This window comes from Echeneis naucrates, chromosome 14, assembly GCF_900963305.1.
Source record: "Echeneis naucrates chromosome 14, fEcheNa1.1, whole genome shotgun sequence".
Classification (NCBI taxonomy): Eukaryota; Metazoa; Chordata; class Actinopteri; order Carangiformes; family Echeneidae; genus Echeneis; species Echeneis naucrates.
In genome coordinates, this window is record NC_042524.1 from 15,298,876 (window position 1) to 15,359,823 (window position 60,948).

At 40.6% G+C, this 60,948-nt stretch overlaps 1 protein-coding gene across 1 annotated transcript; it reads left to right on the forward strand.

The window, feature by feature from the left end:
• Positions 1-30,848: 30,848 nt before the first annotated feature.
• nlgn2b (neuroligin 2b) lies at positions 30,849-60,039 on the forward strand. The gene is made up of 8 exons (XM_029518881.1): positions 30,849-31,365; positions 37,694-37,747; positions 42,222-42,371; positions 53,826-54,011; positions 56,826-57,091; positions 57,274-57,427; positions 58,300-58,666; positions 59,106-60,039. The coding sequence occupies exons 1-8, from the start codon at positions 30,849-30,851 to the stop codon at positions 60,037-60,039; spliced, it is 2,628 nt and encodes an 875-aa protein (XP_029374741.1).
• The last annotated feature ends 909 nt before the right edge of the window (positions 60,040-60,948 follow it).

Sequence of the window (60,948 nt, forward strand, 5' to 3'; positions counted from 1 at the left end):
ACTAAAGCACCATTTGCCTTGCCGTTCTGTGTGTATCCTCCCATCTCCCTTTTCGATCCTGGTTTCCCTCTCCTCCTTGATAGTCTTACTCACAGACCGTGACTATCTCCCACTGACAGAGCCGCTACAGGATTAGAGGACGATGTAGAAAGTCGAGTGCAGTCAGCCAGCACCTCCTGCTGTACACAGAACGCAACTGAACCCACTGGATCTGCTGCATCCTTGAAAAACACAGCAAGGGCATTTCTTCACACACATGCTGGGTCTTTCCTTCATTTGGAACATAGAAGAAGAAATTCTTTTCAGGAATGAATTGGAAAACGGTTAGTAAAGAAGGAAATTATGTTATGTTAAATTATTTGCACATCCGGAGAAAAACTGTTTTCGTCTACATGAAACTCAACCTCAAAAAAATTAATCTGCAGTATGAGATCACCTGGTGGTTTCAGTTGTTAACTACTCATATCATATAATTTATTGCAAGAAGGCTGATATGAATTTTCAACAGATTCATCAATTAATTTAGAGGAAACAAACAAGTATTCTAAATGCTAAACATTTACTGACACTGACTTCTTTAATTCGATGATTTGGTTCTTTTCTTAATTCCATATTAGCGTAAGTTATTTTAACATGTCGCTGTGTTTCATTATCGACTAAATGATTAATCAGTGATGAAAGTAATCATTACATGTGAGGATTATCTAAGAGTAGGGGACAAATGGTGATCATGACATGCTGCCACTTAATCCCTGCAGTGTGGAAACAGAATTAACTGAGTAAAGCAAAATATTTTAATCAAATCTACTTAGACAGGCGACTCACATGGCCTGTCTCCCATCTGTATTATATTAAAACAAATGTTAAATATAACACATTGCTCTTCCCAGAGCATCATACTTTAACATCATTTCTGTGTCCGTATTTAATCCAGTCAAAATGGATTTCAACTGGTTTAAAAGGTCTTTGGCAAATTGGGATACAATGAAGAAACTAGGACACAGCAGCACATGCAGTACCCTCTCTGTATCACATTTTGCATTCCAACAGCAGCCTCAAGTCGTGCTCTTCGAAACTAGACAGTTAGACAGTGTTTTTTCATCCAGAGATTGAGACAGCAGAGGCTTCGCTCCAATATTTATTGCTTTCAGAGATTGTGCAAATGATGTTCCCACCACAGAGGCAGCATTGGTCGATTGAACTTTTCATGTGGCATTTACTGTACACCAGGAGTGAAGACATATAGACACAAATATGTTCTACGACTCCCCTTTTATTTCTTTGATTGCTTTGTCCTTGTTAGACCTCTGTTATTAGTTAGGAATCTGTGGGAGTGAACAGTGTGAGTCAGTAATTCAGAGAGAGGAGAGTGTTTGGGGAGAGACGCAGAATAAGAAGCTGAACGACAGGCAAAGACAGACTTGGCAAAGCTACAGCGCTTCATTGCAGAGGTCTTAAATCCTTTAACATGATTTCCCTCATCCTATTAAAGACATAGCTATGGATAGGGAGACTGTAAAGTGTTACGTACAGGAGGGAGGGGGACTGAGTGAGAACGAGAGAAAGGGAAAGCAAGAGGGAGAGAGATTAAATGGTTGTTAAATATAGGGAGCAAATCATTCCAGTCCCATTTCTATCTCCAATCAGGCTTGTAAACGTTCTCTATATCATCTCCTGTATTGAGCTGGATGACCTTTTATTAGGCTGCTCTTCCCAAATAGATTTTTTTCAAGCTTCACATGGACATCAAAACAGCCTTTCTCCCTTGTGTTAGTCTTTAGAAATGTTAGATTTGTCATTAAGATTACTTGATCAGCATCTGTGGGTTTTTTTTTTTTTGGGGGGGGGTGGGGGGGGTTGCTTTGGGGTGTTTTCTGCACTGCAAACCATGAGGAAGAAAACAGTACTAGTCTGGCAACGTCAACCGATACGCATGGAGAGATACGTCTGTGGATAAACAAGCTTTGGGCACGGAGGATATAATGGCACAAAATACCTTCAAGTAGTGTTATCATGAGAAGATAGTCAAATATATTTCATGTTTTTAGTTCACGACCACCTTGATGTGTTTAAAATTCTTGGTCTCCACAACTATCATAAGTAGGGAAAGAGAAATTTGCAATACATCGTAACATCGTAGAACAAAGTACAGAAATATAATGTACTGCCCTGCTTTAGTCACGATTGGTAAAAAAAAGCATGTTCTCACACAGCATGGTTATCAAGGAAAACTGGATCGATCTGAAAATCTGAAATTTGAAGTCACCAATGAACCCAAACCTGCAGGTCTTTGGACTGTGGGAGGATGCCAACCTCACACAGAAAGGTTCCAACGCCCTGAGAATTAACCCCAGTTTTTACTTTATTCTTTTTTAAACCTTGATTTGGACCGCCACTGTGCAGTTAGCACAATATCGTAATGTTATCGGCTCTACCAGGTGAATTTCTCCGTGATTGCTCAAATAATGGCTCCTTGAGTTCACACAATAACAGACAAATTATTCTGCTCTTCTCAAGCTCATGCAATTGACAGTTGCCAGGTGAAATGACTACTCCTCACTTGATAACTTAAGCCTAATTAGCTGAATTAATCAAGCAAAGGTTCGCTCGATGAGCTGGCTGAACACATACGCACACAGCTAATTACCTGATTACTATGGCTAGAGGCTGATTGCCAATAAATAATTCTGAAAACTGCAATTTGAAAGTACTCAAATAATTCTAGAAATCTAAACAGACTTCATGTGAGCAAAGCATGACGCCTTGCCCTGGCCTAACCCAGCACTGATGCACATTCATTCACCTGAAAATCAGGTCAGAGCAAATGGATCCGTCAGTCATTAGCTACTGGTTATAGAAAATCAAAAATGTGGGAAAGAGGACAGCTAATGAGAGAGCGGTGTCAGACTGAATGATGGACTGGCAACAAAAAAGACATTCAAGCTTGACATCAGATACTTTCCATGGTCTAATGCCATAATCTCAGAACGAGACACACAAATTGTAGTAAATAAAGCAGAATAAACACTTTACCCTCCACCTTCCCTTTGTCACTGTTTCTCCAACCATGTACAACATTTAAGCTCTGAAATTGTTCACTGACCTCTCTGACTCAGGAAATTCATATTTCTCTCTCTCCGTCCTTGTAAATCCTATAAGAATGAAGACCTTGATGATATCTTTTCAGAGGGAAAGCAGCTGCTTAGTTAATGAGAGCAGACACAAAAGTCTTTTGTATTTTAACCATGGACCTTCGGAACCGATGCAATCTTGTTGATTTGTGGCGAGTTTTACCATGTACAGTGCTTCAGCCCCCATAGCAGCCTCTCTCATTCCTTCCAACACCCCTCTCTGGTCTGCCCTTGGAAATTAAACCTTGGGCAACATTACAGTGACATCACGTATTCAGTTCTTACTGATGACCTTTAAAGGTTAAGTACTTAAAAAAAAAAAAAAAAAAAGCAGGTGAACCCTGACTTCAATGGTATCATCTTTTAATACTATAGGTTAGTGTAGAGACTCTGCTTAGACAACTGAAATACTGGTAACTTCACACAAATACAGAGCACATTCAAAAGATTCATCTGAACAGCTGTGGGCCTTGGAGTGTCCACGGATGCAATATGACCCTGCATCCAGCAGAGCGAGCTGTTCCCCAACAACTGGACAGTTTAAAAACGCCTCATCTCTTCATGAATTCGTCTGTGGAATGGATCCGATGACTTAGCTCGGTCTCTGCTGTGCTGCCCTGACACACGCAGTTGTTTCTTTCAGTTACAGATAAATATCTGGGATTTTTGTTGTTGTTGTTTTTTATTTTTTTTCTTTTGGGCTGATTCAAAGTATACAGTGCATGTGTTTTGTCAGCACTAATTCCATTACATGTCCATGTCAGTAGTCGGATCGTATGATCATGATGTTATACTCGCCGAGGTTGGTTAAATTTAAGGTCATGCTATACAATACATTTGCTGGCATGTTAATGTGAAACCCAACATGTCAGCGCTGTTACTAATGAGGAATCGACTGTGGTGCCTCGCTCCCCTTGGAGTGTCTTGCAGGTCACTGACATGTCATTGGAAAGATTTCAATTACTAGCCATGGGCATCGTGCCTTTTTTTTAAAGTACCTTTTCAGAACCACATGGAGATGTTCACAATTGATTGAATATACATGGAAGACATCCATCCCTATCCATCAGTCTCATCCATTCTTGCCATCGTGTACCACCTCCCAACTGCGTATCAACTCCTATGACCCAAGGACACAGGCGCAGCATCCACCGTCTTGATTCAGCAAACAATGAGCTGATATCTCCAAAATCAGCCTACAGTTACATGTCATGGTGGAAACTTTCACCACTCTTCCAGATGATACTCTGGCAGCTGTTGGCTCTTTAATCTCCTCTCTGACCTATGAGAAGTGGTCAGAGCCCCAGGGACCGCAGCACCGACAGTATCTCCTCTCTCATTTTAACAGGACACCTGAGATTTGCCCTCTGCTCAAGGACTATTGAGGAATGGATTCCCTCCATATTGACCCACAATATAGATTCAGGTTAATAACCTTCGTCTTCGGATTGAAATTATCTTCTTTCTCTGTACAACAAGTCCTTTCTGTCCTTTAAAAGTTTTATTATTTTTTATTTTTTATCAGAATCTAATAATTAAATAGAGCTGTTTGACCAGTTCAATAATTTATATTACTGATATTAAACAAAATTCTTATACAAAATATCCAATCTCAAACCTTCTTTAAGGTTTGTTTCTAAAGTAATGTTTTGAAAATAGTCTATCAGGTATCAGGATCCTATCAGGATTCTATCAGGTAATCTCTAAAGCTGAATATGACAATAGATTAATATATCAATATCTATATCTATATAGATACACACACACGCACACACAAATATGAAAACACATTGACCGTCTTGCATACGCTGCAGGGACAGGGAAAAGTTGTCATAAATAATAAGTCTACCTGAAGATGAAAACAACAATGAAATGAAAATAAAATAAAAATGTATCATTCAGTCTATCAGGAGGGAGCGATGTAATTTTCTACTATAAACAATTATACTTATGATGGTATCCCAGGAGTGAGAGGCAGTGCAAATGGATACTCAGATGCATAATTTAATGTGTCTGCAAGCTCAATCAAGTGAGAATATTGCTTGTTTTGTTTTACAGAAAATGTTTGTTTTCACAATTAGATTTAGTTTTGTTGTTTTATCATCACTGTGCATAGAAAAGGAATAAAATCAATAAATCCAGATTATATTACAGATTACTTATTTAATTTAAAACATTGCAATATGAGTTTTTATGAAACTAAACATATTTAAAATCTCTATTTTGAAGTTTGACTGTGGACACACACAGCAAGTGCAAGATCAGGATGCCTTTTAGATCAACAAAATCTATCCACCCATCCGGTTCCTGCTGCACATTGTGGGTTTGGATTGTGTGGGCAGCAGACTAAGTAGCTCAGACTTCCACTTCCTTGGGCATCCTATAGAGTATGCAGGCCAAATGGGATTTTTAATCCCTCTAGTGTCTAGTTTCTGATCTTTTTTTGTCATCAATTTCATTCTAACAGTCACTACATAGAGCTCATAACCATGGGTGAAAGCAGCAATTCTGCGACATAGATGAATGAGCGTGCATTCATCAGTCGCTACATCCTCGTCACCACCAGTCTACAAAATCCTGCATTATGTGGTTGTTCCCACTTTTTTAACGGATGTCAGGTGATGTAGCATAAAGAGCAGAAAAGCCATGATAGGTGGAGGTATGGTGGGTTAACAAAGCACATCAGCAACTACTCTTTGATTTTTAAGTATGAAGCCAGTCAACAGTCATTGTTACATTTTTTGTGATGCAAGAAAGTTCTCCTTCCTTTAGGGGTTACTTGTTTTAACCCAGACCATTATTTTATTGATAATGGAGGATTTTACTAAACCAAACCCACTAGGTTTTGTCCTTAAAGCTGACTAAACAGGATCTGTTCCACAAACTAAACCACCTGTGTATTATATTCACTGCCCATCTTTACTACCCATTAGATGGCTTAGTTCAAAAGTTGTAACCAAACTTGACTTTCTTGAGGAATTAAACATGATAACAAGGTTTCCATGGGTGAGCCTGCACCTGAACCTGGTGAACAGTCGTTGCCATTTGATGAGATGAAGGTTTGATGTACCTGCTGCTGGTTAAACCCAGGATGAAGCTCCCGTATGGTAATGTTCCAATGAGTTGTATCTTGGGGATGGAACAAACAACACACTGGTCATTCAAGTTCTACTTCCCGTTCTAGTAGATCAATACTGATCTTAGTGGCCATATTTCAACAAAATCATATGACTTCTCACGATTTACCAAGTGCATGTACAATGTCATGCCCTCTCAGGAGATTGAAGAGTCGGACCATGGCTCAACAATGAGACTTGACTATCACCACAGAGGCGGAGATAGTGAGGAGAACGAACTCTCCAATACCTGATATAATTCACATTTTCTCATCCATGTTGTTCCACAAGCTGGGAGTTGTAATTTGTTCAAGCTGTTTTAATCTCTATTAATATTAGCAACGGATCAAAGGACTTTATGTAAAGTGTTTATTTTTTTATTTTTTATTTTATAGCCCACAACATGTGGCTTCTTATGACTCATCGAGCAGTTTAAGAGCCATATATTTCCTTCATGAGTTGTTGGGGAAGAAACCAGAACCAGAAAGGAGAGTTATTATTGGAGGGTTAGGGTTAATAAGGGTTTAACACGGACTGGTAATGCTGCTCTGTGTTGGAATGTATGAACAGGTAACTGTTGGGCAACATGTGCGCCATATAGGCTTATTTTGGTGAGCGGTTTCCGGTTGCAGCCCCCAAGTGGCCAAATCAACCAATGCAGCTTTAAGTGAAAACTCAACACTGTCTAAATCTCAATATTTCCCAAAATTGTGAGCAAAATTGCAAACTGCTTTCCAGGAACCTCCTGTAAATAAGCACATATCCAATGGAAATCTGTAAAATAACATGGCCATAGCTTATTATTATTATTTTGCACATTTTTTATTATTAGCAATATTTACTTGCTCTTTATTGGCGGTAGCTTTATCTTTTCACATTATAGTCTTATTATATTCCAGCTCTTTTAAGTACACTGGTGGGGGGGAAAAAAGTCTGACGTCAGCCTTGTGCAGGTCCTCATCTAAAAGCAATCAAAGCAAAACAAAAAGCCCGCGTTTCAAATGCGGAGTTCTTTTTTTTTTTTCTGTTCACGCAGATGCATCTTCTCTGAATCACGCGTCGCTCCAACTCGTCATGACAAGTGCAGGATAGAAACATTACAAGCGGTGCCCTGAAAGAGAGAGAGACTCTGAGCCCGCACTGGGAGAGAGAGAGAGAGAGAGCGAGAGGGGGAGAGGGGCTGTTGAAGCACGGGCAGAGAGGTCTTCATCAGCTTCACCATAATAAAACCGCATCCAAATATCTCAAGCAGTCGTGGCACAAGTGTGAATCCACGCAGCTCAGAGAGAGCCCGTGTTTTGTGATCAGAGCGTCAAACCCCAAAAGTGAAAGAGCAGCAAGCAAGCGCGCCAGCGGAGAGATCGGACACCTGATTTTGTGGGGAAGGGGTGTCTTTAGGGTGATATTTCACGGTTTTGTTTTTTTTTTTTTTTTGTAAGTCCGACAGTCCGCTGCGTTTTGAAGCCCCCCCCCCCCCCTCCTCTCTCTCTCCGGCGCAGCGGGGCCGATGCCGTGGATTATTCTCAGCATGGACAGACGGGGAAAAGAGGACAGATCGCTGCGTTGACTTGTGAAGCAACGCGCAGAGTCTTGACGCTATAGCGTTACGCATTTATTTTACTGAGTGTTTTTTTTTTTTCTTCCCCTTCTCTCTTCTCCCCCCCCCCCCCACAACCGCTTCCCTCCCTCCCTCCCCTCTCCACAGTTTGAATTGTACTCGCTGCTGCATCTCAACATTATAAAAGTCAAATATCTGAGGATAAGGAAAAAGAGCAGGGTGTTGTCAGAGAGGCATGAGAGGAGGAGGAGGGGGGCACTATGAGGTGTGCTTTTTTTGGAAAAGCCGGAGAAAGACGGACACCGAGAAGGTGTGCTGATATGCGAAACCCTGCGACGCTTTGCCCTCCTGAGAAATAATTGCGATCAGGGGAAGAAATGGCCTAGTTAAAGCCCCCATCGACAACACCGACACAGGATAGACGAGCAGAAATCGCGTTTAGATGGACGGGACACCATCATCGTCATCACCATCATCATAATTCCGGTGCTGGCATCGAAGTCTTTTAGGTAAGCCATATGTTCACCACCACCTACCAAACGTGACTGGAGATTTTCTGCCCATTGTGTTTTCTTTTTCTATCCCCTCTTTCATGTGTGCGCAATTCGTACGCTTTGGTGACTTCGCACATTGCGCACGTTATCCATCTTGACGCACTGTCAGAATTGGGGAATGAGATTTCCGTGTGAATTCTCAGACCACTTTGTTGCCATAGCATGTATTTTCTTCCTTTCAGCGGGAGCCCTCCATTGGCCTTGCCTGTTGATAAGCTGTCATATCCAAATGCGATCGGTCCACTTCGTGCATCCTAGCATCAGTATTCTGTCATTTCAACCATGCTGCTGACAAGATGTTATTCGTCTGATTTAATTGGGATCAGTCAGACCGACTGCTCTTCTCCGTGGGGCTCTGGTTGTGTTCTGTTTCTGTGGGATAGAATATTTTGACATGACGCGTTTATTACAGCTATTAACGGCTGCTTAATTAGACACACATGCTGCTATGCTGCATTATAGCCCAACTAATCTCAACCAGAGTGTGTGACAGGGCTCAAACTCAGATGATGTCCTCTGTCTCATGAACAAACTCACAACATCTCTGAGACACACACACACACACCACAGCATGCACAAACGCACACAGACACACTAAGCCTGAGCCCTAGAAGATGCAGATAGGATTGTGAATTAAATGCACACAGTGATGATCCAGGGAAGGCTCCATTAATATTCAGTGGTGGTTGGGCAGTGCTCAGTTAATGGCAGACAACAGGACCTCTGTTCTGACAGGTCATGGATGAGAAATGGTATATTTTAATTTTTAGAGAAGGGATATGGGCTTTTTTTCCCCCACAGATATGGTGCCTGTAGCTACAGAGGAGTGACATTTAAAATCCATCTGAAAACCAATAATGTGGCTTTGTAGACTTTTGCAGAATTTAGTATCGCTCTTGTTCATGTACTGTTGAAATAGCTTAGATTGCTTTCTTAGGCCGGCATCACGTCAACCTGGCTACTGGCATTTGGGCACTTACTGAAATAGAGCAGAACATGGCTGAAGAGAAAATGGGCTTGCACTGGCTTCATATGTGCTATGCATTTGTTTTAAACCAAATTTAGTCATTATATGAAAGACAAGCTATTTGGAGCAAAAATAAAGACTATAAACCAGAATTTATTGGATTTACCCAGGACACCGAAATTAAACGTTTCTTTGGAGAATTTAATACTTTCATCCCTTCTATGCTCCGATAATAATTGAAATTATTCACTTTTGAAATTTGTCAGTCTGTACTTTGTTTTTGTCACTATTGCAGTTTTCTCTCTGTTGCATTTCTTTTATTAGCAACTGGGCCCAGAGGATTTGGTTGCAAATTTAATTTAAAAACAATTCTGCCTAACAGGAACATGAAACTTAAAAGCTAATATGATCAACCAAACACCGGTTAACACATGAATTCGAACTGTTCAACCTGGCATCCAAAGAAACCACAGTAGAGGGCTGGTGAAGCTACTATTTTGGCACCCACAGTCTAAATTGGTCCTGAGAGAAAATAGAAAAGATATATGGAATAAAAAAAAAAGAGAAGATGACTGCTTAGTGGATTGAATGGCAACCTCAAAGTGTGGATTTAAAATCCAGAACAAAAGGTGTTAAGTCTCAATGTTTAATGAAGTATGTTTGGGATGAAGGAGAAGTGTCCAGAAGTGTTCAGTGTGATATTCTCTCACACATACAGTAAACAGGGTCCACACCACAGCTTTCTGAAGCGAGGACTGGGTCACCGTCCAGCTGCTGGATTGTTGTTTTTGAGGAGGAAAAAAACTCCTCACACATTAATGCTTGTTTACATTCCAGCCCAGTATGTGAAGAGGGCAGTCAAATTGATATTGTACTTCTGGAGGTTTTATTAACTGTGGTTTTTCCTTGGTCACATTTTTAAATCTAATTTTGGCTTGATTATTTCATTGGGAGCAATTGAAGCAAATGAAACACTTTAAATCCCCATTAAGACTTTGATATGTGACATGTTAATTAAATCTTCCATCTGCATCATCAATTTCTGCTGCTAACAGATTTCACAGAGCATGTGATGCTCGGGGTATTTTAAATCGACAGTTACAGTAACATGTAGCATGTGAATCTGGCTGTTTGAGTAGCTCCTTTAGTCGGCCCTCTGGTGCTGCACTAGTGGTGTAAATGAATTCAATCTGTCCCTTTTTAAAAACAAAATTTGCTGTTGCACAACGCCAAGCTTTGACATCAAGCAGAGTGAGCTAATGATTGAAAAGACTGTGTATGCTGCATGTTCATAGGCAGCTAAACTGTGCTTCATTTAACTATAGACAGAGCAGTAATAGAAACAAAGAGTTGTTCTTCTCTTGTTTGGATTATAATAGGATTAATGTGTCTCTGCTGGGTTTAAGTAATATAATTAGCACAGAGAGATGCATTTAAAACAGTAAATATGCAGTGATCCATCCAAGATTTCATTTTCCCCCTCTTGTGCCTGTATGTTTTACTTCAGCGTATTTACCTTCATTTTAACCATTTTCACCATCAACATCACACGCTGTGGTTTGTTTAGCGTGTCTTTTTGTCACTTTCAATTTAAAAAGCAGGAATGCTATCGTCTAAAAATGTACTTGTTACCAAATAATTTGGAATCGTGGCGTACACACACTGTCCAAGTATCTTTTAAAACCTTCTCATACCAACAGCTGAACTGTACCATTATGCTGCCATCATGTCAGGAGGCAGCATTTAAAAAAGTCTTAGTAAACAAGTGGGATTCCTGAATCAGCACTTTCTCATTTTGGAGTGTGTCACCATATATAGCCTTTGTATAGTCTATTTATTCTCAGAAAACGCCTTTGGGCTCATTATACCTTTGTGGAAGTTAAACTAACAGCAGATCCAGACGCTGCTTCACAGTGGAGGTTGGAGATATGTTTTGTTCTGCTCTGCCAAACATCATTTTGGCAATTATCATTTGGCAAAATTGTTGTTGTGGTTTATAGGATATTGATTTTTTTTACAGTGGAACTTTTTAGTCCGTCCATATTATAATCCTGGCCCAATCTCTTTGTCCACTCTTTGGCTGAAGCCGTGAAATACACTGAGTTTAACTGTTAGCATATGAATAAATGTGGCGTGTTCAAAAGCTTCAAATAGAATTATGATATGACTTCGAGCAGAGGTTAAAGATCTTTTTTTTTTTTTTTTTTTTTTTCCTGGCGTTTTTCTGGATGCGTTGGGGTTTCCCTGTTGTTCCTGTTTTTCTTTTTATGACACATTGCTATAAATTGTGGTTTAGTCCTTTAAGGAAAGTCTACAGGATTGTGCACTTACAGAAAGTGTGTATGAAGGACTCAGAAAGCCTACTAAAGAGCCCTCATGCTTACCAATTTTATAGCTTGAGACTCCCCTGAGCCCTCAAATGTGTATCAAGAACCTTCAAAATCCGATTCTATTGAGAGATTGGACATTAGGACTGGGTGTAACCTGTAGTGTGAGTTCTGCGTGACACCTGTTCCTTCTGTCTGGGAAGCAGAACAAAAACAGACACGAAAACATGGGACATCACTTGTGACTTCAAAGATTTGAACAGCGTCATGTTGTGTTATTAGCAGGATTGATAACCCATCTGGTAATGCCTTTCATTTCACTAAGTTAGAGGCTTGGTAGCGCTACATACATACATCCTCTCACCATCATCTGGTTTCTCACCAAGCTCATGCATCTTTATATAAAACATTCACCATGTGCTGAGTCAATGGTATAGCTGGTGTAATGGATGCTTAATGATTTTAATTTCTGTGTGAAGATGTCAAGTCAGAGAAAATGGAGGTTAAAATGGCCCGGCTCTTGGTCACGCACAACCTAGGAGGAAAGAAGCAGGAGAATAGCCTGACCTGACCCATTATCTGTGAGCAAAGTTAAAGCTGGGGAGCCGCCCGGGCAAATGCCATGGTAACCATCTTGTGTAACCTCCTTCGAACAAAATCACATAACAGTCATCCATGAAATAAGCCAAAATAGGTGCCGCTCTCTCTTGTACAGTCTGGGAAGAATATAACACCGAACCCCATTAAAATATCTGCTAATTTAATGTGTCTTTTACTAGCAACAGAGGCGCAAGCCCATTAAAACGGGACATGTGACCTTTCCTGAATTGCAAAGTTCCACCCTTCAGTTCATCAGACATGATCCATTAAGCAGCCTTAACATTTCATTCTGTGATATTTTTGGGCAGTCATGCAGAAGCAGGAGCTGGCATTCAAACATGGCATGTGTTGCGTAAAAAAAAAAGAAGGAGGAGAAGAATTGTTTCTTTCAGGCAGTGCCAGTGTATCATAGACCATGCTGACGATTATTCACCTTGCTCCTAACACACCACAAGCATTAGGCAGCTGGTGCTCTCTGGAAAGGTGTGGGCAGCGTTGACATGAGTTAGACACTTGGGCAGTCGTAGCTGACATGATCTACTGTACTAGCGTGGCCCCCCATTTGCTATGAATTAAATGTCATAGTTTTTGCAGTTTCAGAAGGCAATATGATCGCCTCGTAATGTTGCAGTATGAAGGTGGCTAATGCTACTTTCATTGCCTTGGGGTACAGTGAGGAACTTTAATGCCTGAGCAAATTTAAGATATGGTGCTCAACGAAATGTTATTAACCATGCCCCCCCACTTGCGCTGTCCCTGTTGGACAGTATATATTACTTAATGGAATGAACATTGGAACATTGGAGAGAATCAAAAGAGAAGCCCCTGAGGAATATATATGTAGTCGATATGTAACGACAGATAACACACTGTTAGAAGTGGAGATGTCCAACTCAAGAGCACAACCAGCTTCTGGATGGACAGCACTAAGTGAAAACAACACTGAGCACTGACACATCACTGCGTACAGCAAAGCCATGAGCCTGAAATCCAAAATCTGTTACAATATGGAAAAAATAATGTTTTGGTTTAATTAACCGAATCAAACTGTGTACTGTGCACGACATTTCACTAACTAAAGCGAATTTTGTTGATCTTAGCGTAGTCATTGACACTATGCACATTTTAAGCTGCTGATCAGATGCTTGTGTGCTGATGGATTCATTTTTGTCATATTTGTCTCTGGTTAGTTCAAGTAAGTGCATCACTGGTTCATTCACTCATTCATTCATCACGTATCTGTTTCTGGGTTGTGGGGGTTGCTGGAGCCAATCCCAGCTCACACTGGGTCTGGACAGGTCACCAGTCCATCACAGGGCCAACACACAGAGACAGACAGAGACCAACAACCACTCACACTCACACAATTTAAAGTTACCAGTTAACCCAAACATGATGTCTTTGGATGGTGGGAGGAAGTCAGAATACCTGGAGGAAACCCACGCAGGCATTGGGAGAACATGCAGACTCCACACAGAAAGGCCCCAGGTCCTTCTTATTGTGGGGCAACAGCGCTAACCACTATGCCGCCGTGCTGCCCTCACTGGTTCATATGAGCTCTGAATTGTAGTATGTCTTTGATATTAAAAGTTTTTGTAATTCAGGCTCCAGGATGAGTCGTTTAAGTGGATTTGTTTGTTCAAACAAACTGAGTTCATGTCAGTGATGTACAAAGGTCGCTGTGTTCTCAAAAATGTCAAGAAACTACAATGTGAGGGCCTTAAAATAAATAAAGTAAAAATTTAATTAAATACCAGTTGCATGAATAGAAATTCAGAAATAGAAAAAGAAAAATCATCATTGTACAATTTGGACAATATGTCACATGACACATTTAATGAAATCCCATTCCTTTTGAATAATAAATAATGATTAAACATGTAATATATCACAGATCGCTATATTAAGGAGACACCATGAGATATCTTACTGTAGAATAGTGGAACTGCACTAAAGCAATGATTTCAGGTCACTATAATTGGATTTTTTGAAGTGAAACATAATTGCACAATTCCTCTTAGTGAATATCCCCAATTGTAGTAAAAATTATAATAATTAAAATTTAATTATCTTAAAGCAAATAGTTCCTGCAGTTCAAAAATGTGGAATTCTACATTTTTTACATCACAGTCTTTCTTTTAAAATTGTACAATATTACTGTCAAAGTGCTGCCATCTTGGTTGGGAAAGCTGTTCAAACTATCAGGCTTGCTAAATGCGACTTCCTGTCAGTCAGAAATATTGGCAGCTCAGTCACTAATGGAATGAATGTTTTCTTAGCATCAGCTTGTGTCTTGTAACGGTCCGAGCATAATTTATGATAAAAAAAAAAGAAAAAGAAAAGAAAAGCAAATAATGATCCACCGCTAATTCATCATGGCACTCTCCATTTTGGGCTCTCTGGCTCTCACGTCCTGCACCAGGCCTCAGCTCATGTTGCTACAATACAGTCTCATCTGCTCATGGTTGACAAATTGCTGCAGCTCACGTTTAACACTTCCAGTTGTAAAGTATCAACACATGACTAGGCCATGTTTGCTTGTAAACAGTTTGTTGATGTGAGTTGTGATTTTTTAATGAGCATATAAAATCAACAATGCCTGGAAAATGGTAAAGGAGAATTGGAAATTTCATTTGGCCAACGGTTGAATGACTCAGTGAAATCTGACAGTTGTTGGGCTTGGAAAACCACTGTGTTACTTTTTTCCCCAGATTTTTTTGGCTCATATAAATCACATGGCGTGTATAAAAATATTATTAAAATAGAAGAAAACAAGAATTGTTATTAATTATGACGATTCCAACTTGGAGCACGCCACACAAAGGAGCTTTGCTTTCACTGATATAGTAGGGGGCTTTAGAGTAAAATTAGAAAGAGACATTATTTTAATTCTGTTTTTGATAAAATAATACGGCGTGCAGCAGCTGGAAGCATCTGTGGCTGCCAGACTCAGCAGCTGCAAGGAGTGCGCAGGAGCTGTCAGCAATCACACAGCATTTTCTTCAGGACATTCACAATACACTTGATTTTTTTTGTTATGCCAGCAGTAAGAGAATGTGTAGAGCAGGATTTTAATACCCAGTGTAAAACCACTACACTGTGCAGGGTTCTTGCAAAATACCTGGTTGTTCCGACAGACGCTTACATCAGAGGATTCAGGACAATTTGGTGGGAAATGCCCAGCTTTTGAAGGAGCTTGAGAGATGAATCTGAGCAGCTTGGCAGATTGTGTGGGGTGTAAGGGCTGTAATAGAAGCAGTGACATGAATAATCACAGGGAGCCGGAGTGTGAGTTTGCCAGATTATCAAGACTACCTAATTTGCCTTGTTTCATTCTGATAGGTGATTGTAAGAGTCATCTGATACTGATCAGAGGGTGGCATTTGGGAACTCATGTCCCTACCTGAGCCAAGTGCTCAGTTTTTCCCAATAACACCAGGAGAAAATATTAAAAAAAAAAAGAAAAACTAAGCATAGAAATATAACAGTCAACATTCTGGCGAGCGGTTAGCAATCATTCCTTTATTATTATTTTTTTGGGTACAGTCTATATTGCATTATCAGGTGAATGAGGCTGCATTATGTCCAATATACTTACTTACATGTATATGTGTGTGGAAATATTAAAACAACTCTCAAGGACGAACTGAACAAAGAATAAAATTATCAAGAAACAATGTCCTTTGTATGTACCTACCTGTATTTTGAATGATTTGTTCATTTCAAAAGTTAGACCTTGCACTGAAACCCAAATTACACCTTCCATCTTTTATTCAGCTGACCTCAGAGCAGCACCTTTGAAGTACAGGGAACCTCTTAACACTTTTGGGCATACAAATCATTTCAGCAGAATACATCACATGCAGCAAGTCTCAGTGCTCTACTTAAGCTAACTTACACATCATCAGTGCAGCCAGCCCATCTGTCATGGTAAACTTTCCACCGAGCACGACAGTCCTCTTAAAGCAATATTTAAGTTTCAGCAGCTGCTTTGCATGGTGACAGCTTGAAAAGCATGGCAAAGTCACTTGTATGTATTTGCTCAAATGAGTGGTGATTTTGAGTCAAAACTTCCCCCAGTGTGAGACAATAAAGCAGGCTTATGTTTCAGGATGAGCGGCTGAACACTCAGGCTGTCCTCCCCACTCTGAGCACGAGAGGAGAGCATCATGTATCTATAGGACCAGCTGCATGACATTACTGTATTACTCACTATTGTGACTGTCTGTGGTCAAACATTGAGCAGCTGCTGTCAGCATACAGCAAATGAATTTTCTTAGGTTTCTATTTGTCGTCTGTATTGACTGCTCCTTTTTTTTTTCTACCACCAGCTATATTAAGTTTATTATGACTGTAGAAAAAAACGATTATAATATTGATATGACCCATATATCCATCGATATATTAATATGCATATCCATAAATTCTGAAAGTAATCACATAAAATCTACTGTATGAAAACGTTTACTTTTAGCAAAATGTGTTTGGTCAGAAATTGCAAATAGGGGATTCATCAATCAGTTTAGTTTTTTGATTTTCTGATGATTTCACAAAGCAGAAGCAGAGCCTTACATTTCCAGGCCCATCTGTCTGGTGCCTCTGAGTTGGAAGGTGAACTGATTTGGTTGTGTTGGACAAAGGTCACCGACATGTTTGTGGCAATAAGTAAGGAATTGACTTATTGTTGGCAGAGGCACACATACGTGACTTTTTTCTGCAAATGCTCTTTTTTTTTTTTTTTCAATAATGTGTTTCTGGCAAATGAAGTTGGGTTCATTGACAATTAGGATCAAACACTGAAAACACAATGTGCCCTTTATTCCAAATCTTTTAAATAAACAAAGTTGCTCATCAATCTGAAAACCTGCACAGACTTTCATGTTTTCTGTCATGAAACAGAAAATGTATTGTTCTTATGAATTTCACATAATGAAGAATTTTTTGTCATCTCAGTTATAAATATGTTCTGTTTTTATATCTATGTTCTTTTTATGTTTTGTTTTGTTTTTTGTTTTTTTTTTTCATATGAAATGCTTTGTTGTGTATTTTTCAGTGTGTGTGTCTACAGACTCTGGCTGATTTTTTTGGGGTGATGTTAGGTTTCGCTTTGTGTTTTATCTTCCATTAGCTGCCCAGGGATTGCAAATGGAAATTAGCTAGTAGCTAAATCTGGTACAAAGCAGTTTCTCTCTCTCTCTTTTGAGGTGAGTGTTTTATACTTACATTGTAAAGACTCTTCTTCAGAGGCATAAAAAAAGAGAAACTTTCTGATCAGTTGGGAAACATTGAATTGTGGTGATTCAGTTTCGATGGCTGACTACAGTTAGTACTGTCCTTGGTGAAAAATGCTTTGTTTTTCTGGTGTTCTTGTTTTGTTTTTCTACCACAACCATACTGTGTTGTATCAATGCTTTTTAATTGGCAGCAGAAATAATAAGATGTTTTGTTTTCTTCAGAATTAAGCTCTAATTTAATACAGTAAACAGTGAGGTTGGACAATTGCTCTGATTATATCCTTTACTGTTTCTCGTAAAACAAGTAGTATATATTGAAGTAATTATTACTTGTTAATACCATGAATGGCTAATACTGAAAAATCCTGACAGTTAAACTGTGTACAAAAAAATCTGTGTAATATCAATAACATCTTGATTGTAATTCTCTGTTATTAGTTGGCTTTTTATTAACATGGGGAAGGACTCTCAATTTATAAAAAAAAAAAAAAAAAAAGAGGCAAATATTGTTCAAGTAATCAGATTCGATCCAGAACAAATGTACAAATCCCACTCTTATTAACAATAGTTTCTGGAGAATGTTTGTTTCTGTAGATTTTTCAGCAGCGCATCAAAATACCATGGTTAGTATTCGTCCGAGCCGATCCTCGTGGTATTGACACTATGCAGCAAGGCCACTTTTGTCTTTTTTTAACTAAATATGAGAACAAATGAACTCATCTGTTATTCTTCAAGATCCCCCGTCAATACTGCAGAAGTAACTGCATTTACGCATAAAAACTCACAGGTTCATTTTCAGAGTTAAAAAAAGAGTGATGTGCTGCAAAAGAGGAACAAACACTGTGCATGTAATCCCGGCCTTTCTGAAAACATTTCAATTATTAAAGTGTGTGGATACTCAGCACACAGCTGGACTACAGTGCATTACACCAGCAGCCAGGGAGTTGGATTTCAGCAGCTATAAAGGTCACAAACTCAACAAACAAAAGCATGCTCAACAAATAAATATGTAAAGAATGACAACAATGAAGTGAGAAAATAGAAGATTAGAAAATTTTGGCGTACGATGATTTCAACAAAATAAAATAACTTAAAGCGTTGATAGACCAAAGGCTAAACTTTATCTATTCAACTTTCCACTTCCCCTCACAACCTTTTCAACCTGTTGGAGCTCATGTCATTGTACCTCTTAATGAGCTCATGCATGCCATCTTTTATTTCAGACAATTAAACATTATATTTAATGAAGTAATCATAATAATAATAATAATAATTATTATTATTATTATTATTATTATAACTCTTGACTCTAAAATAACTCAAACCTTCAGATTACAATGAACAATATTTTGTATTTTATTAGACTTTTAAGTAAGAATAGCTTGAATTAAATTCCCTATACGTCTATGGAATCAGTTAAAAACATCCTGATTTCATTAAGTGGACCATTGCTGTTCTATTTATCATTTCACCAAATAGTCCTTTGTATGCAATATCACCTTAAATTTTGACTTAGGTTTATATAAATCGAATGGTACATGCAATATCATGTCAAACATGCATTGTCCTTAGGCTGTTAATGGGACTTCTGATTAGCACACTATTACCAGGGTCATATCTGATATGAAGTACTTATTATTCAGCACAGACTAAAGAGGCTCTATTGATAATTCTGGGGTTTGAAAAAGGCAATCATTATAGCGACCAATGTGATGGTTGCTGTAGTCACAACAGTAGTCAAGGCAACGTTTCTCAGCTGGGAGGAACATCAGCAAGGGTTTAATCACTCCAACTCACTGCTTTTGATCCGTTTTAGTGAAATACTATTGATCCTATGATGAGATGAGAAGGTGTTGACATAAAGTGACACTGTAGTCAGAGCTTCTTTCTGTTTATTTTTTTTTTTTTCTTTTCCTCATCATTCATTCAATAAAGAAGTAAACTGTAAGGGAAAAGGGCTCTTTGCTTTGTCAGTAGCTCGACCACAAATTCACATGAACTTATTTGTGCTCACAGCTGTCAGTCATTTATGCCTCTGCTGTACAGAGGCATAGTATCTAACACAGGGAGTTAAGCAAAACATGAAAAATGTGACACAGCTAACAGGCTATGATAGCTTCCTCCATTTTGGACTCTTCGGTTCAGTGCTCCGTCAAAGGTCAGCTCTGTCAGGATGGCTTGCTGTTGCTGGATGTGCAAGTGAGCGTGTCAAGTTCACCAAATTTGAACTTGACATGAAAAAAAAACAAAAAAACAAAACAATTCTGAGCAGGTGCGCCTTACAGCAGCAAGTGAATTAGCTGATTGTATCAATTCCGTAATGACATGACATTGATTTCTTGGTGAAATGTTACCATTGTAAACTCTGCACTGACCAGGCCTTCACCTTCTTCCGCCGCTTCTGTTATTTCACCTTAACAGATACTTTCCTAAGTGCACTGCAGTCGTGTTGTCTCATTTCAGCGACACATCACTGCGTAATTAATATAACTCTGTGTTCCCAACTTTCTCTTTCATTTCACGTCACTTCATCTAAAATCTCACAGTCCTTCCTGAGCGCAGGCCTGGCCTGCCCACACTGGTGCAGTATCCAGAGTGCAGCTGCTCTTCCCTGTCCCCCCAACTGACTGCCCACTTGTGTAACAGCGAGTGTTACTGTGTCAATGTGCTGTACAAAGTCGACCATGGGCGCCTTTTCTTCCGGCCGAGTATTTCTTTGTGCTCATATGTTCTTATGTAAGAATGGAGCAGGTGTGGCTGGCATGTGTCTCTCTCAGGGTGCTTCTTAAACCATATTGCACCTTTCAGTGGGGAGGGAGGGAGGGTCTACCAGTTAGCAAGACGCCTTGTTGCAAAATATTTTGAAAACAGCCAAATGTTAGTGGATGCTAATAATTTATTCAAGCAAAGGAAGAAAAAGAAATCCCCCAAACAGTCACTTTTAAGGAGTCAACACAGAACAAAATCAGCTGTTTTTTTTTTTTTTTTTTTTTTTTCCATTTTACTTTTGATTAGATGTCACAAACGATGCAGAATCATGCCTGTTACTGTGACAACAGAGACTGCATTAATGGTTAATGATTAAGCAGATGCAGAGCTCAAATTGCTTGATTAAAGGGTATGTTTGATTCAACTGGAGGCACTTTGCATAGAGAGGGTTTTGGCATCAGATGTCACTGAAAAAATTCACTTTTAGGGTTTGAGTTTATCGCCTCATCGACAATGTTGAATTAATGCCTCGTTATTCACTATTTGAGCTAAAAGCCTTTGCTTGAAAATGTGAGCTTTTGTTTCTGACACATAGCGGGTTCTTTTTTTTTTCTTTTTTTTTTCATCCTTGTAAACACTCAAACCAATGCCCTCCGTCCCTTTTGGCACACAACACAAAATGTAGGTCTGTGGTTGTAACCAGGTGATTCTCACATTACTTCCATCAACACAGACACACCAGGAGTTCAATGAATAAACACAAAAACTACATTAATGTCTCAATCAGTATACCCGATTGTCAATGCTGACATGAATGTCCCCGCTGTTGTGTAGGGCTGTCAATTGCTCCTAAAAATTAATGTTGATGATTAATGGACTGAGAATCACTTCATTAACTAACGCACCCTTGGCAGAAGATGAGCATGATATTTCCTTTTACACGCTGAACCCAAGATGCGTATGTTTACTGTACACAGCTAGATGTTAGTTCTATTACCTTTTTCTCTTCTGCAAAACTTATAAAACAATTTTACCTGACAAAAAGCAGATTTCCTGCTAAATTTAATAAATCCCTGCAGTAAATAAGGAATTATCAAATAATATAAAAAAGCACATCCTGTGCTTGTTCAAATAAATCAAGATTATTGCCTCCCAGAAACCGATCGAAAATATATCACAGTGAACAAGGAGTGCTGCTTCTACTTTGACAACACTGTAATTGAGTTGGTTTGAAATTAGTTGCGAGGGAAACTTAAAGGCAGCAGCTTTGTTGTTCGGAAAGATGTACAACGCAGTCGGGGAATAAAGGGACAGTGACATGTTTATTCTACTCCAGCACATTTGATAGGAAATGAAGCAATGGCTGTGATGTTTAAGTGCTGTCTCTCAGCTTCAGGCAAAGGATGGCGCGGATCTCATTCCAATAGACAACAGGCGATCTGTAACACATCGCAGCAGAACATCGATGCTGAACATAAAGAAAGGGGGTTTTTCTTGGGCTGAACATCAGTCAGACTTCAGTGCACTTATTGAAACCTTGAAACAAGCATGATGTGGAAATGTGGAGGTGACTATGAAAGAATATAGAATATCAGTAGCATTAATGTTAGCTACATTCCATGCAGATCAACATGTTATTGTCTAATCATGCATACATTTCATTAGATTTTCATCAGGTTTCATCTTTAGCTGCTAGGCTATCTCAACAAACTGCCAGTATGGGGCAGCTTTGAGATGAGAGGATGAGCTGCAACTTGACATTCAGCAGACCACTTAACACACATGCCACCCCATGTTGCCTTCACCTGCCTCTATTTAAGCATGACAGTTTTTTGTCTCTGATTCCGACTACTCCTCCTCTGCTCTTACATGCCTTTTTACGTCACCGTCTTCCTCCTTACTTGTGTCGACCTCACACCTAGCTTGTTTCTTCAGCTGCTGCAATCACACACTTTTCCCCCCTTCCTGTGATCTGAACTATTTTCAGTTTGGTGCAAATCGTGTGAACATGAAATCACCAGAAAGATACTTTGTTGAAATGAAAATAGAAACAGAGCTGCGCAGTTAATTCCAGCTGATATAATAACTCATAAAGGAATTGCAATATCTGCCAAAATAATCAAATCATTCCTCTTGGTTTTTCAACAAACTTGTGGTAGTAGCTTGAAATTGTTGGATAAAATTTAAATATATAACATGATTAAAACAAATGTATGAAAGTCAACTGCTCTTTATTCATATTGTTGATGATCCTCGGAAAATATTTGATATTATCAGTGCCAAGCAAAATGATTTTGAGGATGAATTCAAAGATTAAAATAAGTAGTGAAGTACTGTGAGTAAAAACAGAAAACACTTAAATGTCAAATATAATTTGATGAAAAACGTTATTTTCAATTATAATATCACTTTAACAGTCTGAGGTTATCTAGACTTTAAACATGTGTTTTGTGCAACCTTATTATGTTTGCATTGTGTTTTACACCCTGTCCTGTTTCTTCTCTTGCACTTTATTCCACCTAATTCACTACACGTGCTGTCCAGATGTTCTCCAAATAAAGGAAGAGGGATTTGTTTCTAATATGGATGTGGCGCTCATAGCCAGTAATGCATAAGTCAGACTCTCAACGTTGCCTGCAGAATGTTCAACGCTCCCACATGAAGAGCACAGGGCACACATGGGCAGTATATTGCTTGAGTGTCCTCAGACAAACAGGGTGCTTGGGAAATCACCATGGTGGGCAGCTGTCGACCAGTGCACCCACAAATCTCTCTGAGAGCAGAAGAAACTGAAGCATGATGTAAGCTTATGTGATACTGTGGGGCCCCGGCTCGGTGTCATTACTTTTAAATGATCACATTTAAAGTAGGCTAAAGCAACGACTGGCCGGTGGCTACATTCAGACTTTTGAGTTTCATGTCAGTCGGAGCTCCTCGGGCTCCTTTGACTCTCCTTCAGTCTGGAGCCAAGAATAAAGCTGATTGCAGTTTTGCTAGGGGGGCTTAGCGTTGTACGTGCCCGCCTGAGGAACATAAGCTAGTTAATTCAATGTTATCCTGTAAATCTCCTTTTAAATTGCACCCCTGCAGACATACTTTTATGTATTGTCTTCATCTTTGCGACCACCTTTTCTGTTTTGCCTGTTTCTCCAGGCTTGAGAAAGATTATCACCAGCATCATTATTGTTATTATTCAGATTTTTACATTCAACAGAATATCAGAATGAATGGGCAGCCATGTTAATATGGCTATGCTGCCATCTCTATTTTACTTAGTGGGTCACTCTATTCTTAAATTAGCTTTAAGCTTGAGGCAAAGCAGCTGTCAGACCGCTCCCTCAAACTGTGTGTTTCGCCTACAGACACCTATACGTACGCTAGCACAGCTAGCTTTTCACCTAGATCATCGCTAATTAGTGTGTCACCAGATTGTGCACCCTGCTTTGCTCCATTAGGACACATTTCTTAGTTTACAGTTACTGAGCACAGTAAGAAAACACATAAATAAAAAGTAACAGCCCCTCGGAGGCGGCGATCTTCATCTGTAGCACATTCGTAGTGTGTCTGGTCAGTAGCTGTGCACATATCTTATCCTCTTTGAGTGCCAGTGTGGGGATTTGTACGATAAAGGGTTTGCCATGTGATCTACAGGTGTTGAGCAGAAAGCACAGTAGTGACCAACAGCAACATATTGATTTCCCGGGTCAGCAGTGACAGAGGGCCTTTTGTCTAACATCTCCTACCTGCTTCTACCGCCTGCTTTATGATCCTTGCTGTTGCCTCAGTAACAGGCATTGATGCTTCATTAAAGCCCCTTTAACTGACTTTTACTTACGTTTGTGAACCTTTTTTTTATCTTACATATTTATTTATTTATTTATTTATTGATTGATTATTAGGTTGAATTCATAGATCAGCTTAGACAAAAAACATTCGGTGCTCCACCAGGATCAGACCAGCACAGACGAGGTGTCATTTCTTGCATTTTTTACAATTATAATAAGTATAAAGTAGCATGTCCTTGTGGATATTCCTGTGTTTTTCTGGCTGCGGTGCGATGAGGCTGGGGAAAACAGTGGCAGATGGCGCTGCTGGTCCCTGATTGAGCTGCTCTTGGAATCTGTTGAGCTTATGGTAAATAGAATAAATTGTGGGATGAAGCCTTCCTCGGCACTCACAACACAGAGGTTTTTACACAATTATGGGTCGCCTTGGAATTAAAGCTGGGACAAGAACTTCCAATGTATGATGTTTATTTTCCCCATGTAGATAAACCTTTATTTGGATATCGCTGTCTAGAGATTTAAGAAGAAATCAGGACAGACTGTCTGGGAATCGGATAGAGGAGACCCAAATGTATATAAAAGCCTAAGGAAAGGAATTCCCATGAAGTATATTCACTGTGTGTGTCTGTGTGACAGACCTAGTGTCGCTGTACTTTGCAAGGATTGTGAATCTAAGATACTGAAAGTCTGTCACTTTAAAAATTTTGCGTGGAACAACAATGGTACAAAAAGTGTCAGTTCACAATTAGCAAAGAATGAAATATTTGTGTTGAGGGTGGTGCAAAGGGAAAGCCATGAGATCGTTAAAATAAAATGGTCTATCCTCTTGGCGACATGACAACATGCAACAGCTCAACAATAGCATGGTTGTAAAGTTGTCAGTTGGCCTGAAGGCGCAGCCAAAGTTAACTGCATATTGTGTACACAATGGAAAGAGTTACTCCTCTGGTTGGAATGTCAATGTCAAATTAGTTTGTGTAAAACATCCACGTTGTAAAAACTGAGCTTTTCCAACATGCACAAAAGGTTAATTGTTAGTGAAGAAGTAAGATAGATGATGACTGGCTACAGTCCATCAGCTGCTTTGGGTAGCACCAGAATCATCGCACTTCATTGTGACTTTCTGAGGATGTTCACTTGAAATATCAACCTGCCTGCTTAATGTTACTGACATCCTATCATCCTATCAGTTACATGAAGATACGGCAATAATGACACTGTTGAGGTCAGCTGTGATTTCTCCTCTGCGCAGCTTGAAATAATATATTACAAAATAAATATGTATCTTCTCGGAAGGTTCATCAGTAATCCTATTACAAATATCCTAATGTGGTTTAAAGCTCGATTGACACAAAGTCTGCTGGATCTCTGCCTCTTATCATCTGAGGCCCTTCCCTTGTCTTCAGAAGCTTCAGTCTTCATTATGTTACATGTCACATAGTTTAAGGAAAAAAAATGTTTTGGGGGCTTGACTGTTGTTTTGTTTTTTTTAATTAAAAGACATTTTCTTAAGTCAGTTGGGCAGTTAGTGAAATTATTTTTGCAGAGGTCGTGATCTAAAATGAAATGATGAGTTTCGTTTGAGTCTCAAAACAAATTCACATGTCATCCAAATGAACACACATGGACTGAACCCGCCCAATGTGCCTGTTTTTAAAAAGTTCGAGGCTCATTTGGCCGTTAGTCCAGGACGCCTACGTTCTGTTGTCTCAGTGCCCTGGGTGCACGCTGTAGTCCTTACAGATTACAAAGGAGACTTTTCCAGCAATGGCTTTTTGAGCAGATGAATTTTGATTTAATGCTGCACTTTGCACGAGTGGCAGCCATTTCTCCCCTTATCTGTTATTCCTGCATCACCCAGTGCACCCTGGCAGACTGCACAGGGAGGCATTGGGCGGATTCTGGGAAGCTTCACTGTCTGCTGTGAAAAGTGGATGAGGCCCTTTGGCTGAGTCGACATACGCAGCCTGACAAGTCTAATCTTAGACAATTTATTCATCTCGCCCAGAATATTAAGGTCTCCAAACATCTGTTTTAATCAGAGCAGCACTTCTTCTTGTACCTGCTAAAGGAACCATTCCCTGATCCATCCAAAATGGAGCAACAGGGAAGGGGTCCACGATTCACATGGGCAGTCTTAAAACATTACTAAGCTGAGGAGCCTGGGCCATTTCATTTGAACATGGCAATTTACCTTACATCCACCCCCATAATTATATGTAGCTGTTTGTCCATACTTCCAATTTTTGTTTTATCTTCTCATCTAAACCTCAGTTGTGTTTCCAAAAACAATGGGATAAAGAGACCAAATCAGTACCTTCTATTACCAACCTAAGAAACCTGACCTGAGAAAGTAGCTTTGGGTAGCAGTAACAAAATAAATTCGCTTAGTATGATTAGTGTATTGATGTGAGACTTTTTAGGGCCTGACTAGCTCTGGAGACAAGGCTCTTTTCCATGTACTTTAATAAAATTATTACTGTGGAAGCACTCAGCGCCTCAAAACTTTCAGATGCTTGATTGCTTCACCACTGGTAACAATAAAGTAGGCCATTTTATCAAGTTGCCCTCCAAACTCTGGATGTCAATGAATGGCTTTAGTCCAGTGAAGGTGTAACAGGCAGTATTGCCGCATCATTTCCTCAAAATCTTTGAGCAAAGGGAAGACACCTGTGGTGGGTCAGTCCAAAGACTGACCTGCAGCCGTGCCTAAAATTCAGTCAAGATACAGATCTAGGTACAAGGTGGATCTAGTTTCAAAATCATGGCATACAAATTCTAAATATCATTATTGATATCTCTTGCAGAAAGGCATTCTATTTCTTCTTGGAAATCAATGCACACAGACAGTAGATCACTGTATCTAGACACTGGTGGTTGCAAAAGAATACAACATTGAGGCAACAGAGCTGAGTGTTATAGTAGAATTGAAAGGTCCCTTTTTCTCAGCATGGTGACAGTAGATAGCAGACAAGCAAGTTTCGACCAAAAAAAAAAAAAAAAAAAAAAAACCCTCAGCACTCTGTTTTTCTGGCTTGCTAAGCTGCTTGTCATCCACAGATGTTGACTAGCAGAGGAGAGCAGCTTGACAGCTGAAGAAGTGAATGTAGTTTTAACACTCAAAGTGGAAACAGAGCAATATAAGACAAGCATTTTCTTCAAACCACTCTGACCATTTAAACATAAAAATGTCCCACTGGCAGAGAGACATTACCTTCTCAAGGAGCTCCAACTGACAGGGCTACCTATTACATAAAACAGAACAGAAAACAGCCCACATTAGCCTGGTGATTTGTGTGTCGACTCGTGGCTTTATATGTGTAGATGCACGCTCAGTGCTGTTTCAGCTCACGGATGGTTGGCATGAGCAGATGTTAGGGATGTTAGGGCACGACTATTTGCCAGTCAGATGTGAGAGGTCGAGAACAGACCACTTTGTGCTCACCGTAGAGTTTCTATGGACATGCCTCATTGGATTATCCACACATGCTCATGTGTCTGAACACTGCTCATACATTCAGGGAGGTGAGTGATGTACTTCACCCGCACCGATGCTCTCCCACTCTATATGGCTTTACTACTGCATGCGTCCCCATGCATTTTGAATGCTCTGAGACCTTGGGCTGGTGCTCTTTGTTGAGTCATAATTACCAACAAAATACAGTACACGCATAGACATCTGCTTGTAAATCTAAACATGTATATAAATATATAAACTGTAAGTAATGAGCAGTGACAGCAGCTGCTGTGTAATCAAATGCTATTTGAAATTACCGGCTTCATGCAGTATTCTGTGTGGTGCATAACATTGTGGGGTTATTGATGGCTGTGTGGGGTCGCACTTCTGCATCATTCCAGTTTCCCTCATGATCTCGCCAACTTCCATTGCCCCAAGCGTGAAGTTTGTGTGGACGCTGTCAGATTTGAGATGACACTATTCGCTGTGATTTCCAAAGTGCATTTTTCCTTCCTTATTCTGCTTTAAGATGCATTTTGTGTATTTATAAAGTACATTCGTATTTGCTTTCTTGTCGAGAGTTAGATGAGTGGCTCAACACAATACCAGTCTCATATCCGACTTCAATCTCAGGCTGCAGCCAGCACTTTAGCTTCACATAAAAAAATGGGATTAGTTAGCCCATCTCTGTCTGAAAACTTAAAGCTCATAAATAAGAAGCATTTTTTCTCTGCACAGTACCAATTCACCTCACTTCCTCACAGGTACTTTATCCCCTGCAGTTAGTAGTCCTTCAATGCAACTTCAATACTCTAGCAATGGCACACAAGGCAAAATCAACATGCATGGAATTTGGTGATCAAAAGAGGTGAGTTTATTTGAGAGGTGGCAACACACAGTTAAAAAGGGTTGCACATTTCTTTGGTATTCTTGATGACTACGTATGTAACAAAATGTTAAAGAAATCTACATATCTATCAAGACTGTGAGTAATGTTGGCAGCAGGGTCTGAAAGTGAAGCTGGAATAGAAAAAGGCTGCGCCTGGTTCTACTGCGTCAATTTTGGCAGTGACATAGAGTCCAGTGCTAAATCAGTGTGGTAACTAGTGCAACCAAACAGAGTCATGGAGGTTTTTCTTCTGCTATTTCCTGGTCTGTTTCTTGAGCATTAGAGTTTCTGGACAGAGATGTGCAACTGTTTCCCCCTTATTGTCCCCCTAAAACCAACCATCTTGCAAATGTTGCTCAAGAGACAAGAGTGAAAGGGAGTGAAAATGATCCTCACTGTCCAACTTTGGAACTGATGGCGAATTTCCCAAAAAGGAACACCTCTTTCTTTAGATGTACTTGACTGGGTAAGTAATGGTAATGCAAAAAGGAGTTGAACAATTTGTCTCCCTCATTTATTTGCCTCTCATCCCAGATAAGTCAAGTGTCTTCTTTAAATCATGTAATCTTAGCCCCTCACACTTAGTCTTTTACAACACAACGCAGGGAATCATGTACTGTGTATAATTCACATTAATCTTTCTCTCTAAGTTGGATTTTCAGCTTGACTCGAACCTTTTTTGATGAGGATTCACTTTGCTTTGTCACATCTCACCTCCTCCTTGCAATGTGTGGAGTCGCCGTATGACACAGCCACTAAGGGGGCTTTAATGAGCTAAATATTTTGACAGTCAGCTTGTTTTTGTTTTGTCCAATAATAAAGCGGTACCCCTCATATGAGTAACTTTGAACACCCTTTAATATTGCACACCGTCTTCCTGCTCTATTTTACTGCCCTCCCTTGTGTCTGCTGGCTGCCAGTGGAGTGTAGATATTTTGGGGTTGAGGGTGGAGGAATGAGGTGGCATTCAACCAACCGTTAGCACCACATAAAGCCTTTATCACACCTAAACGGCTCTGTCTCCCAAAGCCAGAGTGCGATAAGCACTGCCCATTCATCTGTAATGATGTGGAAGCAAGAACCAAGTGAACTGAGTTGAGAAGGAAAGGCTAACTCCGACACAGGGTAGATGGCTGAAAAGGGTGACGGGCCAGTGGGGTTTTGCCTGTTCACTCCTCAGAATGATGTGTGAACATGCTTTTATTTATTTTGTGTTCTCTGTGGGTTGAAGGTAATTACACGACAAGTGTTGTTTTACACTTCAAAGTACTGTAATTATCCGGAAGATGAAAATACGAAGCAGGGGCCACATTACAGCGTGGTAATTGAAAAAGTTTCCCTTTGGACTGCAAATTAAGTTTTTGTAACCAGACTGAATATTCTCAGACACTTAACCCTCTATTCAGATGCTCATTGTGAACTTCTCATCTCATGCAATGATCCCCCAATTGGAGGTTCACGAATTTTCAAGGTAAAACTAAAAATTTTGAACCAGTGTGTCTAATTTTTCTGATAGGAGGCTAAATAAAATAAAGAAAGTATTCTTCATGGTAATGGATCACATCTTGTTAAATTTACCAAAGTTATGCTTATGGTTACTTATGGTTGGCCCTCTCCACAGTTGGTTAGGGTTAGTAAACTAAATGAAGCCTTCTATTTGTAAATGCATTTGGGAAACATCACACAATCTGCTTTTGCAGATCCGAAGTACATAGTTATACTCATATTTAACGAAAGTTGAATTTTGGACACATTTGGATGTAAACTGTAAAATGAGCTTCACAATCTGGATCCGAGACAGCGATTCCCGGGGAGAAAAATGGGACTCTGCAGCTACTTATCTTGAAGAGCAATTGTAAATGCAGCTACAGGTGCCACTTACTTTGCAATCAGATGAAATTGCCATGATAAAAAATAAAATATAAATGACATAAATAAATAAATCACCCTGCATGGTAGGAGCAGTAAAAGAGTTTGCTACATGACAGTTGTAAAGGAAAGACATGTTTTCCTATTCAATGAAATTTTATGCATTTTATTTAGCAATATTTGGTGAAAAAAAATCACATATATAGACCCCTTAGGAGTATTCTAAATGCATTATGAGGGATTTTTCCACTGTACCAAATGTCATTGTCCCTTCTTTTTTCAGCAAACAGCAGCCTTATCTCGGTTTAAACTCTGCCCACCCATTTTGTCCTCTTTTTTAACACACTGGCAGGGTCGAATGAGCACACCTTTCCCAGTCACGCACTTTGACTCAAACCTGCAACTTGTCTGTGTCTTCCAGGTGTAATTGGCTCGCTGACTGCAGCTCTGGACCCATCAGGCCTTCCGAGGAGGAAGACAGATGAGACCGCGGAGTGTACCTGAGAATGCTGCCTGACCCTCTTCCTCACGATGTCGCCCTCGGAAAACTGTTAACCCGTCCCTCTCTACACACTCTGTTTTTGCCTTTGTTACCATCCATTACCCACTGAGTCTGTGATCCTTGTTAAAACCCAGCTGCAGTCCTAGTGATATGACTAAACAAGTCTTTATTTTGGACATGTTGTTTTTTCCTTTCAATGTTGCCAGCCACCAAGGCTTTGGTGGAAAGCATCATTATACTTCTCAGCAGATTGCTAATCACTGTCTGGTGTGGCTCTTTGGACTAGTGCTGCACCTGACCCTTTCCTCATGTCAACGGGCTGACCTGAAACCTCCCATAGTGTCCACAGGCTATGGAAAAATCCGTGGTATCAGGAAGGAGCTCAACAATGAGATCTTGGGCCCAGTGGAACAGTACTTAGGTGTGCCATATGCCACCGCACCCATCGGCGAACGTCGCTTCCAGCCTCCTGAAGCTCCAGGCTCCTGGCAAGAGATTCGCAACGCCACCCATTTTGCACCTGTGTGTCCCCAAAATGTGCACGGGGTTTTACCAGAGATCATGCTGCCGGTGTGGTTCACAGACAACCTAGATGCCGCCGCAACCTACGTTCAGAACCAGAGCGAGGACTGCCTTTACCTCAACATTTACGTACCCATTGAAGATGGTGAGTGAGACAAATACAACATACAGGAGAAGAGGAACTTACTCTGCTTGTAGAGAGTAAAAAGAGCTTTTACTTTTTAGGTATTTTTAAAATTTTATGTCTGTGTCAGTTCGTCCTGAAATGTAATAGTGTGGTTTTGATAAATAAATTAGGATTATATTCTGTGGAAGGAGAAGTTTTAACGTGAGCCAAAAGACACTCAGGAGATTACCAAAAAAAATATATTCACTCATAATCCCCTAGGTTTGTATTGCATACATTCGTATTTGCACTGTTTATTGTGTGTAATCATCTGCCCACACTGCTACATATGAAATACACTTTTATTTTTAGTAACTTTCAACATTTATCAGGCAGGTCAAACTGCTAACTGAGCGGCTCGAGTTCAGTTTTGCACCAGTGAGCCACACTGTGATGTGTTGCATTTTAACTTGACTTAACACTAATTTCTTTAAATCACCCATAAATGTATTTTCATTAAAGCAATAGTATTAGCACTATCACGGCGTCATAGGAGTTAGCGCTTTTGGCCCACAATAGATAATAAGAAGGTTGTGGGTTTGGTTCCACCCTGGGGCCTTTCTGTGTGGAGCTTGCATGTTCTCCCTGTGCCTGCGTGGGTTTCCTTCCACCATGATGCTATACTGTCCGTAGGTCTGAGTGTGAGTGTGAGTGGCTGTTGGTCTCTCTGTGTTGGCCCTGTGATGGACTGGCGACCTGTCCAGGGTGAGCTGGGATTGGCTCCAAGCGGTAGAAGATGAATGAATGAATTTCTTAGATTCTATTAATTCCTCGTTCATTTCTTTACATTCATCTGTTTTGTACTTTTAGTCCTTGCTAACTGTAACTCTATGAAGGTGAAAACTTCTCAGAACAAGTACGTAATGTAACTGTCCTTGAAAAATGTGTTCAACTGCTCTGGGGAAAATGGACGAAGGGACAAAAATGGTAAAATTCTCTATTGCTCTTCACCTGTGTTTAGTTCTGACAAACCAGAAATGTGTTCTTTGATTTAGTTTAGATCAAATTACCGATACAAAAATCCCTAATGAGAGACACAAGGCAAAGAAACACTTACAGCGACACAACGGCCCTTTAAAATATTACATTATACCCCTCATGAATATTCATAAATATATCATTCTTCAGTTAGCAGTCAAACTAAATTTAGCAATACCCTTGAGTATAAATTAATTTCCAATTCTTCAGTGTGTGGGTCTGTGATGCCCAGCATGAGACTTCCAGCAGCTCTTTAGTAAGAAGACTCAGCTCTGTAAAAAGCAGGAGGAGCATCATTATTGATAATCAGCTGGTAGGAACACGTTAGTGCCAACAAAAAAATCTCAAAAATCATGCACTGACATCTTATAACGCTGTAATATACACACTCATACTACTACAACATCAGCTTCACTGCAGATCCGTTCCATAAGAAAAAAACATGGTTTGCTTTTACTGCACAAAAACCAAGTGGCATCACCTGAAGGACTATCACTCACACTCACACATATTGCATTACTGTTAATCAAAACTGATATAGGCTAATTATTTTATGAAGTTTGCATTTGCCGTGTGCAAAACTGAAAACTCTGTTTTTAGTCGTAGTAACATGGTTTTAAACCTCAGTGGCCATTCAGGGCCTGGCTTACTCCTCATGCCCGTCTACTGTGGTTTCTGCGGTTGAAAACAAATGCTGTTGCAGAAGCTGGGTCAGTAGGAATATAACAATTACAATATTGTAAAGTCAACCTTGGTAAGGCCTCCTCCTGGTGTGAAATTCATCAAAAACAGAAGATTTCTATAAAGCAAAACCTTCACCTCTGCATGGGCTATCTGTTTTCATCATTAATGATCCTGTGGAGAGCGCCTGGGAAAGCAGATGGGCAGGTGAAAGAAACTCTGGATCAAAGTGTATCTTTGGAGGCAGCATATGCTCCTGATGACAGTAAGCAAAGATAATGATACAATGTTTAAAAAAAAAACCAAAAAAAAAAACCTTAGTACGCTCACCTGAGAGTTCCCAGAGAGGATTCATGAGCACACAGTGATGTCTTAGTGCTGCTCATGTATGAAGTTAAACTTTAGGATTAGTGTGGAGTAGTGTACAAGATTGTTGCACTTTAACACTAAGCTTTAACTTTAACACCAGCTGAAGCCTTACCCTGCTTAGCAAGATCGTGTCCCTGTTGCAGAATAATTATTTTATTGATGCTCCACGGCCCAACAGAAAGTTGAAAACAGATTCATTGCTAGTAAAATATCAAGTGATGTCGTGGTGTGACACCAAAGCCTTAGAGGAAACAAACAATCAAGTCAAGTGATTTTAACTGCTTTGAACACAAAAGACCAGCTTATAAGTAGAATTAGAACACTTACAATAGCTATACAATATGTGTGATGTACACTACATATGTCATAGACTCACAGAGAGGATGATGTAGAGTCTCCCGTGTGATTCCCGGGAGAGAAGGTGTGCAAATGAGGGAGACAGATTTTACATGTAGTCTTGTCTGCTTGTCAGAATCTGTCACTTATTGTCAGGGGTCACTGCTTACACAAGGCTGATGCAGTCTCCAAGGATGTGTTCTGCCTACTGTGTGAGAAGAAAATAGAGACTGAGGGGGAGTGAAGTACCCCTGATATCAAACACTACATCTTTCACACATAACCATTGACACAGTCCCTCAAATTGTTTACATGCTGTTAAGCAAGCAGTTCTGTCAGAGGTATCAGAAAAACTTTACATTTAAAATGGTGATCATTTCTCTAAGACATAAAAGTAACTCAATCAGTACCAGGGAACGTGATGTACACACGGTGGATGTCTGCGCTACATTTTGCTGCGTTTGGCACCAAGTTGTTTCAGATGCAGACAGATTCAAACACAGCCTGGATCCAAATGTGTTTGTCGCCAGATCTGGCCTGCACGACTTGATTTTGATACATTAAATCTCCAGAGTACAGCATTATGAATCGTCTTCGTGCTCCTCCTCCATCCCGCTATGTCTGTTTCAGACCTAGAAATACTCCTATTGAATATTTTCTCAGCGTTATTCTCTGGACGAAAAAAATAAAAAATAAATAAATCACTGCTCCCTTTTCTTCGTGCATCTGTTCACCCCTCCGCTCTCTCCTCTCTGAAACCATCCCTGCCTCTCCGCCTCTCTCCTCCATCTTTACGCAGATGGCTGTAGAAGGGGTCACTGTTCTGAATGCAAATCAGCTTTTCCCACCAACCCCCTCCGCAGGCCGCTATGTAGCCTGTCACTTCTTCAACTCAAATGAAATACAAATATCTTCTTGGAGTAATGTAAATACACAAATGTTGTAGCAGTATTTATACTCTCCATATATCTCACTCTTGCCTCCTGCCTCCTTCTCTAGTGTTCACCCCTCACTCCCCTGTGTGGCCAGGCTGCTAGCAGGAGCACTGTCTCACTGCATTCCTATTTTCTCAAGACACTCCTCAGCCAAGAGCCTGAGATCCTTCATTTTTATTGCTGCGAGAGCAGCCATTTACCGTGCCTTTATTAAAAACCATATTTCAGGAGGCAGGACAGTGGAGACCAGGATGGAGCTGGAGGCGCAGTAGACGAAAGCAGAAGGATAGGACTGCATGTGCTTGAAGCTGCCGCCTAGTTGCTGAGGGGGTTGAACCAAAGCTATGTTTGACACCTTGTCAAGCGGACAGGCCACCACAGACATGACATACCGCAGCTTCATCCCGTTTGCTGCAATGAGGAAATGGAAAGGGACGGGAGACAGCTTGCGCTCTGGCCACCGGCTCACTGAACCGAAGAGAAACTCTGTTGACTGAGAGATGGAGCTGCATTAGGTCAAACAGTATTGGGACAACCTAAGCTAAATGCTCCCGTGTAGGCCAATGCATTTCACTGACCAGTGGCCCATTACATTATGTGACAGAGCCTACTGGCAGACGTCTCTGCTGCGGTGATGGGGATATATGTTTTTGATCCTCAGAAGGTTTGGCTACATTCTTTGAATTTGGCATGACTGATCTGTTACAGGTTTCTTTTCTTTCTTTCTTTCTTTCTTTCTTTTTTTTTTTTAATACATAAAAACCTTTGTAAAGCACAACAACCTACATATGGCCATTAGCAGTCTTTCAATGAAAGTATTTATTATCCCATAGGCAATCAATAAAACTCACCAGGCAAAACATTTCTATCCTCTGTGATTTGATTTTTCCAAGCCTCTCACATATAAAACTGTGGTCAGTCCAGACTGCCTCCCCTATGAAATATGATGCAGTTATGCGTGGTCTCTCGAGGATGAACCTGACATTGGTGATCCTCTGACTTTTCGTTATCTCCATATCTCCCAGATTGGCACAATGTAATTTTATTTTTGTGTTTTATACTTATCATTTCATTATGTCCATGAGCCCAAGAGGATTAATCCTGTTGACTTCAGTGATCCGCAGAGTTTTTGTTCAGTGAGCTTGTGAGTGTCAATCTAGCTCTTGCATTGATGTTTTTATATATATATATATATATATATATATATATATATAGTAATACTAGCTTCACAAAATAAATCTGTCTTTCAAGCCTGCTAATGTTAGCATTCAGTGCTGTAGTGCAGCTTCATGGACCAGCTTGCAACCTCGACATTGTGCTCAAAAAGCAATGACGGGCATTTCTGGACTTTTTATACCCTGGGTAACAGATTACACAAAAAAGTCAGAACATTACTTGACACTTAAAGTAATCCTAAAGCAAACAGTAGAGTACCACAGTGCAGCAAGAGCTGGTCAGATAAAGAGGAGAAAGTGTGGTGCTCTGTGTGGTGGGGCTTATCCTCACATGTAGGCGGATTCTTTACTGGGCATTAGAAAATGAATGAAATCAGAGAAGTCTCCATTAAGCATTGAGGTGTGGTTTTAGAGTGGGGCTAAGTAGTGGTAAAGTGCTGACAAGATGGCGAGCTAATGCGCCTTTCTATCCATTACCGGCTGGTCTACCTGTCTGCTCTGTAGCTCAACACCAACTTTCGTACCATCTCCCTCTATGGCAGAAAGTGCTCTCTGCATCCGGTGCCTGCATAGTGGTACTCCAAGGACACAGCAAATCCATTCATCATTGATCCGTTTCCATTTAGACAGAAGATAAACATTTTATATCAGGAAACCATATTCATATGGAAGGATGGGTGAAAATTTAGTTTTATAATTGTAGAGTGCAGTGATGCAGTGAGTCTCTTTTGTGGGTAGAAGCAAAGCACAGCGAAAAGGAGAAGGGTATGTGCCATCACTTCACTATGAGGTTTCCAGCAGAATGATAGAAACTGACATGTCAGCAGCACACTGGCAGAGTGATAAACCCCTTGGCAACCCAACATGGAGTATTCTTCAGAATGAGTGACTGGCTCCACTGGAGAGCTGGGTGGGTACGAGGAGGATAGCAACAGATGATAAGAACGCTCTTCACATGCTTTGGCGTGTGGCAGGTGAACCAACATGAGTGTGTGTAATGGTGTTGGTGAAAACAGGTAGACGGTGACTAAGAACAACAAAAAAAAAAAAAGCACTTGCCCTAATTGTGTGCCAACGGACAAGCTGGCTGACAGAAACCAAGATGAAACAAATTAGTGGGATCCTTATCAGTTCAGAGTTACAGGGGTTGACGTGCCAGGGCGTTGGTTGGTCACTCTGATAAATGCTTGTTATTGGCTCTGCACTATGGAGCATTTAACTGGTGTAGCCATTAAAGCTTAATGTGGAGTTCCTCTTTGACCTTGGTGTGGGGAATCCTGTCACAAAGCTTTGCAGGAGATATATATATGTATATATACATATAAAAATGGCTCGCTCTTTGCAAATTTGGTAGATTTTCCGTTTTTTGCCAGCTCTATGTTCCTCACATGTGCACAGTGTGTGTGTATGTGGCCAGATGTATTTATAATGACTATCTGTGCCTGGAGCAGGAGCACGATACAGTGCGCCTTGACAGACCTTTGGTTTTTGTTTTTTTGTTTTTTGTTTTTTTACCTGAGTAAATAGAGTGATAGCTTGATTCTCTTTATTGATTTTGAGGTCTCCTGTGGGGTTATTTACGAGGCGGTCTGTGACGAGATCCTAAGCAGTTAAAACAGATGAGTTTGGGGGTTATCTTTTCAGGAAACAGAGTGTAATCCTTGTAAACACTTCGTCTCCAGCTGTACAGTCACACCGTCGTAGCAGAGCATAGTATCCTAAAGTTTTGCTGTTTTTTATCTTGTTTCTTGGTTTTTTGTTTGTCCTTTTTAACGATTGCAGTCTTTTTGAATTTTGTCTTTTATCTCTCCTCCCCCTTTTTCTGAACTTTAGGTCCGCTCACAAAAAAACACGATGAGTCTACAATGAACAGACCAAGGGATGAAGGTATTTTAATTGCATGCTTCTTCTTTTAATTTTTTTTTAACCTTGTGTTCCATTTTTGAATTTCCATGGGGAAGCGTTGTGTTTGTGTCTGTGTTAATAATCATTTCAGACTCAACACTGTGTGCAGATTACACTGCCCATTGTTCAGGATTTTATAAGCACACAAATCACAAAAAAAGTCCTTATGAAGTGGTCTCCTCTGCTATTGTCCTTCATAATGCTATTGAGATTTGTCATTAATTTTTAAGTAGGAAGAGGTGATTTAAAGGGACTTCTGCATTTATCTCTGTAATTTCCTCTGTGAACTGTTGTCATCTCACTTCTCTTTAATAATACAGCTTAAATCTACAAAGACAGCATGTGCATATGTTTACATACACACGCCCAGACATACCAAGTACACTCTACATATATTATATATAACATATATTACATAGCCTTATGCACACATGAAGTGCATTATATTTCCATTTGTGCATGTGTATCTGCTCAAGCACAGCGCTATTTGTGCAATTTGGGTATTGATTCCCCTCTCCATTGCATGTCTAAGTGGTATGATTTAAAAAGAGACAGAAGTAGCTAATCCAATTGTGTGGTTTCTTAACGGTGAAAACAGAAGGATTCACATTGTCGAGGAGAGGAGCAGAACGATAGAATAGAGATGAAAGAAAAAGAAAAAGGTGAGCGTGGTGAGAGCACGAAGGAGGGCATCTAAGGGGGGAAAAGGGGAAAATAGTCATAATGAAGACAAGTGCATGAAGAAATGACATTTACGAAGCTTTGAAAGTGAGGGAGATGTGGAGAGAGAGAGAGCGTGAGAAGGGGGATGAAAAGGAAACGAGTGGAGTTTGACATTTCCACCGAAACCTGATGGATCTTGACAGGATCGGGGGGCTTGGGTGGGGGCTGAAATCTTCACTTAATTTCCCAGGTATGGATTGGAGACAGTTTCCCAAATATTTTTGTGAAATACGATTACTAGCATCTTCATTTTGAAAGTTCATTGCAAGACCCTGCAATTCTTGGGTGTGTTGGGGCTGGGGGGGGTGCTCAATGCTGAGTCAGGCCAAACACGCTCAAATCAATGGAGATTTCCATAATAAAATGAGAGAGGACCACAGGAATGGAAGGTAGAAAACACTCAGTTTATATTTGGAGGTAAGGCATTATCCTGAGGATAGAAGTCAGGGAGGGAGGTGGATATCGAGGGGGATAGTATCAGGTTAGGTAGAAAGGAGGGGAGTGAATAATGTGCTAGTGTTTTTGGGGCAGGCAGGACAGACAGTGAGCTCCTTGTTGGCCATATAGGCGGTGGAGCTGAGTAAAACACTTTCACCCTGCGACCCTAATCACCTCTCTGTCTGTGGTGAGCCCCTTTCAGCCATGCTACATTTTACATTCACCTCAGCACCCACCTTCTTTTTAGAAACAAATTTTGTTGCACAGATGCAAATGCAAACGTTATCCTCAGTTTGTTAATAACACCAGAGGTCACCCAGCAAGCCACATGATGGTATTATCACTGAAATACCTATATCATGCATGTGTGCAGTTTTTATTTGAATAATAAAATCTAGAAAATTGCTAATTTTAGGTTCACCTGATAAAAAGTCTAAAGCCGCAGAATGTTGCCAGAATGAAGTGCGTACAAGGGATGAGATAGTATGCGGGAAGTTTTCTTCTTTTACACTACTTGGGCCATTTCCTCTTCACCTTTCATTAAAGCATTGTAGGTATGCATGAGCTTTTTATCTTTTTTTCCCAAATGAATGGATTTTTATTTCCATTTAAGTTTCCTTTTTTTTGGATTACGACTGTCCTTTATTGGACACAGCTAATATTTCAGTTTCAGCTTTTTAATTTTTCCAGGGTTTCTGAATTATTGAGAAAAAAAATCTGTTACTGACAGTATGAAATTTGGAAGAAAAATAAAATGAAAGTGAAAAAGTAGGGATGTTGACTTTTGTTACATTGCTATGTACTTTCTAAACTAAGAACCTTGGTTTACTCTGACTGTGTATGGCACCATGGCGGACTACAGATATGTTTTCTCTCCTAAATACAATCTTGGTCTTTGGTGTGCTAGTTGTTCAACTGCAACATAATTGTTGATGCTGTTCAAACATTTCTGCCCAGTACAACACTAGATGTCCATTTAACTGAACGTTTCAGCCTTTAAGAAAAACCAATGAAAGAAAGCCTCAGTGGGAAAATATGTTTTCGTGTCAAGGCTAATGGAACAAAAGCTAACTTGAGAAGGAGGCTCCCTATTCAGGACGCAATCTGTGGCCTAAATGTAAACCAAGAGTTACCCCGCCACCTCTCAAAACTCCTCTGTCACTCCCAGTGATCCTGTTATATTGTGAGTAACTGGGTATCTTTATTGTCCAGCGAGAAGGAATTGTTTTTCTATCAAGGTGGCATAAAAACACATAACAATAAAAACGCAGGACATTAAAAAGACAGTTAAAATGTAGGTGTTATATATGTTGAAACCATCAAAGAGACAGGGAATAAAATCCTAACTAAGGTGTTAGTGGAATCAAGAGCAGTCATAGCACAAGACATAAATGAAAAACTTGTACACCAAATTCTGAAAAATCGACATCTCAGACAAGAGGGCAGCATTTGAAACTGATCAAAAAGATGATGGGATGGTTTAAATAAAATGTTCAGCTGCTGGGCTGCTGTACGCCAGTAATTTGACCCACTGTCTGGACAGTATTTCCTAATTGATTCCCGTCTTATACATTTAAATTCCCTCATTGATTAGTAGAGGACTGATTTTGTGACAGATCTGTAATCAGACACATCTCAACATGAAAAAGATATTTCACCTTGGCAGAATATCCAGCTTTTGTTGTCCTTACTTACATATTGCTTTCGTCTTCATAAGTGAAAAAAAAAAAAATTGAAAGCAAAAAATACTGATTGGACCTTTAAAATGGAGGCTGCATGTCACTTTTGTTTCTCCCTGACAATTTGATTTATGGTGTGAGTGTTGCTGTGAGTGCAGCTGATGATGGCCTTCTGATGTCACTCCTCTGTACTGTCCTGGTAATGCTGGGATAATTGAACTTGTTTACATATCCTCTGGGAAATCAGCCGAGGTTCAGAGCACACCAGATAGGAGGAGAAAAAGAGCAGCATGTCGGGGTGTATGAGTGAAAATTCATATTTTTAGCCAGCCTGCTTGTGTCATTGGCATGATCCATGAAAGATGTCTGCATGTGTGAGGCCATATGTGCCTTTTCGCTCTGTTCACTTTTGTGTATGTGTGTGTGTGTGGGAACATTCGACTGTTAGTGACGCACCCAAGTGCATGTGTAACCTGAGATTCAGGTGGTGATGCAGGCGGGTGTGCAAATACGTGAGTAGAATTTGTTACCACGGCAACAGGCATTCAGTGAATCGGTGCAATGGAATGGCTGGTGCAGTTCTATTAGCGAGAAGCAGTTTCCATAGCGACTCCACATCGCAGCTGCCTATGCAAGAGTTGTGCATGTGTCTGTGTGTGTCTGAGTGAGTACGATGTGAATTCTGTGTGAATTTGAGTGTTCATTACCGTACCACGCTCGGTAACATTTCATATTTTTTCATCATTGCTATCCTCCTGTTTGGGTACAAACCTCTCATGTATGTCTCTACCCCTGTCATATCTCTCACACTGCCCTATTTTCATCTCCCACCTCCCTCCGTCTTACCCCCTCCTTCCCTTTATCTCTTGTTCTCTCCTCCTATCTCTCTGTCTCTTCATCTCTGAGTGCTGAAGCTCATCAGGGTAAACAGATGCTGTGGCTGTTATTTATGTTTCCACTTGGTCTGGCTTTCATACAAATTATCCACAGGCCCTGCACAGTGCAGACGCTCTGCCTAACAGGGCTGCACTGGCAGCTCTCTCAGCCTTATCCGCGCTCAGACACTCCGATCCTACCACAGATACTGCAAGGGAGGGGGGTGTCCAGGAGAGCACCCACACATGCTGAACCATAGCAACACAATGATGGGCACAAAGACAACAACGGAGATGCCCTTAGAACTGTCTGCACCATTTGCTCCACACATATAGGGGCATAACAGTCTGGGAATGTACAATCTGTGCACAGGAGAGGGGAATCAGACACCCCAGAATAAAATGCAGAGGATAAACCCACTGGGGCAGACATGAAATACTTGCTGCCAACTTAAAGGCAGTCTACTGAAAATGTTTCATGCTTAGTATCTTCATCTTCTTTTTTTCCATCAAATCTCTGGCTGCTAGAGATTAGAAAATGCTCCATGCAGATCTTTTTACTAAGAAGACTGCTCTAGTTTTCTAAATCTAAAGATGTCGGATTAACATGGGTACACTACCTGTTGCTTGTGGATGATTAAGCTAAACAGAAATCCTTAAAAAAGAATGTGTAGTAAATCATTTTGCCAAACAACGAATAAACCCACCCAAATGAAACCCGCCTTTATGTGTGTTGTGCAGATATTCGGGATCGTCGCAAGAAGCCGGTCATGCTGTTCATCCACGGAGGCTCCTACATGGAGGGCTCAGGGAACATGTTTGATGGCAGCGTCCTCGCCGCATATGGAAACGTCATCGTGGTCACCATGAACTATCGACTCGGCGTGCTTGGTAAGCTTGCCAAATTATGTGGTTGTTTGAAATACCTGCGTAGATGCGTTCTACGAAATCATGTATAGGAATAATGGTACATGGTGCTGTCCATATGTAAAACCTATATGAAAAAGATGAAAATATATGAAAATATATGAAAAAGGGATCCGTCAGAAGGGCAATATGATTTACGTCTTGTTCGGATCGTAAATCAATCGGAAACACAGAATGCTTCGAAATAAACATTTGAACGCCTCCATCTGCAGGCTCCTACGGTTTATCTTGTGTTACTCTCAGCCAACTTTATAAGACATATGACAGCAGTGGTGGAATGCTTTGAGTTTGTTGACTCAAAGCAGCTGTTCATCTTGAATTACTTCAGCAGTCCTCACAATGCCCCTCTTAAAATGAAAAGGGTGTGTGTCAGGATATTTATAGTGACCTTTAACGAAGAATCTTAACATTAACACTAACCCTAACAAACTCAAAAACATCCATTCAAACCCAGACCCCACCCTTGGCACTGGTGACCTATTACAGTGCTCCAGGGTCCCTCTAGCTTTTCCCATCCACTTCTTTTCATTTTAATGACCAGCTCTGGCAGGATTCATGGAGCTGTAGTCACATGTAATTCCTGTTGTGTCTCAGGGAGCTTCGAGACTTATCAAAGATTGTTTTGGGGTCTGTAGAAGATGATTTATGGATTTCATCAACAAGAAGGAAAATAATAATAAACACTATAGAATGGGACCAGGGCAGTCTAAGAAAGTGATTGGACAAACCATGTTATAACTCCAAAAGTGGATATACTGTTAGGCCACTCTTTGAGATAATTTTGGGAAATGGGGCCCTCACCTGTGCCAGAGATTTAAGCCCTGACCTGGCTCAACCTGACTGGCACTGTTACATCTTTTTCGCCTGAACTTGACCCAAAGCTGTAATTTAGTTTTATTTTTACTTGGGTTTTAACTGAACTCATCCCAGCACGGCTGCAACATATGATAGATGTCGACACATTCAGCTGTGACAACTGTTATGAGAAAGAGAACTATATCTGAAACCCTGAACCTGACAGGGACTTACAAAGAGTCAAGATTCAGGTCAGGTACCAGAGGTCTAATGAACACCTGATAGCACACACTATACTGCATTATATAATATTACTGGTCTGGGACTTGGAGTTGTGTATGTATAATTGCAGCCTTTGTGCACAGTTTGAACGTGATTTCAGTCTTGAAGTCATGCACGATGACGTCTAGTTAATCCTCAGTTGTCATTTCTTACACTAAATTTGCTCAGTCTTCATCAATTATACCATTATCTGTTGACTGAATGTTATTTGTGCAGCAAGGATTTCCTAATAAAGCACTAACAGGTGTATTTACTGTGCTCACTTAGCCCCAAAATTACATTTTTTTATTCATTAATTGTTGTGTTGATGTGCACAAAGAGATGTTAGAGACAATACCACCCTGCCTTTGGTGTCTGTTGCTCTTAGTGTATTCTATTTGTCCATTCTGTTGGAGCTTTGCAGTGCTTACATGGCCTGTGAGCGTGGGCTGAGCGACGTATGGGTGTCTGTGTGTGTGTGTGTGTGTGTGTGTCTCGATATGTAGCACTTGTGTTACTGAATATCAGTTGAGTCAAGTATTTACATTTGGCATCATCTTTTGGAGTTGTTTGCACAAAGACTATCTTTGTCATTCATTGCAGCTGCCAGGTTGGGTAATCAGATCTTGTTTATTGCATCATGCCTGTTTCAACATATCAGAATAATGGCAAACAGAGAAATGGGAATAGTTTAGGGTGCCATCCAAAATTTGCAGTGAGTGTATGCAGAGGGCATCATGAACTGGAATGTACTGACTGTGCCAGTGGAGAGATGCACAAAGAAGGACGAACTAAGGGTTAGCAAAGCGAGGACCTCGACCTGCAGCGTTAGCCACCTCAAATTCAGCTCATTATGGGGGCTTTTTCATGGCTGTCAGACAAAGAGTGACTATTAACAAACTGAGCATGTGGTTCACAATTTGAAATAGGGTTTTTTTTTTTTTTTGAATTTGGCAATAAATTACACGATGATCCAAATGCTCCTTCAGTGTCGCCTTTCTTTGCTTTCCTAAAAGAGGATCCACCTGGTTTCAATTGGGTCCATCCACACTGACGTTGTTGCCACGTTTCATGCTGGAGACGTTTAAGGAGGCGCAACTCTGCAGCACACACACATAGTCATGAAAAAAACTGAAATAAAAAAAAATATATATATGTATATATATAAACATTGAGGTGGAGCACCATCGTGCTGAGTGATTATGAGGGATGACGCAGTGTCCTCGATTCCTTTAACATTGTTGAAAATTTTGGTATGTGGGCGAATGTGTGCTCTCTCTGTCTCTCTCTCCCAGATACGCTTTAAATGGGTTACTGTACTAAGGCGATTATCCCTCCCTCAGTGTGTGTACGTGTGTGTGTGTGTGTTTGTGTAGCATAAGCATGCATGTTTGCCTGCGTGCACACCAATATCTTCCTGTGCATGTGGCACTGTGTGAAAGTGTGTGCTCTGCTTGGTTGTGTACTGTGCATAAAAAATATATATGAATAATGCACCATCTATCTGAAATTTTAATAGCATTCCACTCTGACACTGTGCATTTGAGTCAACGGGAGAAACTAAAGCATATCGCATTTTAATAGTTTAATGTTCTAATCTTTAGTATTATCCTGTACTTACACACACCGGAGCTTACACATGCCAACCTCATTTCATACAGTGTCTGTGCCTTTAAGAGAGTGATAGGGAGTCAGGAATAAGGGAAGAAGAGAGAGAGCAGGGAATAGAGACAGATGAGCGAGAGGGAGAATCATAAAGAGACAGAGGGAAAAGGGAAACAGAAGGGGGGAGATGGGAACAGTCTAAAAATAAACCATCAGGAATGCTTTTTAAAATCTGCAGTGATGCAAAGTATTCATTCAAATAAAAGCTCCCGCAATGTGAACACGGCACCCTCGCATATGGTCGAACACCTTCTGCTTTGATTCCAGCATGACACATACACATGTCATTAATAAAGTCCCTGCAATTTTCTTACTAATTTATGATATGTGCCGCCGCACAGTAAAATGGGTGAACGTTGAGAAAATGTCTCCTGCACACGGCTCAGTTCAGAGGTTTAATGACAGTTGAATTTTCAGATCGCTCGGCTCACCTTCTCGTACCTTCCTCCTGCTCGGGGCCCGGAGAGCCTTCTGATTTGGGCAGCATTGCCATCTGTTCAGACTAATTAACTAATTAACTAATTAATGAACTCTGGGGAAAGGCCCACCGTCGTGCGGGCTCGGAGAGCGAGAACATTTTTCACCTCAGGAAGAGAGATGAAACACTTCTTCTGGAAACATTTCTCTGCACTTTCTGCCCAATTTCAGCCTCTTCTTGTAAATTCAGCAAGAGCAACCCACTTGGTAGTAATACCACCACCTTTAAAATGTTATCAATTCACTGTTCGGTTACTATCCCGCTGAAATGAAGTTTTCATATTCATAGCTGTGCCTGTGTAATACTTGGGGTCTTGCCTTAACTCAATTATGTAGAAGTTTTGTCCTAGACATATGAAACCTAGTCTTTGTATATTTTCTAGAAAAAAAAGCATATTTGTGAACAAAACACTGACATATTTGATTTGACTGGTGGTGTATGTGTTAGCTAACAGCCATTTGTTACAGTGGCAAAAGCTTTCCTTTCAACATTCTCAGTAAAATGTACAGCTTTAGAACCTTTTGAAATAGTTTGGGCTAACCTGTTGGCCATTTCTTGTATTAATTTGCAGCAGATACAGAAAAACTAATATTTGGCTCTTCAGCTGCTAATTGCTCGACTATGTTCACCAGCTAGTAACTTTGTTTGTCTGTCACTTGGTGCAGCGCAGCAAAGGTAGAGGCTATTTTGCAGAAGACACCTGCACATCACAGCTGGAGCAAGGTTGACGACGGCATTGAGAATGAGCAGAAACTGGGCTGACATACAATGTAGTCAAAGAGAAAAGTGTAAAACCAGGAAAATTCATGTGGCCCTGTTTAAATGACAAGAGACAAAGTGAGATCATGTAACATCTAAACCTATCAGACATGTCACTGAAAACAAATGACCAAATAATGGATTTTATAAAATGAATGTCACCTTTCATCTGTTATCTTCATGTTTATATTAAACCTGACAAGGTTACCTGTGATTAATACCCTTCACATTACTCAATACTTTATTTTAAAGCTGACATTATTCTAAAAAACGGATTTATCAGTAGTACTGTGTTACTGGTACGATTACCACTGCACACGTTTGTGAATCATCTCTTCATCGGTGGAATCTCACAAGCCTATATACATTAAAACATTTTGAATATAAGTTAAGTCAAACAGTGTTAGTGCATCCATAAGTACTACTCTGCTCGGTTAGCCTCGGAAATCGGTTCAAATTGTATGACCCGTTGTTCTCCAAAACATCCATTTAAATGCGACATAAACAGTATTTTTATCCAGCACAGATTTTGCTCTCCATTAATTTCAGCCTGCCACCTTCTCACAACTCAGCTGTCCCTAAATACAAATGACACACACACCTCCCACTCCCTGCACAGAGCCACAGTCTTCCCACTCTGCAAGCAACCATGATCACTTCTGTTCCTATAGTGCACTGACTGTGATGACAGCACGGCAAGCCAAAATCTTTCCTCATTTGATTATGCCTCGCTTTATGTGCAAACAAAGAGATTGTGCCCAAAAATTAGACTTGATTTCTTTCTTTTGCGGAAATTGCCACAGTTCAGTTAATACTTGACTAATGACTTATAGGTATATTGACTGAAACTGACACCCACCTGCATGCAAGGCTGGCAGCCAGATGCACAGCTGGACCAGTGAAATACAAGGAAGGATAATTAATGCAGTTAGTCAAACTTATGCTCGACAATTTACACACCACGCCAAGAGTCTAAATTTAACTCAAGCTGTCAAATATCAGCCATTTTTCCTGCCACAGTATCTTACTGCGAGTATAGATCGTGACCTTGCTTACAACCTCATATTAAAGTACGTTTAATATGAGAGTGCGTTGAAACCAGGATCTGCTAAAAGCTAGTTTGACGTAGCTTTCATGACCGAATGTAAACAAATGTTTGCTTCAAAGCCATGCTCCAAGTTATGGCCGACAGCTAGCTCCACGACTCCATGGCATCGTGGGGAGTTGGTGCGCAGTCGTCTCAATTTTCTCCACGGAGGGCTGACAGTGTCAAATTACCAGAAAGCCAGTTATTTAGATGATTTCTTGGTTGATGACAGTGATTTGCAAATATTTGCAAACCGTCGTCCTGACATTACATTTACCCCTCAAGACCGGGATCAAATTTTTTAACTCACCAGTGACTAAAGGAGAAGGAGGTTAACTAGAACCAGATAATACAGGCTACTTAAATATTATGAATACTAAGATACTCTCATTCATGCTAACATCTACTAGAACAAGTCCCATGACTCACCAGTAATCTCCACTGTAGACAGCAAAGTAATGACCGCACAAATGAATCTAATCTTGTGTCGGTTAATCATTAGTAATATATACATTACTCTGCTAAGACATTTAGGGCCTTAACTATACCTTGAATAGACAAAGTGATATCATCTTTATCTGTAGCTTTGCGATTGAAAGGTTTACACAGTTTCAGAATTTGATCAGTTTTTAACTGTCATTAACGAGCAGTTAATTAAATTAAACTTTCATTGAAAAAAAAAAAAAAAAAGGTTTGATATCTCTTTTTGTCGGTATGACATTCAAAGCACTCAGCAAATCATTTCAGATTTGCAAGACAGCCCAGTTTCGCAGCACAGCTTGGTACCATTTGAACGGACGTGAGAAGAGGAATGAGTAGGATAATAGAAACAACGACATTGGAAGCATATGGAAGGTGTGATGAAATCACAGCAGTTCCATGGGAGGGAGCCCAATTAGAATATAATTTCATTTCTTGGCATATTTGACGTACAGAGAGTCTTCAGAATGAACTTCCAGTACCAACAAGGAGGGATTTCTGTCAAAAAAAGAAAAATGAAATTCAATTTCAACAAGATGTTTCAAGAGCTGGTGGAGCCGCAGGTCTTTGGATTAAGCATAAAAAAGATCATACATCACCTTTACACCGTGCAAACAGTAGCCTCTAGGGGGTGTAAACTCTCGTTTTCTCTCAAGCAAGAGAGAAAATGTCAATAGAAAATGAAAACGATGTAGCTATAGCAACACAACTGAAACTACATGCTTGTTAAAATCGAGTCAGACTAACAAGCTAGATGTATACTGTACAGAGTCAGTGCTTGTTTATCGGCAGAACCTGGACAAGGTACAGTGAAAGATCGTCTTATATTTATTCACTGTTAAGTTTACACACTGCATTTAATCCCCAAGGTTGCTGCATAACACCGAATGATCAAATCCACTTTATTTTAATCATCGAGACATTTTCTTCAGTCTTTAGTGTGCAAGAGATAGGCACCATCTGCTAAGGTCTTTTTTTTCTTCTTCTTCCTCTTTCCCTCCTTCTAATAGTGACTGTATTTTCGCTTGATCAGTTTAGTGACTTGTATACAAAACTGATTTGTCGCTTCTCTTCAGTCACATTCTCTGTGTGTATTCTGTGTACGCGTAATCTTCCCTCTGATTTTTGACATGTCTCATCATCTCTTGTGTGAGGTCACAGTGAAATTATATAATATGTCCTGCAGTATATTCCTTTCACCTCCCTTGTCATGTAGGATCTGACAGTAGCTTTGGGGCAATATTTGGTTTAATACCTGTTTTATATTTGGAATTTTTCCATCCCTTCTACGCACACGCACACACACTCTACTCACACACTTTTCTCTGTGTTCACATAAACATGTTCAGTGACCCACTACAGTCATTCTGTTCAGTCCTAAAAATGACTCTGCAGATGCATGTTCCCGTCTTACTAGTCAAACAGATGACCGACCACACTTCAGTTCTGGACTGTGAATTTGTGAATAGTGCAGTCTATTGCATAGATGGTTGACAGCAGAGGATGTAGTGGATAAAGCTTGCAATTATAGTCTACTAAATATAATTTTCAAAATAATGAAAACATCTATTTTATGTCAGGATGTTGCCCATTTTTTATAATGGACCATTCTCATGAAATATAAATTGCTATACTAACATAAGTCCCTGTTGTAGATGGAGCAGTGTATCAATAAGAGATAATGGCTCTTACTGTAACTCATCAGTGGATAAAAGAGAAAGGCCAACTGCTTTCCCTCCCTTTTTCAGTTCAGTGGCAATATGCATGGTGATTTCATGAAAGACAGTGCTCGAAAGAGCTTTTGTAATAATGACATTTAGCATGATTCCTTACACTTCAAATATGTGTTTTAAATTTCCCTCCCATGGTCTGCTCACCACTCCTCTGCTGTATTCCAGCAATCCATTTCCCTGTCTTCAAGCCTGTATCTTCACTCAGGGGGTGATGACTCTCCTCACACTTCCTTGGCCGTTACCTAAAGCAAGAGTTGAATATGCATGAGTTCAGCCTCATAAACTGCTGGTCTCAGCAGTAAAGTCAGTAGGAAGCCCAGCTCAGCAGATGGGGGGAACCAGGAAGAAAACTTAGAGAAAGAGAGGAGAGAGAAGATGTTTCACTTCTCTTTAATGGTGGATGATAAATTTCATCTCTTCATGTTGACCTTGTGAAGACAGCAACGAGAGGTGCTGGCTTGAGCTAGCAGGCCAATTCACACACTCATCTGCATGTGTGCCCTGACTTTTCATTTTTGTGTGTGTGTGTCCATCTGCAGATGCACACAGCTGTTTGTGTACTTGAATAGGAAAGTGCGTGAGTGAGCTAGTATGGAAGTGCTTTTGTGATTGTCTGTCCATATCATTTTGCCTGAAGCCCTGGACAGTTGCCAGGCAACTGTGGCAGGCAGCTCAGCGCTCGGCTGGGCAGCCACAGAGCAGACACTTCCACATGCCTATGGTTTTGATAAGAGGCACAGGTCAGAGCTGATATGCTGCCAGGTCAGCGTCACATCAAGCTAAGAGCCGGTCATCGCTGGGACGAGCCAAGGCTAATACAATTACACAGTTACATGCAAACAGCATGTTCGTTACTTGAAGTAAACCCTTTAAGGTAATTTTTGCTGCGATGTGATGTGATTTTAACCAAAAGTTCCTCAACAGATGATAGGCTCGGTACCAAAGCTTGTAAAAATAATTTTACTTCCTTAAATTAACCTTTTATTTGACTGCCAATAAGTGTAATTTCTATGTATGTATTCAAAGTAAGAAAGTTTGAGTTAACATTCACTTATTCATTTTGCATATGCATTATCGATAATGCTCATCTGTACTGGGGGGGGGGTCATTATGCATCATTATGAACTACAGTGCTCAGCATAAATGAGTACACCCCCTTCAAAATGTAACATTTTAGACAATATCTCAATGAACACAAAAACAATTTCCAAAATGTTGACAAGGGTTAGTTTAATATAACATCTGATAACTTATAACATGGAAGCAAGGTTAATAATATGACTTAGATTACACATTTTTCAGTTTTACTCCAATTAGGATGATGCAAAAATGAGTAGACAACCACAACAAAAACTGTACTAGTACTTTGTATAGCCTCCATGAGTTTTAATCACAGCAGCAAGTCTTCTAGGCATGGAATGAACCAGTTGGCGACATTTTGCAACATCAATCTTTTTCCATTTTCCAAGAATGACCTCTTGTAGAGACTGGATGCTGGATGGAGAGTGATGCTCAGAATTCCCCATAGGTGTTCGATTGGGTTCAGATCAGGAGACATACTTGGCCACTGAGTCGCTTTCACCCTGTTTTTCTTCAGAAATCCGACAGTGGCCTTCAATGTGTGTTTGGGATCATTGTCGTGTTGGAAAAATGCACCACGACCAAGGGCACGGAGTGCTGGTGGCATCCTCTCTTTCAGTATAGAGCAATAAATCTGTGAATTCATGATGCCATCAATGAAATCCAGCTCCCCAACACCAGCAACACTCATGCAACCCCACATCAGGACACCGCCACCACCATGTTTCACTGTAGGCACCATGCATCTTACTCTCGTGTTATAAATTAAACAGATGCTCTATTCAACTTATTCTTGTCAACATTTGGGAAATAGTTTTTGTGTTCACTGAGATATTGTGAAACATGTTACTTTTCGAAGGGGGTCTACTCATTTATGCTGAGCGTTGTATGTTTAAAAAAAATGGTTAGATAAAAATATTGGCAGGAGATGCAGACACTCCCCTCTACCAACACCCATCCATCCACCCGGGACAAGTTAAAGTAAACACCAAAATATATGGCGAACCATTCAAGTTGTCCAAACATGACATAACTACAAGTGATATGAAAATGATAAGTATCATATTGTGTTATCTTATCATAATCTTATAAAACTTTTTCATTAAAGTGTTTGGGCACTGGGTAATATAAATCATTACTGAGACAGACCCTCCTACCACAACGACTACAGGCTGCTAACTGCAGTTGAAGCTCAGTTAAGAGTGAGACATGTGGGTCACCCTAATGTTTATAGAATTTAAGTTATAGAAAGGTCAATTTAGCAGGTTGTCATCATCACCACTGCAGAAATGATCAACATCATCACCACCACTTTCACATTATAATCACACTTGAAAAAGCCCAGACTGCTGTCTGCATTATATATTATCACTTTCATTATACAAATCCCTGAAAAGGAAAAGGAAAGACTTTACTTTTCAACAACATAGATCATGTGTGTAACATGTTGCACGGTGTGAATGTATGTGCTATGTATGTGAGGTCCAGCTTTTAAATTATTGCTGAATATTATTGCTCAAACTACACACGAGCTGTCGTGGTGTATAAAGCAGCTGTGTGTGAGTGGATGGGTTTTCTGGCGTGACATGGTTATTGTGTACTAGCTGCTAAATCTGCACAAGAAAAAATGAAAATGTCCTCCAGCCATCTTATCCACTGAGGACACAAACTATCATTGCGATAACCAGAGAGCTCCATCTTCCCTAAATCTGTTATATTGAATATTTTCATTTTGCAAATGGCTGGCATGGCAACATGTATGTGAAAGAGCTCAGAGAACATTTTTACCTGACCTTACACTTCCAGTTAGCTCAACGGTGTGAATGTTTCAGTGTCTTTCAGCTTTGGGCTCTGTGACTGGTTTTCATTCATTCTAACCGCAATCAGAGACAGGTTTACATCCAACCAAAGAACTTTATGCAATGATTCCCCAAACAAAGTCCCTCAATAGGAAGATTTGTAATTATAATGTCTGTACTATAAGTGGAGTGTAAGCACATGACTTTTACTAACAAGATCATCATATGAACTTAAAAGGTCGCAGTGGATGGCAATGTTTTGAATGCGGTTTGCTTTTCGCCGCACTCAAGTGGCCAAATACATCTTACATGATACTAACACCGACCCTAAAGAGCTATATTTCCATGACGCCATGGTGTCAGTCAGCTGCTGCAAAGAACTAAATAAGAAAACAGCTCATAATTTGTGGTGTGGTGGGCTGCAAAAAGAGAAGAAACATGCTTTTTTGTAGTTGGAAATGGTTTTCCTTTTCACTGAATTCACAGTTAATTAGCCTCACTTAACAAGAACTAAAGAGAGCTTTGTGCAACAGATTAATTTAGACATATTACTGAAGTCTATTAGTGCGTCTAAGCTATAGTCAATGTCTGTGTTTATGTATCCCTGCCACTACTGGGAAAGTCTGATCGCACAGAAAGTGACACAAAGAAACATCCTGATCTGCCGGAGTGCGTAGATGCAAAAATTATTTGAGCACCTTTCTGCAAATTCCAATTCATCCAAACACTCAACAATATGAAATACTTAGTTGCAGGTTGAAATTGCTGGGTGGTGCTTGAAACATGTGTAATTTCATGTAATTCCCTTTAACAAGAACAAAGCATTGTTATTGTGCTGAGTGTGAGTGTGTGCCTTTTGCATGTGTGTTTGTGTGACATTTTGTTCAGTTAATTTTATCTTGTTGTGGGTGTGCACCTACTGTGTAAATGTGTGTCCTGGAAGTAGGTGAAACATGCCTTCTGTTGCTCTCCTCCTCTCTCTATGCCAACAAGTTCTCTTAACTGTGCTGTATTTCTAGTGTGGGTATTAAAAATTTGTAATTTGGCAGGGCTTTCTGTGTGAAATCTCCTCAGATTTGCAAAGAGCTGGAGGCTGAGAAGTTCCTGACAATGACAGGACGACATCTTATGTCTTATGTTGGGATACTTTTGCAAAGGGGGTGAACACACGGGACTGTTATTGCTGTGCACCTTATTTCTGCCCTGCTCCTGTATTCACACGTGAATCTGTACTTTCTCTCTTTCTCTTCCACCCTGTGTTTGTTCTAATTTGCCCTGCAGGGTTTCTGAGCACAGGGGACCAGTCTGCTAAAGGGAACTATGGCTTGTTGGACCAGATCCAAGCCCTGCGCTGGCTCAATGAAAACATTGGCCACTTTGGAGGAGACCCAGAGAGAATCACCATCTTTGGCTCCGGTGCCGGTGCCGCCTGTGTGAATCTTCTTATCCTCTCTCACCACTCTGAGGGTCAGGTTCTTTCACTCTTATTGTCACCTTCTAGTGCTGCTCAGGCAAGATTAACACTTTGGGACAGTGGAGGTAGCGCATTTCTTCACAGAGCATGTTAAAACATTTTTATTAAGATTTTAAATCTGATAGCGATATACGGTCATATTAAAGGATCCAATATTCACAAATTAGTCATTGACTACCTGCAGTATATAGTATTTCTTTCAGTAATCTGACAGGAAACCAGAATGTCAATCTGGACGGTGCTAGGATAAACAGATGGGTGAAAGCAGTAAGTTATTTGCCATAAAACCAGCACTCACCTTGGGACACAAGCTCTCTAATAATCCCAAATAATACTGTGGGACAAAGATCCCTGAAAATTGTCATTTGCCAATTGAACCTGTGTGGACAAAGAAAGAAAAAAATTCTGCACACATCTCAGTGCAGACCAAGGTCTTTGTTGGTCATATTTAAAATCATTCCATCTCTTTAATGGGTGAACAATATAGTGGGGCCCCCTTTTAACAGTAATCTTATCATTTGGGCTAAAAGATAAATTACAGTCTTCTGTTCATCTGTCTGGTGTTTCTCTAATGTCACCAGCAGGCGCCACTGCTGTAGAATTAGTCTGTTTGTTGAAAGCACTCATCAATTACAAAAGTAAGGAGTGTTCACTAAGTAAACCACAGTGTCAATATTTGTTTTCCATGGTGCCTTCCACCACGAATAAATGTGAAACAGACAATAAATAAACCAGCAGTTTAGAATTGACGCAATATTCACAATCACTCCCATTAAGTAGGTCAGCACGTAAAGGCTATGTTGCCTAAAACTGCTGACCTACTTAATGTACCTTAATGTACCCTAAATATTGATCTGAAACTAAAAAAAAAAAACAATGCAAAGCTGAGTAAGCTATCCGGTTGAATTCAGATCTTTTGATCTCTTCAAAGTGTTGTTTGTCTACTGGAGCAGTTTTTGCTTTGGAATTTTTTATGGAAGAGAAAAGATTCATATGTGAGTTGAGTGTCCTTGGTGTTTTCAATGTTGTGAGTGCTGTGCCTTCGGAAAAGCTGTGTCACACCAGTGTGTTTAAGTGGTTTTCATTCATAGATAAACATCTGCATTTATCAATTTTGATATTAGGAATGTATAACATATATTGTCCACCCTTATCATTTAATTTTGTATGACTTTATGGATGGAAATACTATTTTTAAAAGTGCAGTAATTGCTTCATCATTACGCTTTTCTCAAATTATCACTTTGGGGAACGGAAGGATAGGTTATACTATTTACGAAGGACTGTATTTACTTTTTCCTTTTTAAATGACAGATCTCTAAATGATCTGCCAGATGCTTGATCTCTAATCCTGTGGTGTGATCTTGGTTGGTAGGGCTCAGAAGGTCAATAGCACTCAATACCTTACCAAGAACTCAGATTACATTATTACTGAACTATTAACCTTCACTGGGACAAAAGCACCTTGGACAGATGAAACAAATTTATCTATTATCTGCACAGCATGAAGTGCATTCACAGCGTACTCAGTGTGTGCAAGAGGAAGCACTTCTCTTTGTCATTGCCCAAAGAAAATATTCAAGGGGACATTGAAGAGCATTTCAATAATTGGGTGGTATTGGCCAAGTTGTTAGTTGCTGGCTGGTGGCCAGTTAAACTTGGCTATATTGTACGGTGTCCATTTTTCATACAAGCCCATCTGATCACACACACACACACAAAATGACACAAAGGTTTGTGGATAAAACAACACCATGAAATAAGCAATCACATTAATCTCCAAATGCATTATTTCTGCTTCCAAAATTGTATTCTGGTCTGCAGACTCCTGTGCCACATCCGCTGTGATTAATTTAATGTTTGACCTAAAAGACATAAAATTCTATTAGAAAACACATTTATCAAAACATATTTGTTTGCAGGTAATTTTCCAAACTTCAAAGTTCTTTAAACAGGCGTTTGCTGGTTTTTGGTATAGGTTAAGTGTATGGTAGGATTTCTGTCATGTAAACACGCACCACCAAAAACTGAAAGCATAACATTCACATTATCATGGCAGGTTGTGATGCTTAGCAAAAAAAAAAAAAAAATCCTCCTCTGCTCCATTTTGAAGGCAGGCTTTAACACTGCAAAGCACAGAAAAAGTTGGAGGTTGAAGAGTTTTTAAAGGTACTGTGTTTATGTGTGTGTGTGTTCACAGAACAGAGATGAGATGAGCAGTAGAAGAGCTGGGGCTGCAGCTGAGAGGCTTCTTAATTGATTTCACAGGGAGAGGAGCGGGGGTGGGGCACATGCAGAATATGGGGGGGCTTAATTATTAATGACAGAATCTGCAGATAAAACAGAGGGACAGCAAGCCACTTTACATAACAGTGCAGCGGTGCAACAGTGCGCGCAGTTTTCTTTCTCTTTCTATTTTTCTGTCGCTCTTTCTGTCTTTCACACTTTATCCAACGTATCCATCAAGCCCACCGCTCTGTGCAGAGATGTCGCCCTTTTTCTTGCCGCTGTCTCCCATCGTATGCGATGGAAATAACTTCATTGTCCTACACGAATGTTCAAAAAGATTTTTCTCCAGCCATGAAAAGCAGCTGGATATCTGCTTCATCTTGCCTCGTATGTAATATTCTACAATTGCTCCTCCTCCAACATATGCATTATTGAAAGCGCTCGCACTTGAAGGCCCCATTAGCTGCTAGCAAAATTGTGTCAGAGAGGGAAGAAAGCAAAGCTCCACTGAAGGAGAAAAAGTGACTGTATGTTTTCTGTTGAAGTATATCTGATGTATATGGATCTGCTCTGCATAGGCCTGTTCCAGAGGGCCATCGCTCAGAGCGGCTCAGCCATCTCCAGCTGGTCAGTCAATTACAGACCGCTCATGTACACCAAGATCCTGGCAAGGAAGGTTGGCTGCACTCTTGGGGACATGGCTGAGTTGGTCGACTGTCTGCGTAGAAAGAGTTTTCGAGAGCTGGTGGATCAAGACATCCAGCCAGCACGCTACCACATCGCCTTCGGACCCGTGGTGGACGGGGATGTGGTTCCCGATGACCCCGAGATTCTCATGCAGCAGGTCAGCGCTGGTTTCTCTGAGCATCATAACTGCTTTTTTTTTTTTTTTTTTTTCCTTCCATTAATTATTTCCTTGCTCTGGGTATGTAGATAGAGCTCTTCCCTAACTTTTACTAATTAGAGCTTATTACTGTAGTATTCTGTTTCATCATGTCACGCTGTGTGTGTTTGTTGTTACACCAGGGCGAGTTCCTCAACTACGACATATTGCTGGGTGTCAACCAGGGAGAAGGCCTGAAGTTTGTTGATGACAGTGAAGGAGAAGACGGAATATCAGCAGCATCGTTTGACTATACCATCTCCAACTTTGTGGACAATCTATACGGATACCCAGATGGTCAGAACTGATTTTTTTCTTTGAACATATTCTCTATTTTAAAACTGAAATCTGCCATTTTCCACCTGTTGTCCCTCCTCTGGCACCGGAAAGTAATTAAAACAACATTCCAACTGCACCAAAGATTGCAGGGATTTTGAAATTGAGTTTATGTCAGGTGAGTTTGGTCAGGTCATTACACCCTACAGGGTAATGGCTTGGGGAGCAATGCAGATATTTATTATTATTTTTTAACTTTTAGAGGATTTTTTTTTTTTTTCAAACTCTGAGGGAGCTGCTGTGACAATAGAGCTGTAGAGCCGAAAGACTTTGAAAATCTGATTAATTAAAAGTTTCACACGGATAAATATTCATGAAGGCTATGTATTTAGGATGAGGCTTGCTTGCTCAAAAGTCTGAAGACCTTCTGAATATTTTTGCATTGATGACAGTCAAATCACAGTTTTCAAGTTTTACTTTTGAATGGCTTGATTGGGAAGCCACGCTGCAATGTGTTTTTTGTTTAGTTGTTTTTTTTTTTTTTTTATTATATGTATTTATATTTATTATTTATTTAGGGATAGCCATATCAGTGCCATACATACCTGCTGCTTTCACATTGTTTCACCCCTGAAGAGCTTTTTAGAAAAAAATCTGTTAAGAAAAAAAGTGATGGATTTAACAGGTAGTGGCTTTGATAATTTATTTGCTGTAATGAAACCTCAGACTAAAGTGGCATAGGATAATATAGATTTTGCTATATAGTTTACTCTGTTCCCAGTAAACATTGTTTATTGTGCTTCCTGTGCACTGATCTGATTTTGTTGGTGCAGATAAGCGCTCATTCTATCACTGTATAGTACGTACTGAGGTTCCTTCTTGTTGCCTCCCAGGTAAAGATATCCTGCGGGAAACCATAAAGTTCATGTACACCGACTGGGCTGACAGGGACAACAGTGACATGCGCAGGAAGACCCTCCTGGCTCTGTTCACAGACCACCAGTGGGTGGCCCCGGCCGTCGCCACTGCCAAGCTGCACGCTGAGTTCCAGTCACCTGTCTACTTCTATACCTTCCACCACCACTGTCAGACTGAGGCGAGGCCAGACTGGGCTGACGCAGCCCATGGCGATGAGATCCCCTATGTATTTGGGATTCCCATGGTGGGAGCCACTGACCTGTTTCCCTGTAACTTCTCCAAGAATGACGTGATGCTCAGCGCAGTTGTCATGACGTACTGGACCAACTTTGCCAAGACCGGGTTTGTAGAATTCCAAATTTTAAGTTACTTTCTGATGTGTGGCCGGTGAATTATCTGTGTGTCTTAGAATTTGAAGTCTGCTCAGTTTTGCTCAGCCCTGGATGCATAAAATTATATGTTGGGGACTTTTCGCTCTGAAAAACAGAAACAATTGTCCGTTTTGCATTTAACCCTGAATGAAATTGGGTGAGATTTGGCAAAATGAACCAAAGACAGGGAGCAAGTTGTTGTTCTAAAAATCCAGAAACACAGATCTGTTCTATCTGTTAAATGCCGCTGCTAGTCACTTCAGCTGCACAGTTACCCATTTTAAATAATGTGTTTTGGTATATTTGTTTATTGTAGTGACACAGAGAATGCAATGCTATGTTGTTAACTTAGCAGTTAATGATTGAAGAAAAGCTGTAATTCTTCTAATTCTTTCATTTCTCTCTTCCAGTGATCCCAACCTACCAGTTCCTCAGGACACCACCTTCATCCACACCAAGCCCAACCGCTTTGAGGAGGTCATCTGGACCAAGTTCAGCTCCAAAGATAAGCAGTACTTGCATATTGGCCTGAAGCCTCGCGTCAGAGACAACTACCGGGCTAACAAGGTGGCCTTCTGGCTCGAGCTGGTGCCACATCTCCACAGCCTCCACGAGGAAATCATTAGCTCATTTACAACTCGACTGCCACCCGGAAGCCCCAACCGCTGGAAGGGCTCTCACAACCCTGTTACTCGTTCCACACGACACCCTGTAATCTCCACCTATCCTCCTGATCCTCAGCCGGATGGCTCAGAGAGACCCCGCTACTCTCCCTTCCCCAGTGAGACGAGGGACTACTCCACCGAGCTGAGTGTGACGGTAGCTGTGGGCGCCTCGCTTCTTTTCCTGAATGTGCTGGCCTTTGCTGCGCTTTACTATAAACGGGATAAGCGCCACGAACTCATGCAGAGACGCCACCGCCGACTCTCCCCGCAACGAGGCACGACGATGGGCATGGGTGTCGGCATGGGAGTCGTGGGGGCCCCACCGCACAATGACCTGGCGCTGAGTCAGGAAGAGGAGCTAATGTCGCTTCAGATGAAGCAACAAAGAGTGGAGCTGGAGCACGGCACACCTATCCCGTCCCGCGGCGTCCATGGCGACCTGGAGCCTCTGCGGCCTCCCGTGTGCCCGCCTGACTACACGTTGGCCCTCCGGCGAGCACCGGAGGACGTGCCACTGATGACAGCCAATACCATCACCATGATCCCCAGCACCATCAGCAGCATGCAGCCCCTCCACCCCTTCAACACTTACCCCCCGGTCCCAGCCCCCTCCACTACACCCGTCCCCAGCCATAGCAACAATGCCCTGCCACACCAACACTCCACCACCCGTGTATAGGACCAGGCACAAGCTCCGCTACCCCACTCTGCGTTTTCAGAGACACACCACACAAACTGCTCCATACAAACTTCACTCTCACCGCCCTCTATTCTTCTTTACTATATCTTTGTCTTTTCTCATCAAAGCCCTCAAGTAAAGCTGCAGTTTGTAAGATTTTAAGCAGTGAAATACCTCTAAAATGTAATCATGAAACAAGGGGGCTGACTCAAAAAGCTCCTTTTCCAAAAGCTTGTCATCATAGCTGCATACTATTTTGCCCCGTTAAAGCTCTTTGAACAACACCAACAAATGCAGCTTTAAGCTCATAGCTCTTTCTCTAAGAGGTATGGAGCTAATCACAATCAGTCAGGCATCTTATGTGTAGCTTGGTTGTTTTGCGCATGTGTTGTTGCATCAGTAAAATTAAGTTTAACATAGAATGCATATATTCATTTTCATTCATTTCGGGTAAAGATGTTACAGTAGCGAGCAGCTTGGTAGGAGGCGACATATGTTCCAGCAAGCTGTCTATCATCAAGCGGTAATTTCTTGAAACTTACAAAATGCAGCTTTAAAGACCCAATCTGGAAGTGAAGTTTGGCACATTGTGTCCCATGTCCCAACAGCTGTCTCTGCGCTCTGATTTTGGGGAACCTTTAGTCTGAAATGTATTGGCATGAGCGGGAGCACTGGGATGAACACTATCTGACAGTTGAGAAGTCGGTTCTCGTCAAAACCTCTATTTACAAATGCAAGCACCGGCTTTCAGTTACAATGAGGCCTAAATGCTTTGAAAGTTTTGCTTTTTAAAAATCTGGATACACAGAACTGATGCTTTCAAAGAAATTCCAGATTGGGGCTTCAACTGATGGGCAGTACAGGAAATAACAGACTCATGCTCAGTCTGGGGGACGCAACCTGGAATCC

Coding starts and splice junctions, on each gene's coding strand:
- nlgn2b (XM_029518881.1), top strand. CDS start 30,849: ATGACTAAACAAGTCTTTATTTTGGACATGTTGTTTTTTCCTTTCAAT. Junction 31,366..37,693: donor TTACGTACCCATTGAAGATG/GTGAGTGAGACA, acceptor TCTGAACTTTAG/GTCCGCTCACAAAAAAACAC. Junction 37,748..42,221: donor GAACAGACCAAGGGATGAAG/GTATTTTAATTG, acceptor TGTGTTGTGCAG/ATATTCGGGATCGTCGCAAG.